The sequence below is a fragment of the Phocoena phocoena genome, chromosome 2 (assembly GCF_963924675.1).
Source record: "Phocoena phocoena chromosome 2, mPhoPho1.1, whole genome shotgun sequence".
NCBI classification, from domain to species: domain Eukaryota; kingdom Metazoa; phylum Chordata; class Mammalia; order Artiodactyla; family Phocoenidae; genus Phocoena; species Phocoena phocoena.
The window spans coordinates 9,771,479-9,843,035 of record NC_089220.1 but is presented as its reverse complement, the minus strand read 5'-3'; the positions used below and the strand labels follow the sequence as shown (position 1 = coordinate 9,843,035).

The 71,557-nt window shown below is 45.4% G+C and overlaps 2 protein-coding genes across 2 annotated transcripts; both read right to left on the bottom strand.

Moving 5' to 3' along the window:
* Positions 1-19,920: 19,920 nt before the first annotated feature.
* SERPINA11 (serpin family A member 11) lies at positions 19,921-31,447 on the bottom strand. Its single transcript, XM_065871972.1, has 5 exons — positions 31,293-31,447; positions 27,057-27,702; positions 25,632-25,905; positions 22,694-22,841; positions 19,921-20,265 (listed from the first exon to the last, which is right to left on the bottom strand). Exons 2-5 carry the CDS (start codon positions 27,697-27,699, stop codon positions 20,062-20,064), a joined length of 1,269 nt encoding a protein of 422 aa, XP_065728044.1. The 5' UTR covers positions 27,700-27,702; positions 31,293-31,447; the 3' UTR covers positions 19,921-20,061.
* A 3,993-nt stretch (positions 31,448-35,440) lies between these two features.
* Positions 35,441-43,260, bottom strand: LOC136118722 (uterine milk protein-like). The gene is made up of 4 exons (XM_065871990.1): positions 42,624-43,260; positions 39,560-39,827; positions 37,694-37,841; positions 35,441-35,647 (listed from the first exon to the last, which is right to left on the bottom strand). The coding sequence occupies exons 1-4, from the start codon at positions 43,258-43,260 to the stop codon at positions 35,441-35,443; spliced, it is 1,260 nt and encodes a 419-aa protein (XP_065728062.1).
* Positions 43,261-71,557: the final 28,297 nt, after the last annotated feature.

Sequence of the window (71,557 nt, the reverse complement as noted above, 5' to 3'; positions counted from 1 at the left end):
CTTAGTTCATTCGGACTGCTATAAATACCATAGACTGGGTGGCTTATAAACAACAGAAATTTATTTCTTATAGTCTGGAGGCTGGAAGTTCAAGATTAGAGCACCGGCATGGTTAGGCTCTGGAGAGAGTCCTCTTACAGATGGCAGACTTCTCATGTCTTCACATGGTAGAAAGAGGGCAAGAGAGCTCTCTGGGTCTCTTTTATAAGGGCACTAATCCCATTCATGAGGGCTCCACCCTCATTACCTGATCATCTCCCTAAAACCCTACCTCCTAAGTATCATTTTGGGGGTTTGGGTTTCAACATATTAATTTTGGGGAGACATATTCAGTCCATGGCAAAACCCTTGGTGCCACAATAAGGCTTTGGTACCCTGCAGGTGAGAGTAATAGGGAGCATAAATATCCTTCATCATCACATTTTTTCTCTCTTTTTCCTACTATGCTCTAAGTTCTATGACAAAAGGGGATTTGTTACATTTACTGAGTACCCATGGGTTTAGAACATTGCCTGGAACATATTAGGCATTTAAAAATTATTTGTTCCTAGTAAATAACATTTGTTGACCAAGTATGTGACACTCTTTTGCTGTCAAACTCACCCATCGAGTTCTTAATTTATTTTCAGTTCTAGAATTTATTTCTCCCAAATCTGCAGTGTCACTTTTCATATTTTCTAATTCCCTGTGAAATTTAAAAGGATTATTTTAATCTTCAGAAACATAGTTAGTTTGTTTTTTGTTTGATAATTCTGGACTTTTTTCTTGCCTGTTACTTATATTTATTTTTGTGTGTGTTGTATTATCTCTTCATATTTCAGCTCAGTTATCTTTGATTCTGTGTGTTACATTGTATTTGAAAATTTATTTGAAGGAATAATCTAGGATAATGGTATCTTCCCCCAGATAGGATTTTTTTGTTTCAACCAGGTGTCCGGGATTTGATCCAGGTGTAATTTCAAGACCTAAGTTGCATTAAGGTGATCCCAGATCATAGGTACTCCCGACTCTTGCTGACGTTGTCAAAAATGCTGCTCAAAAAAAAAAATTGTGCTCAGCCTTTTAGCAGTCTCTTTGAAATCAGAAGCCTCTTCTGGATCAGAAAACATCCACTTGTTAATGGTGGTCCCAGCTTACCTTTCAGGATGGTCATCTTTACCTGGAACTTGGCTCAATAAGCCTCACTATCCTGTTAACTTTTTTGAGGCTTTAAGGGAAATTTTTGGAAAATATTTAATCCAGATATTTTAATTGTCTTTAGTGGGAGGGTAGATTCAAATTACTTCATTATCAGAGAAGGAAGAAGGTTTATTTTGTTTATTTTTTGCTTGTTCATTTGTCTTTAAACAAACTAACACTGGTCGTTCCTGGAACATGGGATTCTAGAGGGGAGTTTTGCTTCTTATGTGGTATACTATTTGTGCATTACTTTTATAATTAAAAAAATATAATTCCAGAAAAGAAAGGGAAAATATATGCAAAGGACTAGCACAATATTGGGCATGTTTTCATCGCTAGAAATGTGATCTTTCCATTTGCTGGCTTCCTCTTCTTGTTCCCCTCCCCCATCACCACCAGGATAACACTCTACTTTTCCTTGTCTTGCTGTCCTGGAGCAGTGACTTCCTCTTCTGTCACAGAGCCCCACTCCTGCTCCCCTGCCTCTGTGCACAGACCCAATCTTCAGGCCTGGCCCAGAGCTCATTCTCAGCAGAGACTGAAGGAATTCATATGCCCCTGAATAGACCGAAAATGTCATGGTGACTTCAAGAGGTGGTGCTCTAAATACCTTACCATGGGAGAGACCCTATAGCTAGCTCTAGGGAGTAAACACTTGGGCAACCTCCTAATCATGGACCTGCCTAAATCTGGAATAAATCACACTGAAGACATACTCATTTACTTGACTCTTTGCCACGCTTTCCTAGAATAGGATTTAGCAAACACCACTCTAGTTTGTAATCTTCCTGCAAAAGTGACAGTGGCAAGACTTGAAGCATCTGATGGCCTTTATTTCTGAAAGATTCATAGGAACAACCACTCAAGCACAAGACCTTTGACTCTCCATGGAAGGAATGTCAGGGATTCTCCTAGTCTGTCAAATCCAACCTGCTTTCAGTGCCCTTGCTAGAATCTGCCTGTCTTCTCCTTGGTGTCTAGTAGTGTCTGAATTTTTCTACTTGGTTTTCCATTCAATTTCAAGTTCTACCCTATTTGATATTTGTTTTCCTATTGAAAATAGCTCAAACCAGGCATGGAAGCCAGAAGCGAAAATGTCACAAATCGCAGATAAGGGAACACAGGTGCTTTTGTGACTTTCTCAGCCAAGGTAGGGCTGTGTTTCTGGTTTACTTCTTTGGAGATGCAGCAACTTCCAGGCAATGTTTCTCACTCAACTGCAGCACAGTTTACTTTTATTTAACTAACACTTATGGGAACTATACTCAGTATTTTAAAAATATTTATTTAAAATAATAAATAAATTTTTTTTAGTCTTAGTTGCAGCACACGGGATCTAGTTCCCTGACCAGGGATCAAACCCCGGCCCCCTGCATTGGGAACGCGGAGTCTTAACCACTGGACCACCAGGGAAGTCTCAATATTTATTTTGTAATAACCTATAAGGGAAAGGAATCTGAAAAAGAACATATATATATAACTGAATCACTTTGCTGTACACCTGAAACTAATACAACATTGTAAATCAACTATACTTCAATTTAAAAAAATCCTAACACTTATATAGCACTTACTATGTGCCAGGCATTTTAACTGCATTATGTCCTCGTTGAGGGAGCAGTGAGTCATAGATGAATTTAAGAGAAAAGTCCAGGGCACAATTGTCTCTGTTTGCTGAAAGTGAGATGGAGCAGATGAAGGAAGCTTTGCACAGTCGAGGTGCTGACTTGGGAATCAAGGTTGTGGAGAGCAGACCACAAGGCGGGAGTCTCTAAGGTGGCTGCAGGACACTGAGCTGGGAACTCTCCCGACTTGCATAGGGGATGCTTGCAAAGCCACATCAGGTTCGCATGTCTGGATTCTGGGTGGGGTCCTAGGAATGGGGAGTCAAGAAAAGCCTCCAGTCCAGCTCAGAGACCCGGTCATGCCATCCAAGGGACCCAGGATCTGGGAAAGAAGAAGGGGCTGGGTGGGAGGTGAAGAGCCTTCAGGAAAATCCAGTTTCAGCCTTAGATCAATAGGACCAAAGCTATTTTGGGGTACAAATACTGGGAACATTATTTTAGAACCTCTTTTCCTTCTTTTTAAATTCTGTAAGTTAAAATAGCATTCCACGACATTGTTTTCTATTTTTATTTTATTTTGTTTTATTTTATTTTATTTTATTGAAGTATAGTTGATTTACAACGTTGTACCAAGAGGACATTGTCTAGGAATAAGACATAATATTCAAATTAAAAAGACATTATTTATATACAGTTTCAAACTTTTTAAAAATTGTAAGTAATAAATTTTATCTGAGAGTTTGAATTCAGTGGGCAACTTTCCTTTTCTCCTGGGTCTGATATGAGGCCAGCCAATTACACTGTGGACATAAGGATGGGGAAATGCCAGGAGGAAAAGCAGCAGCGCCTTGTTATTTATTAGTATCTAGCTTCAAGCAACTAACTGGTAAATCTACCAGCCATTCTCACCAATGTTCCAGAAACAGCTTTGGTCCTGCTGACCTTCCCTGACTGTCCAGCATGCAGGGAGCCTGCTTTCTCTTGCTGCCTGTGAATCTGGGCTCAGGAAAGACAAGGCAGTCGGGTTTCTAGGCCCCGTCAAGTGTTGTCTTAGATTACATTCTAAAGGCAAACAAACACTGCTGGTGGGTTATCAGTAGATGCAGCGACAGCCATCAATCACTGGAAGAGGATATCATTTTGGTTGGTTGGCAGGTTTTTGCTTTAGATTTAGTTTTCTTTTGTTTTAACGATAGGGTCTGTCTACGTGTTTTACTTTGTGAGGGCTGCCATAACAAAATGCCACAGAATAGGTGGCTTAAACAACATAAATTTATTTTTCATAGTTCTAGAAGCTGGAAGTCCAAGATCAAGGTGCTAGCAGGGCTGGTTTCCTCTGAGGCCTGTGTCCTTGGCTTGCAGATAGCTACCTTCTTACTGTGTCCTCACATGGTCTTTCCTCTGCGCATGTGTGCCCCTGGTGTCTCTTTGTGTGTACAAATTTCCTCTTCTTATAAGGATACTATTCATACTGGATTAGGGCTCACTTTAAGGGCCTTATTTTAACTTAATTACCTCTTCAAAGGCCCTATCTCCAAATACAGTCACATTCTGAGGTATTGGGGGTTAGGATTTTAACACATTAATTTGGGGGGACACAATTCAGACCATCACACCATGTTTCTGATTTATTGGAGGACTGTTCTACGATGATGCTTTTTTTATTTCCTTGCACAGTTATCAGTATACTGCCTGCCACCTCCACAGTCACCTTCCAATCCAAGCTCTGTGACAACGGCCTCATGAGCGCGATTCCTGTAGGCGTTTCCCCTTTACAGTGTCAAGCTTTCTCAGTCGGGGGCGCTGGGGAGACACTGCAGGAGGAAGAGGGCTTCTACCCGGCTTCCTCCTCCGGCAGCTGCCCCTGCAGGTCATGGTGTCGGTGGGAGGTCGGTGGGAGGACCACAGTGTGGGTGTGAGACCATCCAGTGATGCTTTGTCCCAGAACACGCCAGGGATGGGCAATCGTTCAGCCACCTTCCAGCCTGAGCCCAGCATGGTGGTTGCCACCAGTTGCTCCACACCAACTCCAGGCCTCCCGTCCACACTGGTGCCCCCACTGCCTCTGCTTGCCTTCCCCTCTGGAGTTTTGTCTCCTGGGGCCCTCCTGATGCTGCGGTCCTCCCGACACGGACACCACGTGACCTCCTGTCTGCACCAGCGCCCGCAATCCCGCTGCATGCCTGCACAGCCAGCCACCGACGGTGGCCTGCCTGCGCCTTGGAAGGGCTGCTTCCTGCTTTCCCAGTGACTGCAGATCAGCTCTGGCCTGGGCAAACCAGTGACCTTCTCTGACACCAGTGGGATGCACAGGCACCTTCTCCCCTTGGGGCGGGGACCCTACCTTTCCAAGTTTGTCCTTTCTTGGGTATTCTCTGTCAGTCCTACAGAATCTTCTAGAGTTCATGTACACCTTATACTTACTCTTTTATAATGGCTTCATAATTCTTTATATTAAATTGTCCTGTTTAAATCACAAGGTGGTTTCCGTCTCCTCACTGGACCCAGATTGACCAGAAATCAACATGTAATTAGCACTTACCGTGGTCCCTGAAGTTTACATATGCTATTTCACTTAATGCACTTAATTACACTCAATTTCACTCAATGTGGTGTAGGGTAGTGGATAAAAGCAGGAACTTGGGTACCAAGTAGGTGTGTATGACAATTCTAGCTCCACCACTTACCATCTCTGTCATGTTTGGGTAGAGGAGGCTGTGATGCACCACCCAGATCTCCCTTCAGGACCCAGGTTCTCATGCATTCAGCTGCCAACAATGTCGGCTGCTAACAGCTCATGGCTCTGTGTTGCCCTGAAATTCATTTTCTACCGAAGGAAGCTACCACGCCCAAAGTGACAACCCCACACCAGTGGCTGGTTGATATGGGGCTACAAACGCCTGGTCTCCCATGCCTTTATTAAGCCCATCTCCATATCAGAGTGTCCTGTGATCTGAGGTTGCTGTTGCAAGCACATCGAACATCTCCCTCTGTCCAAACCTGCTTCCCTTTCTCCTTCATAGGGATGGTTCCTGAGAGCATTCCCCAGTAAAACTCCTGCATGCACATTTCAGAGTCTCAAGAGTGTTTTTCAGGAACCCGAATTGAAACAGTAAGTTATTGGACTCCTCTGAACTTCTGTTCTTTCACTTATAAAAGAGAGATGATAATTGCAAATATGTCAGAAATCCCTGTGGGGATTAAATGAGATAATGCACGCAAATTGTGTAGCAAATCACTTGACACACACTGAGCACTCAAAGGAATTCATTTTTAAGATCATTAATAAAATGAACACATGACTATTCCCATTTCATACATGGGGAAACTGAGGTTGGGAAAGTTTAAGTAACTTTCCAAAGTCACATAGTAAAGAACGGTGACCTAGAGGGGTGGGATAGGGAGGGTGGGAGGGAGGCTCAAGAGGGAGGGGATGTGGGGACATGTGTATGCATATGGCTGATGCGGTTTGTTGTACAGCAGAAACTAACACAGTACTGTGAAGAAAAAAAAAAAGAGTGGAGCTGGGATTTCAGCCTATATATAGTCTTTTTCTGCTATCACTTTATGTTGTCTCTGGTTCTTTGGAGCTGACGTGGAAGTTTTGATAGAAGTTTTGACTAGAATAAAAAGTTTGTGGAGGAAGTTGAGAAGGGCAGGTAGAAGGTTGTCTTGGAGGCTTATGGAACGTGTGTGACCATCAGCTTCAGAGAGGCAGAAAGGGGACCCAGGGAACTGATCTGTGCAAAGCCTTGTATGGGAATTGTATGAAAGAACGATAAAGCACTGGAATTAAATAAAACACCCCAAGCAATTGTTTGGACTGCCATTCATAATGCAGAAAGGGAAAAGTCGAAGCTATGTTCCTCCCAAAAGTTTTAATGGTTTTCAGAGTTATTTTTAACTACTGGTCAAATTCTTAGAACTGGAGGAAAAAGCTATTTGATGTTTTGTTCTTTACACAATTTGAACCATCCACAGGTGGTTTTACTTTTCCTTTTTCCACTCCGGGATAATGGAAATAGCAATTCTCTTTGTAAAGGATTCTCCTGAGAACCTCTGGTTGAGAGTAGAAGAAATATAAAATGAAAAGAAAAGTGAATGAATTCTTGCTGTAGAATTGGGAACCAGCAGGAAACAACAGGCAAAGAGACAACATTTAAAACATCAGTGTGTCAGTTGTCAACATCCACTCCTCTGGGCGTTATTGTCCCCAAGACACTTCCAGTGGGCTGAGATCTCACTATTTGTTTGGGGCAGTGCAAGGCCCAAGAGCGAATCTGTGAAAGCCTCCTGATCTTTCACCTCTGCCTGCTCTGTGCTGGACCCCACAGACCATTTAAAGAAAGCAAACTTCACATAGATGGAGCATGTGGGTGGAAACATCATTAGCTGCCCCAAGACACAGCCTAGAAACAGGAGAGGCTGGACAGTGCAATGGAGTGCAGATGGGCATCCTCCAGCTGGAAGAGAAGGACATTCTCTCAGGCTGAATCAGGGGGACTTAGAGGCTACTAGAGTTTATGTGATGGGTAACAGAAAGGAACTTCTAACCAGGAGCTGTCATGTGCAGCAAGTCACACTTGTCTACAGATGCAGGTGGATCATGGCCTCTACAGGTAAAGAATTGGAAGCTTTGGGCAGGGAGAGTAAAATTCCAGTTTTAGGGGGCTTCCCTGGTGGCGCAGTGGTTGGGAGTCCGCCTGCCGATGCAGGGGACACGGGTTCGTGTCCCGGTCCGGGAAGATCCCACATGCCGCGGAACGGCTGGGCCCGTGAGCCATGGCCGCTGAGCCTGCGCATCCGGAGCCTGTGCTCCGCAACGGGAGAGGCCACAACCATGAGAGGCCCGCGTACCGAAAAAAAAAAAAATCCAGTTTTAGAGAACTTTCCACCCAAGGCCACCTTTGGCTAAGGATAAGTGCTAAACTGTCACCCCATCCTGCTTACAGATCCAAATTTCAAGATTCTCCCTTCCATCTCTGGCCCTGAGTGGAATAAATCATTTTGAGGAAACAGAATATTCATTTTATGCAAATGACCTGTGTTATAGCTCTGGAAAAGCCAAGAGAAAAAAAACTGAAAAGTATTAGACATGATTAACACATTCAAAATATTCATTAAGGTGGTGAGTTAAGACGTGAGTCTGTAGTTTTCATATATATGGTAGAAAAGGCAGCCAGCAAATGGAAGGAAAAATCTTACTCACAAGAGTAACAAGATGTGTAATACACTCGTGAAGGACAGTAACAAGAGATGTGCCAGATCTTTAGGAAAAAAGAAAAAGGAAAACTTGGTAAGGGCCACATACAGATGAGTAAGAGAAGAGATTCATCTTGTTCTTTGATGGAAAGACTACAATTTATAAGATGTAAATTTTCTCTATGTTGATTTTTACATACGGTATAATTCCTATCAACAACCCAGCAGAATTTTTCTTGGACTCTGACAAAAGGATCCTAAAATTCATCTAGAAGACTCATTTTATTTAAAAAACCCTGGAAAAATCTTTAAAAAAATAAGAATAATATGGGGGACTTCTTCCATACAATGATACTACAGTATAAACACATGAAGTACCAGGTACAAGAACACAGACAGTTCACTCTGGCTGAGAGAGAGTCAAGAAACAGATTCATGTGTATAGGAGAATTTGATTTACAAAAGATCACAATTCCAATCAACTCTGGCTACCCAGACACAACTATTTTGGGAAGATAATCTGAAAAAAAAAGCCTTCAATATCCTATAATTTGTATCTCCTTTGAGTGAACAATTTTAATTGCACAGATATATTCAAAGGATATGCATCTTTTTGTTCTTAAAATTAAAAAAAAACTTAAAACCTGTTAGAGAATGTTAAACTAAAAACCTATGTATGGCACACCTAAAAGTGCAATATTATGCAGTCAGTAAAATAATATGTTGTTATGTCCAAATAACATTTTAAAAGCAGTATGTATGGTAGGATCTTGCTTTGGGCTGTGTGTGTATGTCTATTTATTTTAGCAATGTATATATTATAAGAAAAGAATACGGCAAAAGCTAATAGGACTCATTCTGGGTCGTGGGTAACTAATTTTTATTTTTCATACTACTTCTATGGATCTTATGAAGTACACACAGTGATCATGTGTGGCTCGGGGAACTAAACATTAATAATAAAGGAAGCTCGTGCAGGGGAGACTCAAAACCCCTCATTGCTAGAGCAGGTCTGCCTAGTTTGCTGAATCATACAATTAATGACATCACCGTGTGTCCTACTTATCCAGCCATATGATATACATCCTAAGGGGAAGCACTCTCAGGGAGCAGCAGCGTCTTGGCAGACAGTGAAAAATCTGAACCCCCGTTTAATTTCCTATTTGTCTCACCTGAAAACTGAGTTTCAACGTCAAAGCCCCTTTGTTCAGATTGCCTTGTGTAATTCAGCCAAGGCAGACATCGTGGCATCTTCTTGACCTTTCTTTCTGATTGCAGGCAACAGTCATTTGAACAATGCTTCTGTGCTTCTTAAAATCAGAACAAGAAGAATTGCGCTAATACAAAGACCAACTGGACCTGGATTCCAGGAAGAAAACAATAGGTGTTTTTATGCCCACAAACGTCTATGCTCTCCCTTGCCACTAAACACCATGTAGCTGATACATTTCCTTTTGCTTCAAAAGCCAAGAACTTATATCTAAATTCAGTGTACATGTATAGACAATATAAATGATAGACAACTTCTATTTCTGCATTTTTTCATACTTTTAAAATGGCCTTTTTTGCATTTTTAAAAATCTTAAGTTATGATCTTTCATATTATTTAGCTCCATAAATAGCTTGAAATCCTTTTGGAAGAAAGTTAGATTTGGGAGCCCTTCCCAGGGAGGCTGAGAACAGAAACTGACCTTCAGAGATATGTAAAGTGAGCCTGGCTTGTAAGGCGGCACAGTGACGGTTACAGAGCCAGTGCCCCAAGATCGAAACTCAGTTCCACAGCAGTAGTAGGGGGTGTCCTCCTAGCGGCAATGCTGGCAGGTGCAGTGGGGTCTGTCTGACCTTCTCTCACTTGTAAGGCCATAAAAGGGAGCACTCCTAGCCCTGAAAACTCAGGCCTCAGCCTCCAGGAGCGTTGAAGCCAGAGGATGGGGAGGCTGCAGTGGGTGGAGGCATCTGAGCCAAGGATGGTGTCTCTTCCAGCACATGGAGGGCTGCAGGCACTGACAGCGAGGACCAGTGGTAGTGGCTACAGTTGCAGTGGGGATGTTCACTCCATCACTCAGTGACAGGGAGCCCTTTGTGTTATGAAGTTCCTACTGCTCGCTGTTCAACAGGCCAATAAATTGAGCCACTAGTTGTTGAGACAAGGAATAGCAACTTTATTTGGAAAGCCAACAGACTGAGAAGATGGTGGACTCATGTCCCAAAGAACCATCTTACCCAAGTTAGAATTCAGGCTTCTTTTCTACTAAAAAGGGAAGGCGTGTGGCTGGTTGTTGCGACCTTCTTGGTGTATGAATCCTTTGTTCTTGTAGCTGTCCAGTTTGGTCTTGTCACAATGTTCTTATAAGCCTCCAACAAGACAAATATTATTCTCTGTTCTGCAACTTTTTATCTCTATATGAATGGAAAAGGGTTATGCCTTTAAGGATCAGAGCCTTGAGAATGGGGTATCATTGCCTATATTTCAGGCTGTAGGCAACATTCTTTTACAAAGATGCAGAGCCAGCATGACTAAGCACAGGCAACAAGGGTTAGAGCTAAGGAATAGATCCAGTATGGAGTCAAGTTTGTTCTTCTCTGTTACATTTGTTCTTCTCTGTTATATTTGCTCTTATCTGTTACATTCTCTGGCTCCAGGGCTTCCGATCCTTCATCAATGCCCCAGACACTCATGGCCAATCTGCCAATTCATTCAGCCTACTCTGACTCGAGAGCCCCATGTCCCTGTGGTCCAGCCTCTGCCTACCAGGTGCAGAGAGTTATCCAGGGGTGTATGCACAGGTGTCCAAGTGCAGAGGTGAACAGCTGGGAACTTGTTGCTGAAACTTGGCCTCTGTTCACCGGTGCCTAATAGAAACATGGAGACAGAGTTTTGGGTAAAGTAGAAAAGAGTAGCTCTTTTTATTTTGCCAGGCAACGGGGGCCACAGTGGGCTAATGCCCTCAAGACTGTGTCCTGCCCTGGAGGGGGTAGTGAGGAGTCATAGTGTTCATGGAGCAGGGCATGATCAGCTTGTGGTTATCCTTCTGACTGGCTGGTGGTGAGGTAATGGGGAGTCAGTATCATCAACCTTCTGTTTCCAACCAGTCTGGGGTCTATGTTCTTATGGTCAGCAGTTTTCATCTGGTAGGAATGTGTCTCAGGCCTTTATCTCTATCTTTCAGGGAACTGTGAGTTTGGTGATTCTGCTATGTGGCGGACTTATAGTCTAAATTGTTACCAGTTCCCCGGCCCAACAGCTATTCTTCGTTTTTACGTTTTCTCATTTCCCAGTCATTAACTCTTGAGTCAGCCTTTTACTTCAAAAGACAAGGACACAGGGGCTTGTACACGGTTTCTAGTTCTCCTCCCAGGGAAGTCTCACTCTGGTCTTACCTGTCTTTCCATTGGAGGGTTTATCTGTAGCCTGCCTCTCAACCCCCATAATATCTCAAACCAGTGCCTGTCACTTAATGCCCAGCGGTGATAGTTGCTGCTCTTGTTTATTTTTTTTTTCCTTTCCTTTCTTTCCTGTATAAATAGTATAAATGTTGCCTAATAGTCTATGCTGGAAGGGCATCCTGGTCTTAGTTCAAATTTGCCCCTAAAAAACTGGGTGACCTTGGGCAGGACAACAACCTCTTTAGGCCTCAGGAGCTTCCTAAGAAAAGGAAAATAAAAAAGAAAGAGCAATAGATAACATAATGCAGACCACACAGCACTTTTCCTTAAAGTGGGTCACACAGAACACCACATCTGTGGGATGTTAGTAAGTGTTATGAGACAAAAATATTTCTGTGATCAAATGACCTTGCTAAACACTGGATTAAATGAAGCAAGGTGATCTGGCATTGAGACAGAGCCCAAGCAGGAGAGAAGGTGAGAGAGAGAGGTTATTCTGTCTGATGACTCTGCAGTTTCCACTTTTCCGCAAATGCTTATATGGCTTTCAGAGTGTTCTTTGATGGTCTACATCCTTACAATGGATACCCCTCTTCTCATACCAGCCTGAGTAGTTTTCTGCTCCCTAGGCCCAGACGATCACCAACAAATCCCTTCACCAGTGCTGAAAATGAGGAAAACCATTCTCTGGCCCATCTCTCTGCCACTGTGTCTCTCTGTGCATCTGTTCCCTTCACTTCTAAACAACATCCTCTGCTTCTCCATTTCACAAGTGGCCTTTAATGGCTGACCCATGACCTTTCAGCTCTGATGTCACAGTACTTTCACGAATTGCCAGGAAAGGTCTTGATTGGTCCAGTTCATCTTTCTGAGCTCAGCCACAACTCATGGGCAGCCAACCAATGGACGGGTTACCCTTGAATCAAGTCCCATCCCTCGCTCAGCGGGCCCTGTTCAAGGGCCTTCAGGGACGTCAGATTCCTTGAGATGGGGACATGAGCAGGTACCTCAAAACCTGCCACTTCAGTCCTTGGGGAGGGGGTGGGGTGGACCTACAGAACTTGGGCACTCAGGCACCACAACTCATCATATTGTCTTCTTGGTCTGGAATTCCCAAGGTCCATCCCCACACCCATTCTCCCCTTTGTATCAGTTACCTATACTTCATGACAAACCACTCCAGAAGTTGGCTCATAAATCTTTAGGTCAGCTGAGCAGTTCTGGCCTGGCCCAGGCTTGGCTGATCTTGGCTGGGCTTGCTCAGCATCTGTGGTCAGCTGGCAGGTCAGCTGGGCCACTGGTTTAGGTTGGCCTCACTCACGGTTTTGCAAGAGATTGGATGTCAGCCACGGTGATGGAGGATCCTGAGCCATGTGTCTCTTATCCTTCAGCAGGCCAGCCTGGATTTGCTCACATGCAAGGGTCCGGAGCTGGCTCTGCCTCACAGATGTCTCTTCTGAGTTCTCTTTTAATCATATTCACTGCTCTTTCTACCCAGATGCCCAGCCAGCCTGCCCTCCAGCTTAATAGACCTTTCCTTTCTTCTGACCCCGTCACAAATATTGAGCATTTATACCCCTCCCTGGATCGCCAGATTTAGCAAATAAAAATATGACAATATTAATTTGAATATTGTATAAACAACAACAACCTTTTTTTTTTAAAAGTATAAGTATGTCCCAAACATAGCATGGGATATACTTAAACTAAAAGATTACTTGTTGAATTTTTTTTTTTTTTTCGGTACGTGGGCCTCTCACTGCTGTGGCCTCTCCCGTTGCGGAGCACAGGCTCCGGACGTGCAGGCTCAGCAGCCATGGCTCACAGGCCTACCCACTCCGTGGCATGTGGGATCTTCCCGGACCAGGGCACGAAACCCGTGTCCCCTGCATCAGCAGGCAGACTCTCAACCACGATGCCACCAGGGAAGCCCCTACTTGTTGAAATTTAAGTTTAATTAGGTGTTCTTATTTTGTCTGGCAACCCTCCCCTCCCACAAGTCCTCCTTGGCCCAGCCTCAAGGGAGAGGAGAGGGTGCTGGGCTGCTTCTAGGATGCATCAATGATCCTCTATAACCAGCAGGGGGCAGGGCTAGCCTTCGATAATAGGGCAGTGGGTATGGGATCAACATCTTCTCATTCTCTCTCTCCTTGTAAATGGTGGGTGATAAAATGTAGGCTGAGGGTACCCATTATTTGAGAGATCTCAATTACTTTGAGAATCATTTCCCTCTCAAACATGAAGCCGATCAAGGCATCACCATAGATACACAAGATTCGGTATTGCCTCACTAATCTCACTCTATTTGGTGCTGAAGTCCATGGGCTTCTGGGCCCAGGCTATCCTGATATTATTTAAACATTTAGCAACCTGGATGCTTTATAGGTATTTCAAACTGGTGGCCCACAAGCTGAATTCAGGATTTGGATTTGGGCCTATGGGTGCAGACCCAATCTTATGTCCAGCCCTCTCTACATAGGAGAAGGCTCTGCTATGACACTCACTTTCTAACATCTCTGTATAACTACAGTAGCCAGTCCAGGCCAGAGCCCTTCAGGCAGGCTTTCAAGAGGGTCATCCTTTCCTCTAACTTGGGTGGGGAGGGCTTTCTTTCTTGAATGGACCCCTCCCCCATCACACTTGCAGCATGAGGCATTGGGGCAAACATATCCCCTCTCGGTCTGCTCTTTGAGTACATTCTCATCCCACACTCCCTCATCCCACCGTCTACCACAGGCTTTCTATCTTGAACCGTCTTAATGGTAGGATTCCAGGTTTGGGTTTGGGCTTTGGAGGAAACAGTTCTTGTGGGTCTGAGGCAGATGTCACTGGGTCCAGCTCAGCTGACCAGGGTTTTGTGGATGATATTTGTTCAAAGCCATTGCCAACAGTGAAACGAACCTTGGATTTCCATTTGCCTTTTGCGTCTTGTTCAAGCAACACTATCAGGAAACTCTTGGAGAGGTGGGACCGTGAATTGGAGTAGACCATGGGGGTTTCCAGATCCCTGCCCTTTTACAATTTTAATAGCACACTGGTTTCTAACACATTAGTGAACAAAATAAATACAAACCCGCTTCTACAATGTTGAGAGATCCAGAGAAGAGGTAACAAGATTTCTCATTACCAAGGGTCTTCTCACACAGTGGAGTTGTCATTGGATATTGCAGGTGAGTGTGGGGTGGTGTGGTCAAGGTTCCCTAGAGACAAAAGAATCTGAAAAAGAATAGATATATGTATAACTGAATCACTTTGCTGTACACCTGAAACCAACACCATATTGTTAATCAACTATACGCCAATATAAAATAAAAAGTTAAAAAAATTTAAAACCAGTAAAAAAAAAAAGAAAAGAAACAAATGCCTAGATGCAGTTGCATCTGTTACATGTCTTATGTACTGGTTCGCTGATCTGTCTCTTTTGGCATCAGTGCAATTTTGCTTTAATTAATAAAATAAGATCAAGTTAAAAATCGATCGGTCCATCAGTAAATAGTCTGTATATAATCAGCTACTGTGTTTTTGGCAAATACAAGTTTATTACTATTCTTTTCCATAAAGAATTGCATTTTATTCTTGTTTATTATTACACAATGGTCTTTTCTAAAAAGAAAGAAAAAGTTTCCCTATAGAGAACCAATAAGAGAGATTATTTCTATGTATGTATGTATGTATGTATCTATCATTTTGTTTATTGGAATTGGCTCAAGTGACTATGGAGGCTGGCAAGTCCCAGATCTGCAGAGCTGATGTCCTAGCGTGAGGGCCATCAAGCAAGTGAATTCTCCCTTCCTCAGGGGAGGGTCAGGTTTTTGTTCTATTCAGGCCATCAATGAATTGAATGAGGCCCACTCACATTATGGAGGACAATCTGCTTTACTTAGTTTATTGATTTAAATGTTAATCTCACCCCAAAAACACACAAACACTCAGAATAATGTCTGGACACCAAATGTCTGGGCACTCCATGGACCAGCCAAGTTGACACCTCATATGAGGTTATTTCAGTGGGCATGGAATCGTAGCACGGGCTTCTCTTTGTCAGAATACATCTGGCTTCTGATTATGGGAGAGAGTCTAATATCAGACTCATCCTTCCTCAACTATAAATGCTGAATAAAATTAAAAAATAGATGGTTAAAGGTACTAGAGAACAATGGAGAAGGATGAGATAAGGATGGGGAGAAGATTCCAGAGAGAAAGGAATTGTGTTATAGTGAAGCTAACATTTGCTGCTGCCTTTTCCCTCTGGGACTTTGGCTGATTTGCAATCTGGGGCACAGGACACAGTGGCCTAGAGCCTATAATAGTGTCACTAGGCTGGGGAAACCAAAATGGGAGTTCAGCAGCAACAAGAAGTTAGGACTCGAGGGACCAAGTTCCTAGAGAATAGAGAACCACAAGGAAGTGCATCCAGTGTTCTGCATACAATTTCCCTTCAAAGAGTTTTCTGACTCCTGAGTAGTGAATGTATGGGACGAGATGCTGAAGAGTCATGACAAAGTCACCGGCTGAAATAACACAGATTTTAGTAGGCTCCTAGTACTCAGGGAACAAAAATTGGTGCATGAACATGTGAAGGGGCCAGGGCTCTGGAAAACAGCCACACTTTCAGTGGATACCTCCTCACTGCTACATTACGGGGGAGGCCAAATAAACCTGACCCCAAAAGAGACTGAAACCCAGTCTGTACTCTATCTGCCTGAGAGAAGAAAATCAAATCTCCTCTTGAGGAAGGAAATAGCCACAGCTACATAATTTTTGATATACATTGTTCGGCATCTAATAAAAAATGACCAGGCATAACAAATAACAGAAAAAATAACTGAAAATGAAAAGCAGAGAATAAACACTCACGGGTATCTAGATATTGGAGTCATCAAACACAGACTTTAAAGAGAGCAGAAGTGAGAGATGGGCAAGTAGAAAGTATCCAGATTAAGCCCAGAGGAAAAAAAGAATAGAAAATGCAGGAAAGCACATAAGAGACATATGGGACGTGCCTGAAACATCTAATATATGCATGACTGTGGTCCCAGAAAAAGAAAAAAATGGGAAGAGAAGCAATTTTTAAAGAGACAGTTTCTGAGAATTTTTCAAAACAGACATCAAATTGCATTTTCAAGAAGTTATATGAACCCCAAGCCAGATTAATACATGAGAAACTGTACCTAGGGACATCATTTTAAAGCAGTTGAAAGACCAAAAGAAAAGAGAGGAGAGAGAGAATGTAAAGACGCCAGAGGGGGAAAACTTCATTACCTTCAAAGGATTCTAAAAATTATAGATAACTTTTTCAACTAAAAATGTGAAGGTCAAATATAATGGAGTGACATATTTCCAGCACTGAAAGAAAACATCTGCCTACTTAAAGTTCCATACCCAGTAAAATTATCCTTCAAGAATGAAGGCAAAACAAAGGTGTTTTTATCTGAATCCGTCTGGTTCCTTGAACAGGAAAACAGAGGCACTGCAAGTAGTTTTTGTAATAAAGGGTTTTATTATAGGAACTGGGGATCCCATGAGTGTGGGTGGATTGGGGCCGGTATGAAGTTCTGGAAGGCTGCAGCTGGGGGAGCAGAGAAAGTCACCAACTACTTTAACCTGAACTACTGGAGTGGACAGGATGGCAAACAAACATTGAAAGCAAAACAAATGAAAACAAGCTAACAAGGACTTCTGAAAAACAAAGCTGGAGGGCTTGGCTTAATATCAAGACTTACAGAGCTGCGATAATTAAGATGGTGTAGTACTGACGCAAGAAAAGACAAATAGTTCAACAGAAGAGTAAATAGGAGTCTAGAAAACACCCTCTCATACTTGGACAACTTTAAAGCTCTCAGCTCTGTTCCTGGCTGGAATGAAGGGAGAACATTTATGCCCATTTTCGTGGACTCTGTGATACTCATGGAAACTTGAGGTAGGGTGACAGTGGCTTTAATGCTATTTTCCCCACAGGGTCCTGTGTATTCGTGTAGGTTGTACCTGTTCAGGGGCTTAGTTGAACGTTCAAAGCCTATTTACCTGCTTTGACCCAGGGGCAAAATAAGTGTAGCTGGGACTGTATGGCATGGCAGAAATGGTTCAAGACCCACCAAAGAGAATCACAAGATCTTTAAAAATATACATTTTAGGTAGCTGTTGACTTACCTTGAAAATGATCAGGTTCTTCAGGAACTTAGGTTACCAGGGAGGAAGTGTTGGTGGAGGGGATAGATTGGGAGTTTGGGATTGACATGTATACACTGTTATACTTAAAATAGATAACCAACAAGGACCTACTGTATAGCACAGGGAACTCTGCTCAATATTCTTTTTTTTATTTTTATTTTTTTAAAGAGATGAGGTGGATTTCTAACTTTCTTTTTTTTTAGATGTTGGGGATAGGAGTTTATTAATTAATTAATTTATTTTTGCTGTGTTGGGTCTTCGTTTCTGTGCGTAGGGCTTTCTCTAGTTGTGGCAAGCAGGGGCCACTCTTCATCACGGTGCACGGGCCTCTCACTATCGCGGCCTCTCTTGTTGCGGAGCACAGGCTCCGGACGCGCAGGCTCAGTAGTCGTGGCTCACGGGCCCAGTTGCTCTGCGGCATGTGGGATCCTCCCAGACCAGGGCTCAAACCCGTGTCCCCTGCGTTAGCAGGCAGATTCTCAACCACTGCGCCACCAGGGAAGCCCCTCAGTATTCTTTAATAACCAACATGGGAAAAGAATTTGAAAAAGAGTAGATACATGTATATGTATAGCTGAATCACTTTGCTGTACACCTGAAACTAACACTACATTTTTAATCAATTATACTCCAATATAAAATGAAAATTAAAAAAGAAAATGATCGAGTTCTTCTAGATGGTTAAAAGTTCAGTTTGAAGTATAAATACATATGGAATCTCCACTTGGGGAGAAATTTACTCAATTCACAGATGACTGAAAGTGACAGCTTAAGACGGGAAGGAAGAAACAACTCAGTGAATGATCACTAACAATAATGTTTCTAGAGAAAACCTGCAGGCTGTCATCCGCGTGTGCCTCTGCAGTCTCAGCCCTGATCCCTGGGCCAGCGGCTCCCTCTGGGCGCCACAGTGCTGTTACAGTGAATGTCCCTGTCACAGCAAATGTCCCTCCAGATGGAATCTTTCATGCCTGGGCAAAGTCCCTGAAGGCTCTCCATCTACACCTTTGGGTTCTGAGGATGTGCTACCTATATGGTTTCACCGGGAGGGTTCACATCTGGCACCTGGACCAGTGGCCACTTGGGGGATTTGGACATTCCCTAGAGCTGAGCTATGCTCCGTGAGAATAAAGGACAGCCTTGAGGGCTGGGGCAGCCCAAAGAACAGGGTGGAGATGAACAAATGTTCATTGAGCACCTACGGTTTACCAGGCGATTAATGCTTCACATTCGTGACCTCATTTGATTTTCACAATTCTGTAACTTAGGTTTTATGTTTTCCATTCTTCAGAAGAGACTGAGGCACAGCGGGATCAAGCATCACGTCAGGTTGGCTGACCAGTGGGAGGTGGCAAGAATTCACTAGTGTCCGGAAGTCTGCCTCAACGCCGGCATCCAAAGCCTCCAACCCTTTACCTCCAAATCCCTCTCCAGCATGACCTTCCACTGTGACCCTACATGAACTTTCTGTTGCTGCAAAACTGGTTTTCTCTTCTTAGAACATACATTTTTCTTTCTTTCCCCCGGTGGCCTTTGCCCATAGTGTGTCTCTTCCACCCTCTCTGGGACTATCTTACCCTCTTTCCCTTTATTTAAGGCTTCCCTTGTTTTCAAGACCCAACTTGAGTCTTGCCTCCTTTGGGTGGGCGTGGGGGAGTTCTACCACTTGCAATTTTTGGTACAGCTTCTTCCTAGACATGTACCACACACAGCCACCCTCTAGGCCTCGACACTGACTTCATTGTGGGGATGTATTGTCACATGTATGGTACATACATGCAGTTAAGGTGGCACTTCTGAGTTTCCCCACCACTTCCAGATTGATGCCTTTTTACGACTGGAGGGCACACTTGTGGGAGTAGGACTTCTGACCTCTAAACAATGCATCATTGCCTCTGAATATTACCCCAGCATTCATCCCACTGACCAAGATTGTGCCTTAAGCCCACTGTCTCACCAGGCCATGTCAACCCTTCCACTTTCTTTGATCTTGTCCTTGGGCGTTTGACCTCCGTTTCTGGATTGGCCCATTATTGCATTGGCCTATCCTCACATCCCTTCTTTTCATAGAACATGTCTTAGAGCCCCTGCCCCGGCTTCAATCTCCTCTCAAGGTGAACTAACTCCTGACAGCGAGGCAACGACGTTTCAGGACGACCTCACTTTGCTGCATAGCCAAGATCGGCCACTATGAAGTGAGAGACTCGCTTATTCCTCCTGATATCCTTTGTGCCTTTTCCTAGGACCCAAAATACACTCAGGAAGGACCAGCAGTGGCGGCAGAAGTGGTGGACGTCTCTGAGGAGACCATAATCGGAGGCTGTCCTCCAAATTTGATACTAGATTGTAGAGTGAATGACTGACCGCTGCTCTGTGTGCTCACCCCCCCACCCCTTGTAAGCATCGCCCCTCACTGTTCACAAAACCCAGGGCCAACTTTATTAGCATCTTTGCACACTGATTCAATGGTCCTCAGAGCAACCCTGAGATGCAGGCTGGTGCTGGCCTTCCTGTTTTTCAGGGAGGGCACAGGACATCCCCTGGCCTCCTACCACCATCACCCCGCAGCTGGGTTGACGACTTTTCCCAGGAAGAGTAGGCTCTGGGTGGTCACCTCCCAAAACAGCACCAGGAAAGGTCGGTTGAAATGGGCGTGTGGGGCTGACGTTGCATTCAGAGACTGGGGCTGGGAGAGGAGGCCGGAGGCCACACCTGCCTCCGTTCCCCGCTCACTCACGTCCACTGCCGCCTTGTGTGACACCTAGAAGGAGAGAAGAGGGGCAGAGACAGCATCGGGGCAGGGCGTTTCCAGGGGCTGATGCCACCTCACGCGGCACGAGGGAGATGGAGGCGGAGTCAGCCCGTTCAGGTCCCGCCTTCCCAGGCAGCACTCCAACCTTTATTTCATTTCCCGCCTCGTCCCGGTTTCTCTGCCTCCATCATTTCCTGGGGAGTCACCCTGACCGTGCTGTTTGTTCTTTGAAGGGGAGACAGATGGGCCTGAACAGGGCTGAAGGCTACCTGAGCATGCACCAGGCTGCAAAAACCCAACAGCGACTTTTAGGGGCATTTCCCAAGCACCTGGGTGCACGTGGCACAGACCCAAGTGTCATTTTCTGCTACGAGCTGCATTTGCCCTCTCTCAGCCTCAGTTTTCTCATCTTTAAAATAGCTTGCTCATCTAATTGGCTTTATTTATTTATTTTTTATTGGAGTATAGTTGCTTTACAATATTGTGTTAGTTTATACCATACAGCAAAGTGAATCAGCCATACGTATACATAGATCCCAATTAGATTAGGAGCTCCAAAACAGAAAGCACTCACGTATTAGAGATATGATGAAAGGTGCTCCCAGCTTAAAAAAGATTTGCATTTTAGAATGTTGCAATTGATGGATCAAGGTCCTGATTTGATAGGGCAAGTATGATTATAAATTAAAGAATCTTTTTAAAAATGGTTCTGAAGAACCTAGGGGCAGGACAGGAATAAAGATGCAGACGTAGAGAATGGACTTGAGGACACGGGGAGGGGGAAGGGTAAGCTGGGATGAAGTGAGAGAGTGGCATGGACATATATACACTACCAAATGTAAAATAGATAGCTAGTGGGAAGCAGCCGCATAGCACAGGGAGATCAGCTCGGTGCTTTGTGACCACCTAGAGGGGTGGGATAGGGAGGGTGGGAGGGAGGGACATGCAAGAGGGAGGAGATATGGGGCCATGTGTATATGTATAGCTGATTCACTTTGTTACACAGCAGAAACTAACACACCATTGTAAAGCAGTTATACTCCAATAAATATGCTAAAAAATAAAATTAAAAAAAAAGAATTTTTTTTAAAAAAACATGAAAAGAAAAATGGACTGCTCAGCCTGAGTCAGTGGTTTTCAAAATAAGCTCAGTGAAACCAGGTTGTCTCATGTGCCAAGCCCTCCACTGGGCTCCATGAAAAGAATTCTGTTTTTTTAAAACCTCATTTTCACACAACTCCTTAGGAAGGATTCTGAGGCTTTAACTAAAAATGTTGAAAAACATTGGTGTTCACAGTCTCTTTCATTTCCATAAAGGTCTATGAAGAGATAAATCTAACATCTGAGGTCACTGTGGAAGAAATTCTGTAAAAAACGAAGCTATTTCTTTTCCTTTTTGTTTACCTTCTCCACAGAGGGCGCACACACACACACACACACACACACACACACACACAAGACCACATCCCTGTTCCTTGGTTTCACATTCCAAATCTCAGCTGGTCTTTCCCAAATAAAAGAGAGTAAACTTTCCTTATGAAATTTCGAATAAAGACCCAACTGATAATGACTCTATCTTAGGAAGATGATGGAAGAACAGAGAAGCGTCTTTTATTGCCTTCCCTCCTGTGGAAAATAGCATTATTATTCTCAAGTATGAACTCTTCCTTCCTGTAGGATCTCATCAGCCCTCGCCCATGCCTTGTGGCTTACAGTATCTCCTGCAGGAGAACACGAGCCCACCCCATTGACGGTGGTCTTGACTGTGGGACTTGCTTTAGCCAATGACTTGTGAGTGGCCTTGACAGAGACCACACGTAAGGAGAAGTGTTAAGAGATATAGCACATTATCTCTGCTTTTTTCCCACTGCTATAAGAATGGTATGTCCCAAATAGGAGCTTCTCCTTTGACCTACATTCTAGAAGGAAGAGAACACGAGAAGTAGATCTGTAGCCAGATGGTAGTGACACACCTCTGACATGTCATATGGCCAGGTAATAAATCTCTGTGATGATAAGGCACTGAGATTTGGGGATCATTTGTTACTGCAGCAAAACTGATGGATATACTTCCTGTTCATGCCCACTACTCTCTACAGCTATAACAAAGGCAGATAGAGTCTCACTACCTGCCCTCGGAGGAAGTTTAAGGGATAAAAACAAGGCTAGTCCCACACCTGGGGAAACTCTGGCTCTGTGGATGACCCTGAATGTGTGTCTACTCTATTCAAGACTCCATCCCTGCTTTGAAGAATATAAAGGTCTAGAAGAAGGGGGTGGGGATGGAAAGGGGGATGCTTATGAAAAGAAGCCTCAAAGATTGTGACATTAAAAAGCCAGAATAGAAAAAAGGGGGAACTTGACTTTCAAATGCACCTCATGTCAGAGGAGAAGACACCCCACCTCTGCCAACACACGTCCACACTCACCGCCTTACCCTGGAGATAGTTCTGTTGAGTTGCCCAGTGATTCCTGAGAAGTCAGCTTCTAAGTTGAATAAGCTGGTGAGACCAATATGGGGGAGTATCTCTTCCAAGTTATATGTTCCAGAAATGGAAAACCTTGGCAAATGCAAATCCAACAGGCTGGGGAGAGAATCAGACGGAGAAGCACTGCTGTCTCATTATCTGTGCTGCTTTTGACCTGTCTGGGGGCAGCCTGAGCTTTGGGAAGGAGATGTGCTTCTCAGAGTGTGGGAACCAGTCTTCTCATGACACTACCTGCTATGCCAGGACATTCCACAACCCAGAGCTTCCTTCTCTTCAGACCTCACAGAGAGTCTGTGTCTGGGTCTGAGAAGACTCCTGGCATAGCCATAGGTCTTCATCTTTGTCACATTTCTGGAGGGCTTTCTAGGTGCCAGACATTGGATTACAAGGCTTCACTGATCGAAGCCATGTAATAACCATGGAAGTTAAGTACTGTTAACATTATCCCACCTCCATATCTAAGTCATCAGCAAGCTCTGTTGGCTCAGATTCTGAACTATATCCTAAATCCATCTACTGGCAACCCCCTAATAGAAGGTACACCATCTCTCACCTGTCTGAGCTTCACGGCCTGTTGAAGATCTGATGAGAGATCATGCATGTACAGTGTGGGCACAAATCAATGGAATAACTCTCCCTCCTGTTATTGTCATGCCTTTGCCATCAGATTGCCATATTCCTTGTGCTACATTCACAAGTTTCTTGTGACCCATAGAAAAGCTGTCCCTTTCTTCCTGAGATTATTCTTCTCTGGAATTATTGTCTGACAGTTGCCATGACACCCGCAAGCTTGCTTATTTAATAGCCAGCTTGGAAACTTCTGCCTCGAATGAATTCAGATTAGACATGCTAATTCAGGTTAGAGCATCTTTACCGGTTTAACTCCGGGGCCAATATGAGGGTCCTGATGTCTAACTGAAATGGGAGGTAGTTGGAAGTCAGGGGTTGAATGGTGAAAAAAAGGAAACAAATGTGGACAACAGAAAACAGGGCTTACTTGACATAATTTTTTCACAGGTAGAACTTGGAGAGTAGGCCCTACCATGGAGGGGGCTTTGAGTACAGTCTAGCTGAGGGGTGTCTGTTAGAGGGCCCAACGCAGAGTAGGTGTTCAATCAGTGTAAATGAAGAAATGGAGTTACCAGGAAGCATGATTCCTCTGAAAAAACTAACCTTTCTCACAGCTGAATGGAGAGAAACCTGGCAGCCTGAATTTTCCATGTCTGAAAGCCCATTCAAATGTTGCCATGATATTGTAACTCTCGGGCACAAGAAATGGTATCAGGGAGCAGCATCTAAGTTTAGAAAAATAACTTGGATTGGTTTTGATTTTTGAAGGTCTAAGTGGGAGGTCAAAAGAGACCCTTCCTAAGGGAAAACCTACTGGTCTAGAAGATCCTATAGTATTTCCTCCTGTGATGGGGGAAGGGGCAGGTTCACTCCAAGGGCGCTTAGGAATATGGGGCTGGAATCAGAAACTGACCAGAGCTATGTAGATTCACAGACAACAGGAATAATACTTTAAATCCTGGCTTCTGTTCTTGACCTGTATCTCTTTTATTTGGTACTTGAATCTCTACCCCAAAACAAAACACCCTTTCTCTATCTTTGATACCTCAATGTCACTGGGGTGCTGAGAGAAGGCTCCCGTGGACATGCAGGTGACTGATGCCTACCAGTCGGTGATGGTGGATTAAAGATGAACATCAAGATGTTTAGTCTATACGCCCCGCGTCCCTTGAATCTGGTGGGTTCTGTGAATGATCTGACCAATAGAATATGGCAGAAATGACACTGGCAAATTTCCGAGCCCAGGCCTTAAGAGAGTGGGAGCCTTCACTTCCTGCCTTTTAGAACGCTCCTTCTTGGGGCCCTGAGCTGTCATATAACAATATCAACTGTGCTGAGCTGCAGAAGCCCAAGCTAGCCTCATGGACGTGCTGCATGGAGAGAGAGAGAGGTGCCTGCTCGGCCCTTAGCTCAGCCAGCCGGCCAGCCCAGCCTCCAGATATCTGAGTGGAGGAGTCTTCAATATTCCCCCCCTGGCCACCATCTGACTCCATCCTTGAGAGACCCAAGTGAGAACCACCCAGCTGAGCCCCGTCCACCACAGAATTGAGAGAGATACCAGATGGGTTTTTTTTCAAGCCATTCCATCTTGGGGTGGTTTGTTATCCAGCAAGAAGTAATTAGAACTTGAGGCCAGATTTTATCCAAGAGTGCCCCATAAAGGAAGATACACTTCAAGAATGGGTAGCTGGAGTATGAAGTCTAGGGAAACCAGAAAAGGCTAAAACCACTGTGAGAAAAACCACAAACCAAAAAGCAAGTGAGATGGAAAGGGGTAGCTAGAGATTCCCCCAAAGTGGCAATTGGCATTTTGATTTTTACAATGTTTTTCTTGGTATTTAATTTTTTAAAGAAATGTTTTAATTAAAACAGAGGCACTCTTAAGAAATACCCACTGTTCTGTAGGGGTCATAATTATTCTTAATAATTGTCCTTGATCTGATTTGTTGCCTACACTTAACTACCTTCTGGTAGTAAATTATTATTTGGAGAAAAAGAGAAGAGCAAAGGCAGAAAGATGTCTGGGAGGGGATAAGAATGATTAATGCCTGGTGAGCACTTCTCCTGCACCAGGTACCAATTTCATATTCTATACATATTAACTCAATTAATCCTCCAACCAACCAATGTGGTGGTTATCATGGCCCTATTGTACATGTGAGGAAATTCAAGGCCTGAAGAGCAAGAATTGCCCAAGACCACACAGTTGGTTAGCTGGTAGGGCAGTGAGCCAAGCCAGGGCTTAGGGTCTTGCAACTGGAGTTGATCAAGGCCTGCTCGAGCTCTTGAACAAAGTCTTTGCACTCTGGCACTTACCTGGGGAGGAGCAGTTGATCCCATTTCCTCAGGGTCTCTGGCTGCAGGGCAGCCTCTACCTGAGCCATCTTTCCCGGGTCAGGGAGGATCAGCAGGGCCAGGGCGTTTCCACTGTATTCCATCTGGAGGATGGTGCAGGCCACCTCCTGGTCGTAGAGGAACCTGTGCATTTCCTTTTGGTGCATCATGGGGATGCGGAGAGAGGTCCTCTCATCCACAAAGAAGCTCTCTTGCTTTGGGGTCTGGTAGCAATTCAAAGGATGCTTCCACTTGGCTTAGAACACAAAACCATGAGAACACACTCTAAGAGAGCAAGTCTAGGCAGACATGCACTAAGCCACGCTGGTTAGAGATGCAGAATCTGTCACAGTCTTGTCCCCGTGTGTAGTATCTCGTCTCTTTCTACTTATAATCTCCACTGCCAACCACCTCCTGACAGCACCGATCTTGGTGACAGGGAGAGGGGGCTGGCTCATCCTGTCCCTCACGCCCACTTCCAAGTGACCAAATACTGCTGATTCTGCCTCCAAAGCCACACCTTGATTTGAGACCGCCGTCTTACTTTGAACCATCTCACTAAGCTAACTTGTCTCTGTTCTTCCACCCTTATTCTCATTTCCCAAATTGTAGCCAGACTGAACTTTCTACAACAGGTATGTCACTGCACTGCTTTGAACGTTTTGGTGATTTGGGGATCCTAAGATAAAGTCTAGGGTTCTCAACACAGCCCCTGATTACTTTTTTTATTACAACTCTCAGCACTCCCACCTAGGCATTCCACTGTTGTGTTCTATGCTCCAGTCCAACTAAATTTGTTTCTTGAAAGTCAACGGTCGCTCTTTTCCTTGGAACTTTCCTCACCTTTGGAGAATCAAAGATGATTCAGACTCAGACCGTAATGGTTGAACCCATGGATGTGAGGGATACACACCAACCCTAGGATAGCGGTTGCCTCTGGGGAGGGATGGAAGGAGGAAAATGGGACCAAGGGATGATTAAAAAGGACTTGAATTGTATCTGCAATATTACATTTTTTTTAAAAAAATAAAAATCTGAAGTAAATAGTAAAAATGTTAATATTTGCTAATTCTTGGTGGGGGGGAGCGCATGGTGGATTTTATGTCATTTTCTGCATATTTCTGTAGGTTTGAAATAGGCAATAATATAAAAAATAAAATATTTCTCTAAAAAATGAAGTATTAATAGAAAAGTGAGATTGAGTGTCAGTGGTATTAAAAATCAAGATAAAAGTAGAATAGGAAAAACATGGCAAGAGAAATCAAATATTGATAAATTACGAAGTAGCCCTATAAGAACATTATTTAAATATACAGAGGCAACTTTCAGAAGAAACGGCTACAGGCTTCTGGATAGGTGCCTTTTAGGGGCAGGGCTGGGGATGGAGGAGCCGGAGGCAGCCCTCACCTTTGAAGAACATGTAATTCAAGAGAACCATGAGCGTGTCTTGGGTGAGCTCCTCCAGGAAGTCCACAACCTGCCCATACGTTTGCTTCTTCACGAAGTCATTTATCTGCCTCCTAGTTGTATTAGAGTCCGTGAAATTGACAGAAAAAGTGAAAGCCCGGTACAGCTCCCTGATGTTGCCCAAAAAGTGCTGCTGTGGCTTCAGCTGCTTGTCCAGGAACAGGGAGTTGCCTACTTTCAGTTCAAGTTTGGGGCTGGGCAGGTCAAGGGTGTGGATGAGGCTCTGGAAGCCCCGATGGATGTCAGCTTCTGGGGTCTCCGTGAGGTTGAAGCCGAGGCCTTCCAGGATCTGAGCTGGAGTGTCAGCTTGCGCTGCCAGTGAGAGCAGGGCCAGGGTGCTGGAGATGCTCACCGGGGAGAAGAAGATGTTTCCTGAGGTTTCTGCTGCCAGCTGCTTATATAGACGCAAAGCGAAGTTGGTAATGGTGGGTGTGATTTTGCGGTAGGCCGGGAGGGCTTCCGAGAGCTGGCCACGGGGAGCTTCAGGCACCCCCAGGCTCTTATCTCCGCGGGCAGGAAAAGGTTGCCAGTAGACAGAGGCCAGGATCCCCGCTCCCAGCAGCCACTGCCACGCTGGCCCCATCCTCTAAAAACAAGATGGTGAACACATCATTCTCCTTCGTAAGTAGCTTCCCAGTGCTTCACATTTACATTCGTCAGGGAATTTACATTTACATTTACATTCGGCAAACCTCCCATCCAAACTGGATCCCACAGAGGTGTCAGGCGGGGTATTGTAGAGCAGGGGTCCCCAACTCCTGGGCCGCACAGCAAGAGGGGAGCGGCGGACAAGCAAGCAAAGCTTCATCTGCCGCTCCCCATTGCCTGCGTTACCGCCTGGACCATCACTCCGCAGCTCCGTCCATGGAAAAATTGTCTTCCACGTAACAGGTACCTGATGCCAAAAAGTTTGGGGACCGCTGCTACGGAGGGTGAGGCGGCGATGAGCCAGCGGGCTCCAGACGCTTTCCCCCAGGCTAGAGTCAGAGCAGCGGCCTCTTGTCTGCTTTACATATTGATTTGCCTGTAAGATTTTGCTGAGAAAAGGACTCTGAGCTATTAAAAAAAGAACTTCTGTGGTCTTTTCTGCCTGCATTCCTCCCTGCATCTATCTTTCCTCCCTCTCTTCCTTCCTTCCTTCCTTCTTTTTCTTTTATCTTTCTCCTTTCCAGTCATTCTTTCAATCACTCGTTAACTTTCAAAGACTGGGGCAACCCTCAATACTAGGGAACAAATGGTCAGGACACTATGACACAAGTGATGTTGGGCTTCCCCTGCACCTAGGTGTTGCCAGTAACTAGAATCTTGCTGACTGGAGGGGAGAGGATGATGTGTGGAACTCCTGGGCCAGGCTCTCCAAGAAAGAGGAGTGCCCTCTACTTTTCTGGTCTCCATTCGCTGGAGTGTGGATGCAACGATCAGCCCTGGGGACCTTGTGGGTGGGCACAGCTCATGAGGAATGAGGGGTGGCAAAGCCACAGGATGGATGGAGCCTGAGGGTGGGGAAGAGACAAGAAAGATCTACTCTGTCTCCATCAAACCTGTTATTTAGATTACCTCTTGTCATGCGCAAGGGCTGAAACCTGTATCTTAGTTGTGGAGAGTTTAAGGAAAGATATCTGTTAAATTGTACCCCCCGCCCCACAAATTCATATGTTGAAGTCCTAATCCCCAGCATGTCAGAATGTGATCTTGTTTGGAAATAGTGTCATTGAGATGTAACTAGTTAATATGAGGTTAATATGGGCCCTAATCTAATATGACTGGTGTTTTTATAAAAAGGGGAAATTGGACACAGACATACACACAGGGAGAAGGAGATGTAAAGATGAAGGCAGAAATCAATCAGGGTGATGCTCTACAAGCCACGGGACACCAAAGATTGCCAGCAAACCCCCAGCAGCCAAGAGAGAGGCCTGGAACAGACTGTCCCTCAGAGCCTCAGAAGGAACCAGCCCTGCCAACGCCTGGATCTTGGACTTCTAGTCCTCAGAGCTGTGAGAATCCGTTCCTGTTGTTTAAGCTGGGTGGAAGTTTGTTATGGCAGCCCCAGGAAACAAATGCAGTAACTCCTGTGCTTTAAGTGATAAAATGTGCCACAAGAGCCTTCGTGTCACCCGAGGGGTTCAAAGTGCTTCAGGGTTGGTGTCCTCCGTAAGGAGTCTCGTCCCCTCGCTACCTTCAAAACTGACCCTTCTGTTGTCCCACTTTGAACCCCTCGGGTGACACGAAGGCTCTTGTGGCACATTTTATCACTTAAAGCACAGGAGTTACTGCATTTGTTTCCTGGGGCTGCCATAACAAACTTCCACCCAGCTTAAACAACAGGAACGGATTCTCACAGCTCTGAGGACTAGAAGTCCAAGATCCAGGCGTTGGCAGGGCTGGTTCCTTCTGAGGCTCTGAGGGACAGTCTGTTCCAGGCCTCTCTCTTGGCTGCTGGGGGTTTGCTGGCAATCTTTGGTGTCCCGTGGCTTGTAGAGCATCACCCTGATTGATTTCTGACTTCATCTTTGCATCTCCTTCTCCCTGTGTGTATGTCTGTGTCCAATTTCCCCTTTTTATAAAAACACCAGTCATATTAGATTAGGGCCCATATTAACCTCATATTAACTAGTTACATCTCAGCGGCTGCCCACAGCTAATCACCCCATCCTTGTTGCTCATCTGTCCTGATAAATTTTGTGTCTTAATCAGCACCTTTAATACCTTTTGCCCAAACCAATGATCTCTGGGTCGCTTACATATTTTTGTAGATGATTTATAGCGCCTGGTGCTCTAAATACCCAACCAAACCCCCAAGGCCAGTTGTCAGGAGGGACGAATCTAGCCGCGTTATCGATTACGTCGAAACACATTTGCTGGTCAAAGTACTGCAGGTAGTTTCCCAACGCCACGTCCCACCCCCTCCAGCACAGCTTGCTGTAGGCCCGCTTAATTTCTGTTCATATTGGGAAGGAGAACAACTTAAAGATTGGTCTGCTCCTGGGGAAAATTAGAAGTACAGCTGTAATAAAACTATTTCCAGTTTATTCTTTTTACCCCAATGAACTCACCACCATTTCTACTTACCGAACCCCCAGGATACCCAAACTTGCAGAGGATCTATTTCCCAGAGGACTGAATTGTAAGTCAGGGGGTCCGGGTTTGAATCAAGCCTCTGCAGTTAAATCACTGGGTGATACTATGTAAAGGAAGCTCTCTGAACTGCAGTGTGTTATTTGTAAAATGCAAATGACAATGCCTACCTCCTGGGGGTGGGGTTGCTTGTGGATTATAAGACGTAATATCATGTATATAGCACGTGGCACATAGGAAGTATGCAGTGTTAATTTTTCACTCCTTTCTACTGAGGCTGGATATAGTTACACCCAATTTATTCCTTTATTCCTTTTCCAGAAAGATCCCAGAGGAAAATTAAGAACTCCATGAATTAATTATAATATCCCTATTTATTATTTCTTTTATGGTAGGGATATTAGCTATATTGTATCATTGGTTCCCAGACAGATTTGTTCTCAAATGCAGGGGGAGGGATGTATGTGAAGCGGGGATAGTATTTGGATCATCTCAAAGCCTGGAGAAGAAGGTACTATTATTGGAGTTTAATGGGAGACAGAAAACTCTCGAAATGCTAGAATAGTCACAGCCAAAGAAGAAGGGTCCATCCCAAATGCCAGCAGTGCCCCAGTGGAGAAAATCTTGCTTAATTTCTTTAAATTGAATCCTTATGAGAACCTTAAGACCTTGGTAATATTATCCCTGGAGAGAAACACCTATTAAGGAGAGAAACACATAGTAAGTGGCAGGGGCATGATTCAAATTCCAGACCAGGCCCCCGAATCATCACTCTTTCATATAACAGAGTTTCCAGTAAAGTTGCTGCAACAACTTTATCATTTTGTTTTGGGTTGTATTGTTCTGTTTTCTTGTCTAACTTCAAGGAATACTGGGAGTTTCTCAAAAAATTTAAAGGCCAAGTTATCCATAAAATGTTATTTAAAACCTGAAGTTCCTACTTCAAGCCTTAGAAGGAGTACATCATCACGTTTTTCCTTTAGGGGACTCAGTTCTCCCATTTATTCTGCCAAAGTGAGAGAGAGAGAGAGAGAGAGAGAGAGAGAGAGAGAGAGCTGTCACCCCCGCCTTCATTTCAGACACAAGCGTGGTACTCACAGCAAGGTCCCTGGGCTGGGGGCCCTGGGTCTTCAGCGCTGCATCACCTCCTACCCACAGGAAAATAGTGTTTGAAGGTCATGGCAGCCTAGTCAATATTTGTCAGGTCAATTCCTGGAACCGGTATGAAAACAGGAAGTGACCTTTTCTTCAAAGTTTCTGCCCTGCCAGCCTGTCCTACAAAGTGAATTGTGACTCTGGACCCAGCTTGGTTTGAAGATGTTCTCATGTTGGAGATGGCAGCAGGGGGTCGTGATGTGGAAGCTGCCGATCCATTACCTGTGTGTGGTGTATTCCAGGCAGTTTTCTTTAGGAACCACCCTCACAATATTAATGTGAAATGTTAACTATACCTACTGTGATCATTTCACAGTATCTGTAAATCAAACCATTATGCTGTATACCTTTAACTTATACAGTGATGGATGTCAATTATTTCTCAATAAAACTGGGACCATTAAAGAATGCAAGAGGCATGATTCTCTCTACTTTACAAATGGGAAGCTAAGGCCCAGTGAGGTCAGTAACTCGTTCGCTCACTAAGTGGGTGGTGGAGCCATCCTCAGAAGACAGATCTGACCCGCCGGCTGAGGCCTTCACTACAACACTAAACCATTCCAGTATTTTACTGGTGCTTTAAATAAATATGATCCATGTACAGGAAAAAAAAGACTGGAAGGAAATTCAGAGAATAGAGCAAAATTTTCTCTCCCGCCATATCAAAAGCTTTGTAAAGTGGGATCATTGATTTTTTTTTCTTTTTCTTTGCAGTACGTGGGCCTCTCACTGTTGTGGCCTCTCCCGTTGTGGAGCACAGACTCTGGATGCGCAGGCTCAGTGGCCATGGCTCACATGGCTCCCGGACCGGGGCACTGAACCCATGTCCCCTGCATCGGCAGGCGGACTCTCAACCACTGCACCACCAGGGAAGCCCGATCATTGATTTTTGTTTACCTAAGATCTAGAACCAAGCGTGGAACTAAATGAATATTTTTTATGAGTGAGTCTTTTGGTGATGGAATTGGGTAATTTTTATGTTCTTTGTAGATTTTTGTCTTCTCTTAATTTCTCAAAAAGAGCATGTATTTTATTTTTAACAAAAAACAATAAAACATTGTTAAAAAGTAGAATTATTTAATTGTACATGTAAAGCAAAATAAAAGCTCATTCAGGTCGGCACAGTGGTTCCAATCAAAAGGCACTTTAAAACATAAAGGCTCCTAGGATACTGAATCTGATGCTATGATAGGGTGGGGCTGGAGGTACCTCTGGCCTGTCTGGTGTGCTGAAGCCCCAGATGGAGAGCAGAAGGTACTCACAGTAGGACCCAACAGGTGTGTGCTGGAAAGGTGAAAGCCAAGGACACTTTGGCCAGGCACTGATGGAGTCTGGTACACCCACTGATGTTTGAGACGCTACCCCTGGGTCTAGAACAGTGCCAAGAACTTTCTGGGTGCTTTATAAAGACACATTTGCAGTATGAATAAACAAAAAAATTGAAGTACACGGCCAGAGTTCCTTTCTCACCTAAGAGGAATCCAGTTCACTCTTGGCTTGCACATAAATTACTTGGCTCTTTACAATCGTGTGTCACACGCTAGGGAAGAAGAAACAATCCCGGGAGACTAACATTTTGGAGTCTATTACAGACCCTGCCACAGTAGAGACCCTCACAGAGCTGTGGTGGGAATGAAACGTTTGTACATGGGCAACGTTTATGCAGTGCCTGGCCCAGAGCAAGGAGAGAGAGAGAAAGACAGAGAGAGGGATTTTAAGGAATTGGTTCACACATGTGATTATGGAGGATGGCAAGTCCAAAGTCTACAGAGTAGCCTATCAGCCTGGAGACCCAAGAAGAGTGGACATTGCAGGTCAAGTCCGAAGGCTGCCTGCTGGTAGAATTCCTTCTTGTTCAGGGGATGTCAGTCTTTGTTCTATTAAGGCCTTCAACTTATGGAAGGCAGTCTGCTTTACCCAAAGTCCACCAATTTAAATGTTAATCATCCCCCTAAACACCCTCACCAAAACATCCGGAAGAATGTTCAACCACATATGAGGGCACTGTGGCCCAGGCAAGTTGACACATAAAATTGACTATCACACACGTCATGTGTTAGTAGGAAAGAGGATTGAGTAGCACCTCCTTGGGTTGCTTGGTTTCCTTCCTGGAGTGCAAACCTTTGACCTTGGTGCACAGACACCTCACCTGTGTGTCCAATCTCAGAGGCAAAGGGCAGGAAAATGTGCCCTTGCACATATGAAAGCAAACGCCTCTCACCATCAACCTTGGAATCACACCAGCTCACTGCTGCAGTCATAGAAAAAGCCTACCCTGGCCTCTAGTGAAGACACCACATTTGTGGCACCAAAGTTTGTGAGATGGCACAGCTCGCCATGAGCTTGGGCAGATGGGCTTGGTTAAGTCTGCAGAGTTGACCTGGGTGCTGACTGCTTCTCAGTCGTTTCCCGGGCTTTTTCCTATATGTGCCAATAATCTTCTTGTTTCACGTGCCACTGCCTACCTCCCTTTAGCGTGTGGGACACTGGACCCTCAATATCCTCTACTAAATGGGTCCAGGCCCCCAACATCCTCACGAGCACCTTCCCCCTCTGCTTCTGCCGTGGATCTGCTTGGAAATAATACATACACGAGCATGGATCTCTAGCCCTTCCTCCCTCTGGTTATGCTGTTGACTCACTTCCTGCGCATTTTCTAGAACAATCCACTTTACTGTTCCTCTCTCGAGCTAGCCTCCTTATTGAGCTACTTCTCCAAGCTGCTCTTGTGGCCCATCCCCAGGCCTCTCCTTTCTTGGATCTTGGGCTATAAGTGGTGATGCAAGTGACAAGCTCCTTTCTTGGGCATTTGAGCATCCTTGTTAAAGGAGTGAAAGTTTTAGCCCTGAAGTGACTCCTTTGGTAGTGGATGGAGTTCCTTCAGGGTCACATCGTTCCCAGAAGAGAATACTTGGGTTGTGTCCTAAACCCCACCACAGAGGGACTTCTGTGGTTTGGGGTGACCAGCCCTCTCTCATCCAGTCCAAGGCTCCCGGGTCTAATTGTGGGCCCCCAGGTAGCTCTGGCTTGGTCATGTCATCGCATGGCTCTGCAGTCAGTCCCCCCTGCCCCATCTTTGGCCTCCAATCTCATTCCTGGCCTTGTGTTTTCAGCACTGAGCCTGGGCTCTCTACCAGAAGAGTTTTATTTCACCCTCTGTCCTAGTCTGCTGCAGTTGCCGCTCTGAGCTAGCCCACCCAGGCAAGGTCCCGCCTCTTGGGTGTCACTCTTGGGTCAGTCTGTTTGGCCAGTGTCTTTGCCAGCTGTGCCCATGGCCTCTGGATCTGACTTCCCTAGTCAAATGTCTGGTTTCCATCAGACTCCATGATCCCTCCCATATGTCCAAGGCAAGTCATGGCCAGCCAGCTAGTTCCCAAGTCCCAGCCTCTCAAACACACACACACATACACACACACACACACACACACACACACACACACACACACACACACAATCCTGTTTTCCCCTCATCAGTTTTAGTTCGTTTCCAGTAGGGGGCAATAATAACTCCCTCATAGAGGGTTGTTGTAAAGATGAAAAGAGACTAGAGCATGGGGCAGAGAAGATGCTGCCAACATATCTGGGATCCTCTACTTCTCCGGGTATCCCCATTTCCCCCTGGAGCTGGGTGAACACATGGAAGCCCACTGAGGTGTCTGTGGGTACCAACCCTCTTCCCAGCCTCCTCTCTGCGGTGGGACCTGCCTCTGCCCCAAGCTGCCTGGGGGAGTTAGTACAGCTCCTCTTGTACAGATGAGACGACAGGCTCTGATTCCAGCTAGACAGGAAGCAAGGCTAATGAGACAGCCACCGACGGAAACAGCTCCCCCGCACCTGCTCAGCCCCCTCAGAATTGCTTCCCTGCCTATGTCAGCCTTCTTCCGGGACAGAAGGTGCCCCAGCCAGTTGTCTCTGGCAGGCCCTCAAGCTGCTTCTTACTTGCTCTGCTCTTGGCCAGAAGACCAGCAGTGGCCCTCCCCACTCCGTTCCCAGACCACACTTGTGAGTCTCGGCATTTTAATGCACAGGGCGGTGAATTGTATTCATTTTATTCATGACCAGCTAAGTTCCTGCAGTACAGCCTGGCCCCTCTACTCAGTTTTGGGGTTTAAGACTTTGCCCACAAAGAGGTCTCTTTGAGTCATCTGATCCTCCACAAACAGCAAGAAGGGTCTATTGAACTTCACGACCACAGGGACCTCCTTCGTGTCCACGGGGACCTTCCACACGTCCGCGTCCTTGGCTGCATCCGTGAGTAAGCCATGCTCGCTCACCTCTATCTCGGCTTGATGCACGGCCTGGGAGAGACAGTTTCCTTCTCAGCTCTGGGAGTGAACTCACCTGGCTGGCTGGAGAGCAAGCCGGGGCGGTGTGCCCAGCTATCTCCTGTGCTCAAGATCAGGGAGGCAGCTTCCCTCCATGGCCGATGGCAGGTGGAGGAAAGCTGACTTCCATTCCTAGAAAACCACCCTCAGCTCCCAGCAGCTGGGTTCACCATTGAAGGCCAGATGTCCCCGAGTGGGGTTGATACTAGGGTTGGTAATTGTTGAGTTCAGACTTTTTCAGCACAGGGCAGACAGCTCAAGGTGTTAACATGTTCAAAAGGCAGGAAAGGGGAATAAAACACAGAGGAAGGCTGGGTGGTCTGTAGGCTTAGAAAAAAATCCCATAGAACGACTGAGAGATAGTCATTTCCAACACTTTCAAGAAGAATGTGATAAAAACTACTAGGGGGCTAGTTGTTCTTGTCTCCATCCATGCAAGGACAATTTAACCTCCGTGTAAAAGTGTTTGTGCCGGAACATGCATGTTGGCCTCCCTGATCTGCAAGAGGCCCTGCTGGGGAACGTGGCCATGACATTGCTTGCATTACCGGTGATGGATTCAACATCTCTCAAACCCAGCCCAACAACCAGCACTCAGGGCACACCTGCCGGGTGGGTTCTGTTTGAATTGGACACGGTAAGTAGTGCTTACACCCACTGGGCCACGGGAAGCACGGCATCCCCTCGGGGTCCCAACCCTGGGAACTCCATCCAGTGTCTGTGAGTGACAGGTTCATCATCTCCCAACTAAAGAACAGGACCCCTGCCCTGTCCCAACCCCCAAGGTCATTGGGAGACTGGAGCAAGAAAAACCATGAAAAAGTGCTTTGTAATTTGTCAGGTGCTGTATCGCGGGGAGGGATTGTGTTTGCTACTTATGTCCTGGGCAAAGTCCTCAAAGTATCCTTGCCCCTATGGTGCCCACATAGCAGCCAGCCAGTTAGTGACCTTGGTGGAGTCATTGGAGGGCAGCCCCTGTACCCACCAGGATGAGTAAAATTATCTCATAAATAAATGTTCCCCGGCATCTGGATGTCTAACTGGCACCTCAAGTTTAGAAAGCCAGTCTCTGTCTGCTCCCCCAAACCACTCCTGCTCCATCTTTCCTGCCTCAGGCGTTGGCTCCATCGTTTCCCAGGCTCCAGCTTACAAGCCCGACTCTTCCCTCCCTGCTCCCCAGCTCTGTCTTCAAAAGGCACACAGAGCCTTCTCACCACAGCTAACCCTCCCTCGAAGGCCCCATCCATCCTCCATTACCTCTCACCTGGGTTACCCGCCAAACTTCCTAATGGGTCCCCCTCTTCCTCCAGGACCATTGCCTGTTCTCCGCGCGGCAAGAAGTGGTCTTTTGTAAAACATATGTCAGCTCATGTCAGCCTCGGTGGTCTCCCATGTCAGTCAGAATAAACCCCTGTCCTGTCCAGGGCCTGGGACACCTACATGACCTGGTCCTGCCTGACTTCTGCCCTCACCTCCTACCAGGCTCCATCTTACTCAGCACTCTAACTGCCTGGGCCTTCTTGGGGTTCCTCAGAAATTTCAAGTTCACATTCCCTTAGGATACACTTGCTCTCTTTGTCTGGAACACACGTCCCCAGGTACTTGCCCCCTTCTCTCTCCTGCCCTTCATTCAGGCCTTGGCATAAAGGCCAACCCAGGCCTTCTCAAGCCTGCTCACTGCACCCCAGCGTGCCGTTCCCAGTTTCTCTGCTTTCTTTTCTTCACAGGAAGTATCACTGGGGGACGTAATACATATCTGTCTGTTGGCGTGCTCACTGTCTACCCCGCCAATAGAATGGAACGGCTACGAGAGTAAGGTGTTGTCTGGCTGGCTCACGACTTCACCCTCAGTGCCTCCAGTGCTTGATGCAATTACTTTTGAGTGAGTGAATGACGAAAGAACCCCCAAAGCCCAGGGACCCAGTCAGATAAGAGTTATAACTGCTGTATAAAAAAAAAATGTTTCTCAATCAGGACTGTGGTGGATGAAACAGAGACTCTAGAAATTGCCCCACTCACCTCCAAAATAGATAGAGAAGCCTTCTTTGTGATGCTCTGGGTGGTCGCTGTTGTAGTAGGCACATCTTTGACATCAATCTTGGGAAGCAGATGTTTTAAGTTTATCTTGGAGGAGATCTTGAACTTGGGCAAAACTAAGTGCACCAATCTGTTGAGAATGAAATCGACAAGGAAGCTGAACAATGTCCCTCTCCTGGAGTCTAGGGGAAGCACCTGGCTTAGGCTGAAAGACCTCTTCCGAGTGAAAAGGTAACAGAAGTGTTTGTTTTGAAGTGCTGGGTTGGGGAGAGATTAAAGATGCCAGGGTATGAGCTGCAATGCTGAATTTCCAAGCAAACCACTTACTCAAAATATACCTTGCTATTCAAATGATTCCCTTCACAGGCTCTCTATGCAAGAGAAGATGAGGGTCAGACCAAGAGCATCCAGCCCTGAGTCCCTCCAACCCTTCTTCTGGAAGCAGGGGTTTAAATTGGGCAATGACCCTAAATGTGGTGAGGGAGATGGAGGGCATGAGGTCCCTGTGCTGCAGGTAGAGCAGAGGGAGTTTTCACAGGAGAGGAAGCTCCAGCCTGGATGATAAGCTTTCGAACAGAGAGGACTCTTCCCTCTATAGACCAGCCACTCTATGACTAAGGGAGAGTATCAGAACGCGTAGTGCCAGCCCTCCCACCCGACATTTTAGACTATGTCAGTGCGGTGTTGAGCTTCTGATGGGCTAGCAACCCGTTCAGTTGGGTCTCTCTACTGCTGTACCCCCTCTGTCCCAACCAGGAACGTTGTGGTAGGTACAACCATGGCAGAAGATGGCAGACCCCCTCTGCCGTGGCCCTCAACTGTAGGAGTAAACGCTGTTGAGAGATTTCTTCCCAATCTACACATTTACTGCCTGAAGACTGTCTCCCCAACCCTGCCGCTCAGAGCAGTGGGCCATTGAAAATCACGATTTCACTATTTAATTTACCCACATTCGATGGGACCTCGGTGAATATCATACCCAAGCTCGGTTAGTTCAATGCTCCCTTCCAGGAATATGCAGCAGGAACCGAAAGATGTTCAGTTCAGTGTGGGGAGGAGCATTTGATCGAATGAAAGAGAGCCATGCCTGTCTACAGTGGTCTCAGCTTGAAATTTACCTGTTTAGGCTCCTCCCCGACCGTCATAACTAACTAAGAGCCCTAATTAATACTTCACAATTGAATTCTCTGATGTCACCCTACTCATTATCTCCTTAGTTCTGACTACAGTTTGAAATTGTGTATTTGTTAGTTGACTTTCTACCTCTTCCACCAGACCGAAAATTCCACGATAGTAGGGAAGTGTTTGGCTAACCATTATATTCCCAGCACCAAGCAGTTTCTCGCATACAATAGGTGCTCAGAAAATATTTTTTGGGTGAGTGGATCACGGGCTAACATGTGTGTGAAAAGCTGGTTTGCTGAGCTAGAGAGGTTAGAAGCAAGGACTGGTGACACCAAGAGAGATGGGGCTCTGGGTGCTCTTGTAGTCCCTTGTTCCAATCCCTCATGAGATCTGGCTGTGCTTATTCCCTGGGGTTCCGTGAAATTCCTATGTATCTTCCCAATAAACTCCTCTCTTTACCCATCCTGAGCTTGTATGAAGTGGGTTTCTGATGCTGTACATGTGACAAAAAGAACCATAATTAACAGTTTAAGGGGCTTCTGGCTGGTAAGGGGACTCAGGCTGCTATTCTTTCTGTTTGGTTTGTTTCATTTTCTACAAATATGCTAGGAAATAACCAGATGCCCAACTCCCCACCCCCCGCCACAATAAGGCTTTTACATAGAGGAATTGAGGGCTGAGCAAAAATGCAATGCAATAGAATGTTCCTCCAGAACAGGATACCTGAAGTCACTGGCTTTCTGAAGTCTAGCTCGCTTAGCAGTTATCTCTTTTAGAGCAAAGTGGAACTGCCCTACATCTGGGAGCACAAGAATGATGGACACATTTCCTTTGTAAGGCATCTTAACCATCGTAGCAAGCAGCTCCTCGGAGCGGCCGTAAACCATCCGCTCTGTCTTCCTCATCATGTCCACCTGCACTTTGGTGTTTTCATTCACAAAGAAGTCCTCCTTCTGCGTGAGGTTGCTCTGAAAAGCTCTTTCCCAAATGCCTGGGGAAATCAGGAAGGAAAAAGTCAAAGAATGATCTGGCGGAAAATCATCACCACCCCCAGGTTCGGGGACCCCAGAGGTCATCAGCTTGGGAAGGAAGCAGTCTATTGTTGGTGATACCTTGACCATAGTGAACAGAATATTTAAAATTCTAGACTGGTGCAAAGGAAAGAAAAGCTAACACATGATTTTCAAAGATGTTCACCATAGAATTTCTTTAAATCTGTGTTTCTCAAAGGATGTTTACCAAAATACCTGCCTCTGGAAATATAACACCAAGAAAGGATTCTGTCATCAAATAATTTAGGAAACATTGACCACAGCAACCCTTCTTTGAAAACTCCCACTGCATTTGAGTGTATTAAGAGTTCAAAGAAGTCCTATGGTAAAGAAATCTGTTTAAAATTTATGTAACTTATTCCAGGAGGGAAACTTTTCATCAGAAAGACACACACCTGCGCATACATGCACACCCCTGCGTGAACTCCTACTTTAGCTAATGCACTTCCCCAGTGGATTTTAAAAAAGATTCAAGGTACACACCAGTTAAAAAATGCATGTCACCCAGAGTGACGGCCATCTAGTTTGGTCTGGAAAATCTCTGCAAGTGTTAGCCTTGTTTCTGATTCTATAGCCAGGCTTACGGTCCTCTCCGTTCTGTTTTTACGACTTGCCTTCTAAAGTGTGATATAGATAAAGCTTTTAAGAGGGAATCATACCCGATAGTTCTCTGAAGCATACAGAGACATGATCCCTCCAAGATCATTTGTGGAGCACTTTCTATGTCCTAGGCACCTAGTCTGGAACTGTGAGTCCAAATATGAATAATGGTCCCAGTAGCCTGAGCAAACATCCTGTGCTGGGAAGCATTGTTTTATGAGCATTTCCTTCGCTTATCATGTAAAGAACAAACAATCTGCATGTCCTGGTAGGAACCCTGTTTAATCCACAACAGTTTATCCATTAATTGACTCATTCAAATCTGAAATTTCTTGAACTCAAAAAATGTGCCAGGTACCATACTGAGAACTGAGGTTATAGCAGTGAATAAAACAGAGGACCTGTGTCCTCATGGCGTTTACTTTCTAAGGGGGATACAGAGAGAAAAGCAATCCACCACTGTAAATGGTTAAAAGTGTGATGAGCATTAGGAAAGGTGCAAGTAAAGAGCTGAGTGCTAGCATGGAAGCACTTCCTTTGAAAGACCAGGGAAGGCCTTCTTGAGGAGGGAGCATTGAGGCTGAGGCTTAAAAGAAGAGGGTGCTCCATCTGGCAAAGAAGGGGAGGAAGAACATTCCTAGGGAAGGAACATCATGGACTAAGACAGGAAAAAGCAGGATGCATTTAAGGAAGAAGGGAAGGTCTTTGTTGGCAAAGCATAACAATGAGAGGGATAGTGATGGGGAGACACTGGAGGGATCAGCAGGTCTCAAAGCACGCACAGCTGGGTCTGGGTGGGATTGCATTCCAAGTGCATCAGGACACTATGGAAGGGCTTCAGATGGGGGAATGATGTGATTTATGTTTTAAGAAAATTGTTCTGGTCCTTTAATGGAGAAGGGATTGGAGGCAGGCGCGAATGGAAACAGTCATTAGACAGCTGGGGCAAGTCATCTAGGCAAGAGATAGTGGTGGCCTTGGCTACAAATGTGGTAGACCAGATGGTGAGAAGCGAACACACTCCAGATCAGCTCTGCAGGCAGAAGCCATAGGACTTACTGTGTTCTTGAATCTGGAGGCTGGAGGGGAGGTTTTTTCAGGAGAAGGTGGGTGAATGGCATTGTGATTCTCTGAGGCGAGCAGATGCTGGGCATGGTTGGGGGGATTGTGTTCGAGGGTCTGTGAAATGTCCCCAAAGGAATGTCAGTAGGCAGATGAGTATTAGAGTCTGGATCTCAGAAGAGGTGGTCCAGGCTGCATCTAGAGTGTGGGGAATAGTCCGAGTACAGATGATGTTTGAGTTCGTGAGCTCAGGTGAGGCAGGAAACAGTTGTAGAAGTCAGAAGAGGAGAAACCAGCAAAGGAGACAAAAGAGGCATGAGCTATGGGGTAAGAGGAAAGTGGAGGGAGTCCTTGGGCAGGCAGGATGGAAGGGGACCTGCATTGAGGAAGGGGAGGGGACAAACACTCCTTCACTGTGACCAGAGGGGAGAGTGAGAGGAGAGGTGTGTGAGCCTTGGGCAGCACATGGAGGACATCCTGTCAGAACTGCTTTCTTGTCCCCATTCGGGCAGGAGGCAAGGCCATTGGCTGAGAGTCCATGGCGGAAGGAGACTGGTAATGCTAAGTGGAGTAAGAGGGTATAAATAGATTCCAGTGAGCGGTAACTCTGAGCCCACCTGAAGAAACAAGGGCAACGTCAAGATCTGTGACCCGGAATTTAAACTGCTAGTTTAGACACCTGGTGTGTGAGCCTGAATTCAACAATGGACAGAACTTCGAAAAGCATCTCATCTCACGCTGATCTGACCTTACAAAACAAGTGAATTAACCAACGCTCATGCCTCTGCAAAAAGATTTCTTTTTCCCTTTTTTACCAGCAAGAGTCATTGCCTTTTTACTCCAAAATATCTTAAGCACGGCAAACAAGATGACTGAGAAGATTAAGAGGAGAAATACTGAAAAATGTTAGACAACACAATGATATCAAAGTCAATTTAAAAAGTTTTGGATCTACTGGTTTCTGGGAAAATGGGATATACTGACAAATTTTTTTTTTCCTGACTTAAATCTTTTAGGAAACACAAGGGCAAAGTTTACCCCAAATGAGAATTCATGCATTTAATAAACCTCACCTTTGAAGAAAACATAGTTGACAAGACATAGGACAGTCTGAGGGTCCAGGTGGGTGATTAAGTCTTTGATTTTCTTATGTATCTTTTCAGCCACATAGTGATTGATGGCCTTCTTGGTTTTTTCTGTATCTTTAAAGTCAATCGTCTGGATGTCCACTTCATGTACTCTGTCTATCTCCTGCAGAAACATCTGCTTGATCTTCCTGTTGTTATCGATAAAGAGAATGTCCTTGTGCTTCAGTTCCTCTTGCTTCACTAGCTCATTCCACGTCTGGATAAGATGCTTGTCCTTGTCTAACACTTGAATTTTTCTGAGGTCAAGTCCCAGGTCCTCAATGAGGTTGGTGCGCGTTGTGGATTTGATCCCCAGGGAGAGGGTGACCAGGGCGATGGTGATGGCCACAGGGGAGAAGATGATATTCTTTCTGGGATCCTCAATTATCAAAGCCTTGAACAATTCTTGGGCAAGCGCCTTATGGCCAGCTTCCGTCTTCTGGGAGAGAGATGGAATTTTCTTTAATAAGACTAGGTTGATATTCTGTTGGGAGTCTTGTTGCTTTTCACAGAAGATGCTATGAAAAAGGCCACAGAGGATGAGGACCAGAGACAGCACCAGATGTATTTTCCTGTGGGACATTTCTGCAACAATCCAGAGCTGTTATTGGAAGGAAGAGGTATACGGGTGAATCTTCTATGGAACGTGTTCTCAATGCTGAGGGGATTGAAAAAGGCTCGTTCTTACCTGGGTGCAGTTCACCTGGGTGGGGTTGCTATTTGTCCTTAATTGAAGGATCCTAGCTAAGTCTAACAAGGAAAGGCTAATGAGTATTCTGGAACATGACTTCAGACAAAGGTAAGTGACCTGATTAACAGGGAATCAGTTCTGCCCCTAGCCTACTCTGCAAGGGGGTCTTCTCCATCCACACTGGGGTTTCTTCTATCCTTTTTGCTTGCTCTTCTTCTTTCTTTTTTTTTTTAATACAGAGGTCATGACAAAAATCCTGAAAAGTGTGGAAAGGAAAGAAACAAGAGGAGAGAGAGAGCACAGATTGTAGATTCAAACATCTGCAGAGATCTGGCCAGAAATACCCACGTGGAAAGACAGCAAGTGTAATGCAATAAGGTGTGCTGGGGACTGTGGAAAATGGGTCATCGTGGCCAGGCTGAAGAGGCAGGTGTCACTCAGCTCCAGCTGTGATTAGTGGCAGTGCTGGGTCAGTGGTGCCGGAATTTTTTTTGTTTCTGAAGCATCTAGAAATCCATATTTTTACATGAAAATTCAATCTTGCCAAAAGCAACTTGCTAGTAGCAGCTGGCCCAGATGCAACCCAGCCAGATCTGGCTTTAGAGCTGCCAGCGTGATTTCTAAAGTAAAGCCCAGGTGGTGCTCAGGCGACTTGGACATCAGCTGAATCAAGGGCCTGGCAAAGGTCATCTCAGGAAATCCTGGTCACCTCACTTAAGCTCTCCCTGTGTTCACAGCTATGGTCCCTCACCCACTGTCAGGGCAAAAACCCTCTCTGCCCCCGTAAGTGCCCCCCATGATTGACTGAGACCAAAAGTCAGGCCTTGCATCTGAAGGGGGCACCAGTGGTGGATTTCTGGCCCCAGTGATGGGAAAGGAGAAGATGAGAACGAGGACCTGAGCTTGCGTTCAAGTTTCACCTCTTTAGGGCAGGGCCAGGTCCTCCCTTCCTTATTTTCCTACAGTAACCAGCTCAGCTCTGGGTACAGGGTCCACTTCCCTGCATCATCACTGCCACCACTGGTGACCTTTTTCATGGCACTAAGGCAGATGCTACTTGAACCATAGCAAAAGAGCAATAAAATACCTACCCATGTGGACCCTCACTGTCCCCAAGAGGAGAAAGATGACTTACCCTCCAGGAGAGCCTGCTGTTGTCTATTGCTGCTGTTCTCTGCATCCATCAGTGACTTATTTATACTGCCACTGGTGTAATGAAATGGATAAACCTGAATTAATATTAACTTGGCCAAAAGATTGTGTTCAAATATTGTCCAGAACAAACAAGAGATGAATCATTTCAGTTCCCAGTGAGACAATAAACAAATTAATGGATTGTTGTACCGTTTGAGCTACTGTTCATTAAATTACTCCTGTGTTATTTCAACAAACACTTACTTAGCTCCTACTAAGAGCCATGCTCTGGGCTAGGGACTGGGGGAACACAAGGCTTCAGGCCTGACCTCCACCCTTGAGGAGACTTCACCCTTGAATTCAAGGAGATCTTGGTTTTGAGGAAGAAACAAACATGTAAAAGGACTGTGGGCTACATTTTGACTAGTTCATGGAGAGTCCGCATTACCAGTAAGGGGCTGTGCATGGAAAGAGAAGGGCACAGTTAATAATTTAGGACAATTAGGAGAGATTGAGTAACATTTCCTCTAAGTCTTAAAAAAATACACAAGAGTTAATGTATTGTCCAGGAAGCCTGAAGAGGGAATTCTAGATGCTGGGCTGGGGTGAAGTTCCCTGGGGGAGTGGTGGTCAAGGCTGTGTGTGCAGGGTTTCTCCAAGTCTAGGAGAAATTCACTTCTGGCATGGTGGAGTGAGGTGAATGCCAAATGTTCTCTTCAATAGCTACTAAAGAGGTGGACAAAATGGTCAAAAACAACCGCTTCGGTGCTACAGAAAATCCACCAAGGGCCCACAACAAACAGATAAGTGTTCATTCATGAAAAGTACTGAACTCTGTGTAAGAACAGAGTGAGCCTGTGACATGCTTGTCTGGGGCTGCTTCCACCCTAATCCAGCTCTTCTGGTGGGTTGTCTAACCAGAGTGGGGTTGCTGTCGCCAGAGCAGACTCACTTGACTTGGAGCATTGTCAGTTAAAGTGATGACATCGGTGGCAAGCAAAGTGTGTGTGAGTGTGGGTGGGGGCAGTGGTTCTGTTAGCCTGGAGTTGTGTTTGGAGCAATAAAGGGACTAATGGATTAGCAGGGGATTAAACAGGGAGTCCCAAGAGGTGTGACAGCTACTGGGGGCTTGATGAGCTCTCTGCATATCCCAAGTTGAAAGGAGGCTCTGCACATGTGCAAACAGAGACTGGAGCAGACCCAAGATACCCACACCTCCCTGGCCCTTGGGGAAGCAAGAGAGAAAGGGGGAAAGTAAAATATGATGGTACTTGAGGTTTGAACGGGCTCATCAGCTTACACACAGATCCATCAGCAGGAAGTAGAACCTTTATTGGCTTGAGGTGTTTGAAAACAATTTCTGGCCAATATGTGGCTGAACAATAAACGATACAGACACAGGAGTGACCTCTAGGAGGCAGGTTTAAAAATAAAGACAGACTGAGAAGAAACATCATTGGTCATAAATTTCAGGGGAAACACACTTCACAGATTCAGTCCCAGCAAATTACTAAACAAACAAAAACAAAAAATCTCAAGAGGGAAGAGTCAGAATCCAGTTACTGCTATATGTTATCTAAAATGTCCAGCATTCAACCAAAAAAATTGTGAGAAATGAAAAGGAATAAGAAAGTGTGATCCATACTCAGGAAAAAAGAAGTCAATAGAAGTGGTCTCTGAGTGTCCCTAGATGTCGGATTTAGCTACCAAAGACTTCATAGCAGCTGTAATAAACATGTCAAAAGAACTAAAGGAAACCAGTTTAAAGAATGAAAGAAAAATATGAAGACATTGATACAACAGATAGGGAAACTCAGTAAAGAGATAGAAATTATTTTTTTAATGGGAATTCTGGATTTGTAAGTACAATAACTGAAATAAAAATTCACTAAAGGGCTCCACAGTAGATCTGAGATGGTGGAAGAAAGAATCAGTGAACTTGAAGCTAGACCAATAGAGATGCTCCAATATGAGCAGAGAAGGGAAAATTGAAAAATTGAAAAATAAGTGAACAGAGCCTCATTGACCAGTGACACAACATCAAGCATACTAACATAACTGTAATGGGAGTCCCAGAGGAGAGGAGAGATAGAAAAGGGCAGAAAAAATATTTGAAGAAATACTGATGGAAAGCTCCTTAGATTTGGTGGAAAAACATTAATCTACAAATCCAAGAAGCTCGAAGAGATCCACACCTAGGCACCATAATTAAATTATTGAAAGGCAAAGACAAAGGAAAAAGCATGAAAGCAGCAAAAGAAAAAATAACTTATCACATGCAAGGGAATAACAAAACAATTAGTGGCTGACTTCTAGTTAAAAACAATAGAGGGAGGAATGCAGTTGGATGACATAGTTAAAGTGCTGAATGAAAGAAAAACCTGTCAACAAAGAATTCTATCCAGCAAAACTGGATAGAAAAATGAAGGTGAAATAATAACATTTACAGGTAAACAAATACTCAGAGAATAGTTGCTAGAGAACCTCCTTTACAATAAATACTAAAGCAAGTCCTTCAGACTGAAAGGAAATGACACCAGATGGTAACTTGAATCTACAGGAAGAAATAAACAATGATAAAAATGGTAAATATGTAGGTAAATATAGAGACTCTAAGTATGTTTTCTCATTCTTCTCTTCTCTAAAATACATAAGATTGTGTAAAGCAATAAATACAACGTGTTGCTGCATTTATAACATATATACACACAATATATATACAATAATAGTAAAAAGGAGGAGGAGGAAATGAAGCTATATTGGTCTCAAGTTTTTATATTTTACTGAAATTGATACTATTTTGAAGTAGATTGTGATAAGTTAAGGTGTATATTGTAATCCCTAGAGCCAGCAAGAAGAAAAATATTTTCAAAGAGGAATTAAAGTGATACACTAAAATTTTTTATTTAACCCCAAAGAAGGCAATAAAGGAGGAACGGAAAAGCAAAAAAGGCATGAGGCTGGCAAAATGTGAGACATAATTCAAATATATCAATAAATACATTAGATATGAATGCACTAAACATTGCATTTAAGTGAAACAAACTGTCAGGCTGAATAAAAAAGCAAGACCCACCTACATGCTGTCTACAAGAGACACAGCTTAGATTCAAAGACATAAATAGGTTTAAATGATGGGAAATGTCATTCAGGATAGTATATAGTCTGGTCAACAAAACAGGTCTAACAATAAACTGAAAAGACAGAAATTATAAGAAGTATGGTGTCTGACTGTGACACGTTTACAACAGAAAGAAATCTGAAAAAGCCATAAATATTTGGAAAACAAACAAAGCACTTCTATATAACTCATGGTTCAAAGAAAATATCACAGGGGACAGCAAAAATATTTTAAAGTAAATGAAACCAAAAAAAATCAACATTTCAAAATTTATGGGATGCAGCTAAAGCAGCTGTTAGAGGGAAAATTATAGCTTTAAATACATATATCAGAAAAGAAGGTGTCAAGATAATTAAAGGGGGAGAGGGTTAGTCTTTACAACGAATGGTGCTTGGAAAATTGAGAATTCATCTGCAAAAGTAAAACCAAAAAGCTTATAACCTTACCTCTCAACAGATACCAAATTCAACTCAAATGGGACATAGATTAAATTTGTGTTAAAATCATTACATTTCTAGAAGAAAACAGAGGAAATTATCTTTGTGAACTTGGCTTAAGCAAAGTCTTCTTAGACCTGACACCAAAAGCATGAGTCATACAAAAATAAAAAAATTGATGTTAGACTTCATTAAAACTTTGGTGCTTTGGACATAAAGAAAATGGAATATCAAGGCACAGACTGGGAGAAAATTTTTGCAAAACGTATATCTAATTAGGGATTTGTATCCTGAATATGCAAATAACTCTTATAACTTAACAATAAAAAGAAAACCAACCCAATTTAAAAATGGGCTAAAGGGACTTCCCTGGTGGCACAGTGGTTAAGAATCCGCCTGCCAATGCAGAGGACATGGGTTCAAGCCCTGGTCCAGGAAGATTCCACATGCCACGGAGCAACTAAGCCCATGCGCCACAGCTACTGAGCCTGCGCTCTAGAGCCCTCGAGCCACAGCTACTGAAGCCCACGCGCCTAGAGCCCGTGCTCCGCAACAAGAGAAGCCACCGCAGTGAGAGTCCCGTGCACCACAATGAAGAGTAGCCCCCGCTCGCCGCAACTAGAGAAAGCCCGTGTGCATCAATGAAGACCCAATGCAGCCAAAAATAAATAAATTATTTAATTTAAAAAAATGGGCAAAAGACTCTATAGACATTTTACCAAAGAAGACATATGAATAGCTAATAAGCACGTGAAAATGTGCTCAGCATCATTAGTCATTAGGGAAATGCAAATTTCACACATGATGAGATAACATTACACTCCCATCAGAATAGCTATTGTAAAAAAGAAAATATCAATTGTTGATAAGGATGTGGAGAAACTGGAACCCTCATATTAATACATTATTGCAGGTTGGAATGTAAAATACTGATACTTGCTACAACATCAATGAACTCCAAAAGCGTTTTAGTCTAGTGAAAGAGGCCAGACTCAAAAGACTATGTAAGATACAACTTATATAAGAGATCCAGGAAAGGTAGATTTTTAGCAAGAGACAGCAGATTAGTGGTGGCCTGGAGCGGAGAATGAGTACTAGGCTAGGCTGCAAATGGGCTTGAGGACATTTTCTGGTAGTTAAAGTGTTCTAAAACCGGATAGAGGTGATCTGCAGAATGTTATGAATGAATGAGAAATCACTGAATTATACATGAACAATGGGTGAAGTTTTCGGTATGCAAATTATGAACTCAATAAAGCCATTTTAAAAAATAGAAAGATGGGCAGTGGCGGCAGGCTTTGTGGGAAAGATAACGGGCTGGGGTCACATGGACCTGAAAGTGAATACCAGAGCCCTGACTGTCGTGTGCGGGGCCACCTTGAGCAAGTTATTCATCTTTCTGAACCTTAGCTTCCTCCTCCGTAATGGAGGAAATAGTATCTATTCTGTAGCTTGTTCTGAGAGCTTGATGACTTAATGTATGTACACAGTAGGCACCCAATACATGATGCTCTCCTGGCTGACATCGGACATTCTATGGGGTTCTGAGTCCCCTGGGAGCCAGGCACTGTTCCTCCTGCCTTGGAACCCTGTCTCCACTCCTCCCCCTTCTCAGGCTAACTCAGCTCCTACCCACTCTTCAGGATTCAGCTCAGATCTCTCCTTGAGAAAGCCTTTCCTGACAGCTACCCTTCTGTCCTTCCACCTGGGCCGGGTTAGGCTCTGTGAGCTCCCATAATACTCCGTGCTCACCTCTCATCACGCTGGCTCACAAAACACTTGGATTCGTTTCCTCCAGTCTGTGAAATCTTTGTTGGAATAATCTGTATGTAATTCATGATTCTCTCCTTTGTGCTGGCACACAGTAGGTGTACAAACATTGAGTAAACGAACAAATGAGTACATTATATTCCTCTGAGGGACCCTGTCTTCACAGAAAGGCCCCCATTCCCTCCCAAGGGCCATCCCTCTCTGCCCATATGAGGTGGGTCCCTTGGGGCATTTCTGAGCTAGAGGAGGTGGGGCTACCAGCCCTCACTCTGCCTAGACCACTGTGTACGTTGAATAGCAACAGTGGTCACCCCTGTGCCGAACGTCACCGAGTGTCACACCTGATCTGCAGTATCTCATTTAACCCTCACAACAATCGCACCAAGGCAGGTAGTATTATTACTGTTCCTGTTTTAGAGCTGTGGATCCAGGCTCAGAGAGGTTCAGTAACTCACCCACAGTCACACAGCTAGCAGAGGACAAAGCTGGGATTCACACCCACGTCTACCTGACACCACAGCCGTGCTCCTAACCCAGTCATCTCCTGGCCAGTCATCTCCACTTTTGGTAGTAGATCCTGGACTAAAGTGTAGCGACCAAACTTTCAGGGATAAGGGCTTTTAACAATTCTTTAAATGCTTCCTCTCATCTTCAGTAATGACATTATTTATCAAGGAAGGCAACATCAGCCTCCTTTCTTAAGTAAATTTTATGTAAGTTCCTTGGTACAGAGAGATTTTAATTTTTGGCTTCAACTAATAAATATGCCCCATAGGATTTCATTTAAAAGCTGGGCCTCTGAACACATTTTCTGTGGGATCTGCTGAGCTGGGGGGAATGAGGGTAGATTAGTACCAGAGATCAGCCGCACACCGGGGAATGAAAAGGGACCCTTTGGGTTGTAGATGGTCCTGAGGTCTGAGTGGGACAGAGGATGCTGGGCTCACTGTGAGGGATGCTCTGGGACACAACATTCTACACAAATGCTTGCCTTTTCTTCTCAACTCCCAGCTGGGAAAGGAGCAAGAAAGAAACGTCTTTGTTGTTTTAAAATGTTCCTGATATGGAAACAATAAGAACAATGACATTAATGGGTAGGCTTCACTGGACGTGGACAGTTTGCAAGGCATTGTCCTGAGGACTTTCTGTATTGACTCACATGACCACCCAGTGATGCAGGAGCCCTGGGTTTCCGACCGTGACTGGGAGCTGGAACTGAAGGCTTTTGAAATCCTTTTTCCTGAGCTTCGTTGTCCCTTTTGTCCCCGTGCTGTGTAGCTGTCCCGCACAGGGGTGGAGCTGGGGCAGGGGGGCGGTCACGGATGCCACATCCCCAGGCCCAGCTTCTGCCTGCCTCGGCACATGGGCGGCCGCCGTTCCCCAGGGAGCAGTGGTACCACTTGAGGTGACTGTGCTGTACTCGGGGGGCTTTCTTAGTGCTTGTGCCCAAGTGGATGCTTTCGAGTCACATCAGTAGCTCCAGATTCTTGTCCTAAAATTTCGTGAAGGGCCGTATTGAACATCACTTACGGTATCTCCCCCTCCTCCGCTCCGGACTGTAAACCCCACGAGGCAGGATTAGTTCCTTGTTGTAGCCTCAGCCTCAGTGCCGTGTCTGGTCCACAGAATGCCTCACCTCAATGCCTGCATGTGGGTCCACTGGGCAGGTGACTGGGAGGTGGAGAAGAAACACTCACCTAGAGAAGCCAGATGTTCCAATGTCTTGAGTGACCATATTTCTATGATGTCCTTGCACAGACATGAGGGAGGTAGCAACTGTTTTTATTTACATTCTAGGGATAGTTAACAACTGAGGAATCCCATTAGCAATAGACACTGTTGTGGAGTTAGCTTTCAAAAGCGGTGGCTGCCGTGCTCTGGCTAGCTAGCATCAACGCTAGATTGATCTGGAACGTTGCATCAATTAGAACTTAGATCTCAGTTCCCTCACCAGGGCTCAAACCCACGCCCCTGCAGTGGAAGCGTGGAGTCTTAACCACTGGACCGCCAGGTTTCAGTCCCCGTTTCTTTCTGTGTAAAGAACTTGGAAAAGACAGCATGAGGCCCCCTAGCACATCTGAGGTGGTGTGGGACACTGGTGCCCTCGGAATCTGAAAAGGAAGGAGCCAGTACAGCCTGTCTGCAGAGGGTTTGGGGATGGGGGAGGGGGGAGGATGATGGAGTGATCTCTGCCTGACACCTGTGGCCCTTGCACCCTCTGCAACGCTGGTCCTGAGGAATCAGAGTAAGGCAGCCGGGCCATCGTCACTACCAACCAGCAGGGAGGAGGACGAACGCAAGGGCTGTGTGTACGTGTGTGTGACAGCGTCAGAGCCAGGAAGGCAGCAGCCCTGATGATGGAAAACCATTGCACAGACTCAGAGAGGTCTTCACAGCCCATACCTTAACCCTTCATTTTCCGGTTTGAGAAACTCAACTGGTTTAATGCCCTCTCCCCACACACCCAGGCTCCTTTCCTTAGCCGATAACACCCTGCGCGGTCTGACCGCCCCTTACCTCTCTGACCTTGGTTCTGCCATTCCAGCCACAAGGGCGTCCTGCTGTCCCTCCGGACTCAGCCTTTGTGCTCACAGAAATGCCCCTCGCCATCTCGTTTCCTTCAAATCATCCTATTCCATACCTTCACAGCACTGATCGTAACCTGCAACAATCACGTTTATTTATAGGTTTGGTTTTACAGTTGTGGTGGTGGCCATCTGTTGCCCCCATGTAGGCCCAATTGGCCAGGGACTTGCTTGTCTGGTTAACTCCTAGCACATAGTAGGTGCTCAATATGTTTTCGTTGAATGAATGGATGAATACATGCAGCCCCTGAAATGTCACATATTAACAACCCAGCCACTGCCAGTTAGCAAGATAGACCATCTTCAGGTGAAGACCCTGGAGGTGTGTGGGAACACTGTTGCTGGCTGGATTCACACTTGGGGTCTATTGAATTTATTATTGTAATTCTGCAATAAAGGTGACTGACCTATATGTCACCCTTCCCAGGGGCTCCGAGGACTGGAAATACACCAACCCAGAATTGTTCCATGAAGCTAGTCACCTGGGAGAATTTGTGGAAAAGAAACTGGAGGTTAACGGGCTTTGGCTTGTGACTGGGATCTCTGCTGCCTTTGATGACTGAGTTGAATGCAGCTCTGCCAGGGTCAGGTGGAACCTGAGAGCAGAAGGCGGCATGCCTCCACATCAGGGGCGCCAGGCGGCGTGGATGATCATTTTCTGTGCATGGCAGTGTGTCTTCAGATGACAGGGATTTTTCCACCTAGAACTTAGTGGGGTTCCCAAATTTCCCAAGGAAGAGTGTGGTCTGTGTGGCTTTGTTTATAATCAGCAGCATGAAGGACCTATTGAAACAGATGGTGGAGTGAGAAGGGACATGGACTGGACTCTGAGTTTGGTGATGGTGGCTGCTGCAGCCTGGGTCCCCTCCTCTCTGACGTCCAGCACAGCCTCGTGAGCCACCTGCCAAGGGAAAAAGAAACATCAGCAGTTCGCATGCAGACACCTTTATTTACTGAGTTTTGGTGTTTCGCCTAGGAACAGGGACACCCCCTCGAGAGGCTCCAAGGCATTAGGTTTGCTCAACTAACCACAGCTGTTGTGGTCACTGGTCAGCTGGCCCTCAAGCACGGAGTTAAATGAGTCCCAGTTCTGCCACTTACTGTTGCAAAACCTATTTGGGTGCTGTGTGCTTCAGTTTTCATTTCTATTAAACGATGATCGTACCTGCATGCCTCCCACAAGTTTATCCAGTGAGTTAAAGATCTTACAAAGCAGGTGCTCATGAACTGGCTAGCAATTGTAATTGCTACCACGGTTGCACAGGAGACCTAGGTTAGGGTTACTAAATGCTGGATCCCTGCTTGGTCTTCTAGGGAAGAAATTAATGTACTCCCTAACTGCAGGGGGCTGGAGAACTCCCAACAATTACAACCATTGTTTTTCTTTTTCTTTTTTAAAAGTTGAACTTTAATCACTGTTTTTCATATGTGCAGAAAAGCATCTCATGGGAAAGGTTCATTACGGTCATCGTATTCCAGTGAGACCTGTCTGCATTCTTTCCCTGAACACCGGTGACAGAGATCCCCTTCTGTGGCCCAGGACCACTTCTGACCATTATAATCTGTCATAAAAATAAATTTTTAGGTTGGGGATCAGAAACTCATATGTGGACAGAGGCTGGGCAGGTAACCCCCATGAGATGATGAGATGTCTTGTAAGAGCAGGGGGCACATGGGGAACCTGGAGGGCTCCCGTGGGCTGACTGTTTGGGCTCACTGTTGCCATGTGGCAATTGGGCTTGGCACATAGTAAATGCTCAATAAAGAGAATCAGAATCTAAATTTTTAGGTCCAGTATGTTACATTTCAGAAGTCAGCTCCCTTTCCTCCTTTCCTCCCTCTTTCCCTCTTTTTCTTTCCTTCCTTCCTCCCTCCCTCCCTCTTTTTTTTCATTTTCTTCCTCCCTTTCTTCTTCTCCTTCTTCCTTTCTTCTGACTGCAGACCAAACACAACACATCTACAGGGTACTCATGGCCTACGAGCGGCTACATTATGACCTCGGTGTGAGCACCTAGGCTTTAGGGAGGTGAGGTCAAACGCCAGGGGACAGCTACTCGTCTGTAGTGGGTTTGGGGCAGCAGAGCTGCCTGCCGAGTAGAGGTCTGATTCTCAGAGCACTGTAGTTGGACCTTAGGAACATTTATTTGAAGAGGGCTAAAAGACACCTGTGTATCAGTGGTATGACGGCCATAAAGCCACAGACCTGGCAGCCGTGAGATGCAGCCCTCCTGCTACAGAGAAGTCACTTTGCCTCTTGGGGCCTCTGGTTGCTAATCAACCAACTCACTTTGGAAACTTGAAGGAAGTCTTTCTTTGTGATTCCAGAAAAATCAGCATCTTTGTCAAGGGCATCCCAGATGCCCATCTTGGGGAGGATATTTCCAGGTTATAGGAGGAGGAAATGGAAAATTTTGGAATGAACACCTCTAAGCACCTGTGGAAAAGAAGAAAGAACAAGATGTGATCACGAACCCACGGTGACCATTCCAGGTGGCATTTCAGGAGGCTCCGCTCTTCCTCCAGGCACTGGTTGCTGCTAGAGGGACCAGCACATCCCAGACCACCGACCCAGCTTGCTCTGGAAGTAAGCCTCCTGGATGAGCAAGTCCAGCTTTGGAGATATACGAGATGAAGAATGGGCCCCTTAATGAAGTCGGGGGCAGAGCTGAGAAGGGGGACAAGCAAAGGTGACTATAGCAGAGGCCCAGGGGAGGCACTGGGCAGCGATGGAAGTGTGTCTACCATCCCTGGCCCAGAGTGTGCCTCTCACCACCCTTCCTGAGACAAACCCTGCTAATCCCTGAGAGCAGCAAAGTTCAGTAGAACTTTCTGCAAAGTTAGAAATATTCTCTACCTGTGCTGTTCAATATGTAGTCATTAGCCAGCCCCATGTGGCATTAAGCGGCTTAAACGTGGATAGTGCCAAGAAGTAAATTTAAACTCGTACTTCATCTTAAGTAACTTAAATTTAGGTTATAACGTGTGGCTGGTGGCTCCTACATCCAACAGCATAGGCCTAGAGTCTGGTACAGTTTTCTCTCTCTCTGCGACGGTTTTTTCTGAACCAAGAGTGAATAGCTCACGTTTACTGAGCATTTATTATGTGCCAGGCATTGTCCCAGACACATCCATCAACATTACCTCCATGTTAAAGATGGTAAATCTTAGTTTTAGTGCTTTTCCCAAGGCCATGTACTTAGTCACAGAAGTGAAAGTACAAAAGTGTTGGATGAACATTTAAATTCCTCATTGGGGGACTTCTTGGGACATCTAGCACAATGGACAGCTCTCTCGCCCCTGTTACTGTCTCCTGCACTGGCTTGGCCATCTCCATCTTCTCTCTGCTCTGTCCGCTGCTCTTTAGAGAGCCCTCCCCCACCCCAGTCTCCGTGCTGCCTCCTCTTTCTCTATCCATCCCTGGTTGCAGTCTAGGAAAGAAGGAACCTGAAACATCCTACAGTGTCCCTTGATCCCCGCTTTGCCTTTGTCATCAAAATGCCCTTCCCAAGCCCCTATGTCCTTTCCATACCTGTGGCTCAAATGTGCCACCTCACTGAGGCCTTCCCTCAATCCCAGCTTCAGCTGTGATCTCTCTTTGCTCAGAAGTGCCTCAGGACTCTGCCCACCCATTGACCTTTGTCTTTCTCGAATTACAGCTATCCCTAAAACTGTCTTTTCTCTCCTCCTAGACTATGAGCACCTGGGAATGGTGCTAATGATGCCAAGAAAATATTGCTAAGAGACTGCATTAGACTTTGACATGCCTTTTCATCTTACGATTAACATCCTTTTGATACTCTCCATAATAGCCACAGAACTAATAAGAATATTACTACTGAGTAACATTTATCGAACACTTACCATCCCTCAGACATTCCCCTAAGCACTTTAAAAATAGTAACTTATTCTATCCTTTCAACAACCTGTGAGTTTGATAATATTATTATCCTCACTTTACAGGTGAATAGCAAGTTGTGTGTGTGTGTGTTTATGCAATAATTCTACAGAATTCAATATTGAATTGGCTGATAGAGTGAGCTCTGCTAACACAGAATAGCTACCGTGAGGTAATACTTTTGCAGCGATCTATTAGCTACATGACCCGGGGCAATCCACTTCTCCTTTTGGAGCCTCTATTTCCTTATCTGTGAATGGGGGTGGTAACACTTCTCATCTGTCAGGTATTCGTGAAGTTCAAGGGAGAACATGTCTGCGGTCCCAAGCTCCCTGTCCAGCATGTAGTTGGCGCTCAATTTGCAGGAGTGATTATGCAACAGCTGTTATCATGACCTTTTCCTCATCCTTGGGTGTGCACAAACACCTGCCTCAGGCCACAGCAAATTGGCATACATACCCACCTCTTCTGGAGTGAGCGGCTCCACTTCAGTGTCCTGGCTGACAAGGCGTGTTCCAGCTGCCTCATCTTGCCCTCGCCAGGGAGGACAAAGAAGACCACAGTGTCTCTGCTGTAGTCCACCTGCAGCACAGAGGAGTTCAGCTCTGGATCCACTCCAAAACCAACTTGTTCCGCCTGGTGCATCATTGGAACATGTACAGTGGTCCTCTTGCCCACCAGGAATGGGAAGCTTTTACTTGTGTATGCAGGGTTAAAGCGCTTCTCCTACTTGGCTAGCACAAAGAGAGAAGAGACGTCTTTATGTCAAAGTACAACTAGTGAGGTGAAGACAGCGAGAATGGTGAAGTAAGGACCTCTGAAAACTCCTTCCTCCATAAAAACAATGAGGAAACTGCAACAATGGTCAGAATTAACTTTTTTAGAACTCTGGAAATTAACCAAATGCTTTCAGAAAATCAGGGAACAATTTGTTAAAGAAAAACAACAAAATCTTGGTAAGAACAGTGAGCTTTATGGTACTTTAACTTGCCCTAGTTCCATTCTCCACTTCCCAGCTCTTTTGTAGCCTGAAAATATAATGGTCTGAATTTGCAGTGAGATATAGCAGTCTGGCAGTCACTGAAGGGAAAACATAGGGCTGGAACCCTAGAACAAAGTGAGAGGACTGACTAGCCAACTTCAGTACTTACTACAAAGCTACAGTAATCAAGACAGTGTGTTATTGATAAAAGGACAGACAAATGGATCAATAGAACAGAATAGGGAGCCCCCAACTTGACCCACATAAATACAGTCAACTGAACTTTGACAAAGAAGCAAAGGTAATACAATGGAGCAAAAAGTCTTTTCAACAAATGGTGCTGGAAGAACAGACATTGATATGCAAAAAAAAAAAAAAAAAAAAAGAATCTAGACATAGACACAGACCTTATACCCTTCATAAAAATTAACTTGAATCACAGACCCAAATTTAAAATACGAAACTATAAAACACCTAGAAGATAATATAGAAGAAAACCTAGATGATCTCAGGTATGGCAATAACTTTTTAGATACAGCACCAAAAACATTATACATGAAAGAAAGAATTGATGAACTTCATTAAAATTAAAAACTTCTGCTCTGTGAAACACAATGACAAGTGAATGAGAAGACAAGCCAGACTAGGAGAAAATATTTGCAAAAGACACATCTGATAAAGGACTGTTATCCAAAATATACAAAGAACTCCTAAAACTTAACAGCAGGAAAACAAACAACTTGATTAAAAAAAATGGGCCAAAGACCCTGATAGATACTGCAGCAGAGAAGATATACAGATGGCAAATAAACATATGAAAAGATGCTTCACATCATATGTCATCATGGAATTGCAAATTAAAACAACAGTGAGATACCATTACACACCTATTCAAATGGCCAAAATCTGGAACACAGACAACTCCAAATGCTAGCTAGGATGTGGGGCTATGAACTCTAATACATTGCTGGTAGAAATGTAAAATGGTACAGCCACTTGGGGAGACAGTTTGGTGGGTTCTTTCAAAAACAAATATACTCTTGCCATATGATCCCACAACCATGTTCTCTGACATTTATTCAAAGGAATAAAAAATTATGTCCACACAAAAACCTGCACATGTATTTTTATAGCATTTATTCATAACTGCCAAAACTTGGAAACAACAAAGTTGTCCTTTAGTAGATGAATGGATGAAAAAACTATGGTACAAGGAGGCAATGGAATATTATTCAGAGATAAAAATAACTGAGCTATCAAGCCATGAAAAGACAAATAGGAAGCTTAAATGCATATTACTAAGTGAAAGAAGCCAATCGGAAAAGGCTACATACAGTATGATTCCAACAGTACAATATTCTGGAAAAGCCAAAACTTTGGAGACAGTAAAAAGATCAGTGGTGGGAGGCAGAGCACAGAGGTTTTTAGGGCAGTGAAAACACTCTGTATGATACCATGATAATGGATACATATTATTATACATTTGTTCAAAAATATAGAATGTAAAACTCTAAGAGTGAAAATAAAGTACGGACTTTGGGTGATTATGATGTGTAGGTTCATCAAATGTAACAAACATACTTCTCTGGTGGGGGATGTTTGTAGTGGAGGGGGCTCTGCATGTTGGGGGGTAGATGGGAAATCTGCACTTTCCCTCAATGTTTCTGTGAAACTAAAACTGCTCTTAAAAAATAAAGTCAACTTAAAAAGGCAATCAGGGCCTCCCTGGTGGTATAGTGGTTAAGAATCCGCCTTCCAAGGCAGGGGACACGTGTTCCAGCCCTGGTCTGGGAAGATCCCACATGCCGCGGAGCAACTAAGCCCGTGCGCCACAGCTACCGAGCCTGCACTCTGGAGCCCGTGAGCCACAACTACGGAGCCGGTGAGCCACAGCTATGGAGCCTGCATGCTTAGAGCCTGTGCTCCACAATAAGAGAAGCCACTGCAATGAGAAGCCCGCGCACTGCGATGAAGAGTAGCACCTGCTTGCCGCAACTAGAGAAAGCCTGTGCGCGGCAATGAAGAACAAATGCAGCCCCCCGCCACAAAAAAGAAAGAAATCAATAGAAATTTTCCTGAGGAAGTTCAGGCAAAGACTTTAAATCAGCTATTTTAAACATGTTCATACAACTAAAAGAAACCATGTTTAAATAACTAAAGGAAAGTATGAGGATGACGTCTCACCCAATAAAGAGCATGAATGATAAGATAGAAATTATTTTTGAAAAGAAACAAATAGAAATCCTGGAGTTGAAAAGCACAGTAACTGAAATAAAAAATTCTCTAGAGGACTTCCCTGGTGGTCCAGTGGCTAAGACTCCACGCTCCCAATGCAGGGGACCCAGGTTCAATCCCTGGTCAGGCAACTAGGTCCTGCATGCCGCAGCTAAAGGTCCCACGTGCCGCAACTAAGACCCAGTGCAGCCAGATAAATAAATAAATATTAAAAAAAAATTCTCTAGAGAAGCTCAATGGCAGCTTAGACTAGGCAGAAGGGAAAAAAAAAAAAAACCCAAAAACTGGTGCACCAGAAGATACAGAAATTGAGATTATATAGTCAGAGGAACAGAGAGAAAAAAGAATGAAGACAAATGAATAGAGCCTCAGAGACCTGTGACAGTCTGTAACGTATACCAATATAGACATAATGGGATCCCAAAAAGAGACGAGAGAAAGAAGGGAGAAAGATTATGGGAAGGAATAATGTCCAAAAACTTCTGAAATTTGATGAAAAACATTCATGTACAACATTCAAAAATCTCAACAGTATCTGAATAGTATAAACTTAGAGATCCAGAGCCTAGACACATCATAATCAAGCTGTCAAAAGCAAAGGCTAAAGAAAGAATCTTGAAAACAGCAAGAGAAAAGTGATTCATCATGTACAATATATCCTCAGTAAGATTCACAGCTGATTTCTCATCAGAAACCAGGGAGGCTAGAAGGTAGTTGGATTGTACATTCAAAGCACCAAAAGAAAAAAAACCCTGTCAACCAGGGGAATTCTACATTTGGCAAAACTACCCTTCAAAAGTGAAGGAGAGATCAGGACATTTTCCAATAATAAACAAAAACAGAGGTTTTGTCACTAGCACACCTGCCTTATAAGAATACTAAAATTCCTGCTCCCTCCACGGGCCTCATCCAGCAAGACTAGCGCCAGGAGGATTTTAGACTAAGTGACCCGACAGCAGTTGGAAACTCCAGCAGTTTTGGAGTAAGTCAGTGTTGGGCTTGTATCAGCTCTGACGTTCATGATGGGCGAGTATTTTTTTGTTTTTTTTTTTGCGGTACGCGGGCCTCTCACTGTTGTGGCCTCTCCCGCTGCGGAGCACAGGTTCCGGACGCACAGACTCAGCGGCCATGGCTCACGGGCCCAGCCGCTCCGCGGCATGTGGGATCCTCCCGGACCGGGGCACGAACCCGTGTCCCCTGCATCGGCAGGCGGACTCTCAACCACTGTGCCACCAGGGAAGCCCCACGATGGGCAAATTTTTAACCTCTCTGGACTTCAGTTTTCTTTCTCCGCTCTGTGACATAGGGGTAATTACCTGTACCCTGTAGAGTTGTTCAGAGAGGATGGAGAGCAATAGGGCGCTTGCCTATGTCAGGCCAGTCCCAACGTGATAGCCACGTTCCCAACAGCCTCTTTGTTGAAACTAAATTTATGTAAATTGGATAACACTTTATTGTACCAAATATGACTAAAATTAGAGGAAAGTATACGAGGAATCTTTTTGCTGAATGAGTAATTCCTTTAGGAAACTGCAAATTTCTCTCCATTTCCATTTATTTGATTCACCAATTTTTTGTTTTGTAGCTTTGTGTCTGTTTGACTAGAGTTGAGTTTTCTCTCTAAGCGGGGCTCACATAGATCCACCCACCTACTGGACTCTTTATCCACACGTTCCAAGCTGAGCCCCTAAGCCATCCCCACCCTGGGCCCAGGGGGCATAGATCAAAGCCGCTTCTCCTTCATGGCTCTGGAGCTTTTCCATTCTTCACTTGGGAGCGGGGTGGAGAGACGGGCTTGTGGCTGGATATTTGCGACTATGAGGGGGGAGAGGCTGTAGTCCGGGCCCAGAGGGAGGGGAGTTGCTGCCAGGTTCAGGGATGAGGCACCAGGGAGCACGAGGCCATCCTACCAGGGGCCAGAGTCCCATCCTGGAGAGGTCTTGGTGGGGTGGGACACCCGTTAACACCCTGTGCCTCCCCGGGAGCCCACATCCCCATCAGCAGACATGGCTTTGCTGGAGGACTTCGGACTCCATGCCCCCAGTCCTGCTGAGCGGGGATCTGGGCTGAGCAGGGGGCACCCTCTGAACTAGTAGCCTCTCGTGAGTGTTGGCTGGTAGGAGTCCCGGCCCCGTCAATGGCGCTGGCCTCCACGTGACCTTAGGCAAGTTGCTGCTTCTCTCTGAGCCTCAGGGAGGAGGCCTCAAAGGGCTCCTTACTCGACAGCCTGGGCTCCACGTCCACAGGCCTCAAGAGGCAGGTCTTTATGCTCTTGGGGGAAAAGCACCAGGAAAAAATTCTGTCGGCTCTTCAAATCCAACCTCCTGAGACTTCCCTGGCGGTCCAGTGGTTAAGACTTGGCGCTTCCACTGCAGGGGGTGTGGGTTCGATCCCTGGTCGGGGAACTAAGATCCCACATGCCTCACAGTGCAACCAAAAAAAAAAAAAAATCCAACCTCTTTCCCCGCTTGTCCTCTCTCCTCCCAAACTCCTGTCCACCCGAGGCCACTCCTTCTCTCCCCCAGCCCCATGAAGACCCTCACCCCTCTCTCCGTGGTGACGACTGTTGCCTGGAGGTATGTGTACAGCCTGCTGGGGGCTCTGCCTGACGGGGTGACAGGGACACTCTGTCCTCTCTGTGCTCGCCCCGTCTGGGGTCCTCCTTCCCAGACCCCACTGCCTTCATCTCACCCTCCACAGGCTCACACCCCCTCAATCCCTGACAGTCTTCCAGCCCCAGTCACTAACCACACTGCAGACAGCCTGAGCTTCTCCCAGATGCAAATCTCGGGGGTCACCCACCTGCTCAGATCCCTCCATGGCTCCCCACCAACCTGGGGAGGGATGCCCAACTCCTGGCATTCAAGGTCTTTCTCCATTGGGCCCCAACTTACCTGCCCCCCAGCTTTATCCTGGAGCACACAGCTGGTCCTGTTTCCTGGACAGCTGGTCCCATTTCCCTTAGTCCACCCACCCTCTCCTGTCTTCATTCGCCTCCTTATCTAGCTTGGCTATCAAAGAGCTTCATTTCATTCCCAAACCCTATTCTCCCCGGGGCCGCTGTGTCTGTGACACTCACTTTTGGTGAGTCCCCACACCTGGAATGAGCCACCTCTCTGCTCTTTCTCTGCCAGTGCTGCCAGGAAGGAGGCTCAGTAAGGCAGGCTGGTCCACTGTGACTTCCCAACCAGCCACCTCTATTTGCCTGGCAACAGAGCTCTCACCAATGCACTCGCGCACGGACTTTGGGGAATCTCTCAACCTTCTCCTTTTCCTTGAGATGGACTCCTCACCCTGCCACAAATGCATGTACCCACGCATGCGTGCACACACATACACACAGCAGACAACCTTGCCTCCTACCTCACATTAAAGAGAGACCCTCAGAAAAGGAACTGCCTCGCCTCCCCCATCCGACATACCCCTGCTTTCCCCAGCACTCCTCCTCTCCCCCATTACTTCTAAGGTCCACCTCCCTCCCCAAACTCTAGAAACCTTCCTTTATCTCCATCGCAGGACCCTTATATCTCTCTTCTGTGTTTAAACACTACTCAACTGGATCCTTGCCACTGGCTTTTTAAAATAATTAATTAATTATCTTTTATTGAAGTACAGTTAGTTTACAACTAAACTTGAGTTAGTTTCAGGCGTATAGCAAAGTGATTCAGTTATACATACATATATATCTATTCTTTTTCATATTCTTTTCCCTTACAGGTTATTGCAAGATATTGAGTATACTTCCTGTGCTATTCAGTAGGTCCTTGCTGGTTATCTATTTTATGTATGGTAGTGTGTATGTGTTAATCCCAAATTCTTGATCTATCCACCCCCCTTTCCCCTTCGGTACCCATAAGTTTGTTTTTATTTATTTATAAATACGTTCAAGTCTTGTCCATTAAGACAAACCCACCACCACTACCACCAACACATTGCCTTCTAGCTATTGCTCTATCTCCATCCTCTCCATCACGGCTCAAATCTGAAAGAGCTGTGTATTCATGGCCTCACCTTCCACTCACCCCCTGGTCCACTCTAGCCTGGCTTCTGGGTCCACAGAACCAGGACCAGGCCATGAACATATCTAAGTTCTCATCTTACCTGACTTCCCAGGAGCCTCTGACACTGGAGACCACACTCAGCCCCAAGCATTCCCTCCCCTTGGCTCTGGGACACCACGTCCTCCTAGATTTATTGTATCTCTCTGCTCCTCTCCCTTGTCTCCTCTGCTGGTTCCTCTTCTCCCAGTCCTCACGTGTTGGCGAGCCTGCCAGCATCTGTACTTGGCTGTGTTGCCCTCTTCATTTTAATCTCTCTGTTCTCTCCAGCTGACCTCATCATGCCCACGGTTTCATTACTAAGAGACGCAAATCATTCATTACTTTCAAGCTCCAGCCCAGACCTTTCTTCTGAACTTCATGTATTTAACCACCTACTTGATATCTCCTTCTGATGTCACAAATGAACCTTAAGCTCAATGTGACCCAAATGGGACTGAGACTCTTTCCCAAGCCCCATCTCCCAACCAAAGTTACAACCGAAACTTCCTTTCAACATCTCCTTACACGGCACCACCGCTCACCTAGTTATTCAAACTTGCACCTCCTTCTTCCTCACTCCCCTCGTCAACGTATCACTTATGTAGTTTAAATGTTCCAACAGCCTCCTATTTCCCAGAGTGGGCGCTGACATTTAATCCAACCCACAGAGCCTGTGCTCTGCTGGCCTCTCTAACTTCATCACACATCTGAAAGCCAATGCTCAGACTGCTATGTCCAGCCATTCTGCCCATTTTCATGATCCTCACAGGTGATGCTTGTTGGACCCTACTCCTAGAATGTTACCCACACTCCCCTCACTGACCTTCCCCCTAATTAATTCACATTCATTGTTTAGATCTTAGCTAATGCTGCTTCCTCAAGGAAGATCTCTTTGACTACCCAGATAAGAAAAATTCCTCCTATGAAATGTTTCCATAGCACCATTAACCTCTTAGTGAAATACCTACCATTGTCATAATTTTGCTTTTATTTGTGTGGCTGAAAATTTAATGAATCAGGAAGTTGTCTATACTGTTCTCCCTGTACAGCACCGTTTGGTCAATAATAAGTGCTCAATAATTGAAATAAAATTAAATGAGCAATTTATCTCTGAGGGGTGATACTGACTGGAAACGAGCAAAAGAGACTTTTTTAGGGTCTTAATTAGGGGGATCATTCCACAGGTATATACGTATATAAAATGTGAATTGACTTAACACTTCTGGCCAAGATAAGTCTGACATTGGACTTGCAGTTAGAAAACTGGACAAAATATATGAAACAATTGAGACACAAAATATATGAAACAATTCAGACACTGAACAACAGGCAGAGAAGGGAAACAAATGAGGTAAGTCTTATAATTGTTTCAATTTTCTGCCTATTGGCACGTTCTGTACACAGGGAGGGGAGCCCAAGGAGAACACGGTAGATTTGCTTAGAAGATGGGTATCAGAGTTTGGGAAAGCTGAAGAAGCTACAGTTTGTGCAACAAAAATGTACATTAGCTTAAATCCAAAGCTAAGTGCTCAGCTCTGCATGCACAAAGTGAAATTCCACAAGGTTGGTCAAAAACAAAAATAAACAAACAAAAAAACCCTGCTGTTAAGATGTAAGCAGAACAATTCCTAGGATTCACATAGCATGGGGAGGTATTTAGGTTATAACCAGCCAGAGTGAAGAGACCTCATGGAACACCTGGGGCACTCAGTAGAGACCCTGGAAGTTTTGCATCTTGACATTAGGCTAAATTAATTTTGGTTTAAAGCTGTTCTAGGCACCCTAACAAAACCTGAAAATATGCATTGACAGAATAAAGCAGTTTTGTAGGTAATTTAGTTCACTGTCAAAACCAATGTCAACACACCATAGAGGAAGACAACAAAACCCAGATCAAAAAATTGTAATGCCACAATGTCCAGCATCCAATCAAAAATTGTTAAATATTGTAAGAAATGGGAACATGTGATCCATGTCCAGAAGAAAAAAATCAGTCAGTGGAAACAGACACAGACACGACTGAAATTATGGAATTAACAGACAAGGACTTTAAAATAGCTATTTAAATATGCTTAAACAATAAAACATTGATATAATGTGAGAAAAATCAAATGTATAAAAAAGAATCCAATTGACCTTTGGGAGATGAAAAATTCAGTAACCAAAATGAAAAATTCACTGGCTAGGCTCGTAAGAAAATCTAAATTGTAGAAGAGGTCAGTAAGCTTGAAAGTAGAGCAATAGGAGCTCTCCAAACTGAAGAGAGCAAACTGGGGGAAAAAAAATAACTGTGTCCCAGTGACCTGTGGGACAAAATCAAGTGGCCTAACATATGTGTAATTGGAGTCTAGGCAAAAAGTGGGTAGGGGAGGACAGAAGAAGCTTTGAAGAAAAAATGGCCTGAAATATTTGTGTAATTTACACTATATAAACTATATCTAAGTAAAATAGACTAAATAAAATAAACTGAAATGAATTCAGCCCTGCCATTTCTTTCCCTATGCGGTATGATCACACATGATTTTCAGTCTGTCTAGATTGCCCTTGCCACTCTCTCACCTGACAAACTCCTTTCCACCTGCCAGCTCCAGTTCCAAATCACCCACTCACCAAGTATTCCTGGATCCCATATAAAGTCTGTGCCTCCCTTTAGAAACACCTGAAGCAAACCAGAGCAATTTACATTCCCACGAGTCTGTCTTCCTGGTCAGACAGTCTGGACCTTGTGTGGCTTTCTCCGGGACAGGGACTATGATCAGGGAGTGATGGGGAGAAGAATAAAGGGAAATATAATGATGGTGGAGGCAGTGGGAGGAAAGGTGGGAGCCCCGAGGGCCAGGCTTTGCTGATTCACCCACGCCCAGGGACTTTTGTAAAGACCTACAGTTGGCGAAACACAAGTTGGCAACCTGAAGGAGTATGGGGTTTTCCAAGCTTGGCTAATTGTCAGGAGAGCCTGTAGTTTTGTAAAAATTCGGATTCCCAGGCCCAACCTAGAACTGCAGAGTCAGACTTTCCAGGGAAATATGAGAAGGTTTGGGAGTGGAGAAAGCTGGGCGCTCCCTCCCCACACAGCTCGTGCCCTGGCCCCAGAGAGAAGCTCTCCAAGATTACTTTTGGCTCTGAGCTCCTCAGCTGCTGAGGTCTTGGACTTCCTGGAAAGCAAAGGCCTGTTTCTGCCCAGATCATAAGACCAATCTGGCTGGCTCGGCAACAAAGCAGGAGCGGACCCCCATCCACGGTCCCATCAAGATGGAATCTTTCTCCCAAGTCCATCCTCCAACATGGAGCCTCTCCTGCTGTGTCCGGGCCACTCTAGACTCTTCCTTTCTGGGCTATAGGATCTCCTGCCTGCCTCACATATCTTTATGCTTTGGTCCCATTCCTGGTTTATGAAGATCTTCATATCACCTCATATACTTTTCTCTTTATATGTATATATTTAATGTATTTTTGCTATTAACTGTGGAGCAGATTGGGTGCCTCAGGGCTGACCTTGCAATGCCATCTTAACCAGAAGTGACCCTTCAGAGCCTCCCAACAAGGACCCAACATTACCCACTGTGGACCTGTGCACCTGTCTCAAGGGGAAGGGCTACCCAGAGCTCCTGGCAGCCTCTTTTGCTGCAACATTGCTCATTTCTTAGCCTGCCTGGATGGTCACCTGACTTTTAGGCATCTGAGTCAAGCTGAGGGTGGAGATGTGGAAGGGGGATAGATCTAGACAGATGCCCAAGCCCTGAGGAGGTTTTTTTTCCTGACTGTTCATCTGTTTCTGGTTGGTTTTAGAAAGGAGGTCTCTATTTCAACGTTATGAAACACACAGGCTTCCCGCTCCAGAAGGGATCTTTCTCCTGGGGGGCCCCTTTCCTCAGCCTATTCCAGGAATCTGTGAGTCTTTTGTTTACATCATGCCAAGAAAAACAAGAGCCAAAATGTTACCTGTGCTGGAAGGACAAGCGGCTTTCATGGACACGCACACAGTACACTTCCCTCCCCAGCCTGGATGCCTTTAACAGCCATCACAGATACGGATGGATGTTTACCACATGCAACGTAGATTCACACGCATTACATCATGGAAGCTCCCTCAAATACCCTGTGAGACGTCTCTGACGATCCCCACTTCACAGAGAGGAAAAACTAAGGATTGGGCCCAATTAAGTGCCTTGCCTAGTGTCACAAACCAAATGCAAGACAGAGCTGGAATTTGAAGTTCAGCCTATCTGACGCCAGGGCCTCCTGCCAACCTCCAGCGCCTTGAAGCCCCTGCCAAAGTCCTTAAAGTGAAAGGCCATTAAATGCAACACAGTATCTTGGGTTTGAGCCTGGAACAGACAAAAGGATATTAGTGAAAAAAACCTGTTGAAATCCAAATAAAGTGCAGTTGATAGTAATGTACCAACATTAGCTCCTTAATAGTGTCAGATGCCTCATGGTTACGTAAGACGCTAACATTGAGGAAATCGGGGCCAGGGGAAGCAGAAACCCTGCACTATCTTCACAACTTTTCTGTAAATCTAAAGTGATTCAAAAGCTTAAAATTTATTTTAAGAAAGAAGAATGGCCAATCAGGCACATAAGTCATGAACACTTTCCAGCCTTGGCCTTAGACTCCAGGGCAGGGGATGGGGAAGGTGACTTCCATGAAACAACCTCAAGTGCTTTCCGCCTGTGACGTGGACCCATGCAGGAGCAATATCTTTCCTTTACCAGCTCTCCTTCCTGATCTCCTCAAGGAGGAAGTCTCTCCTTGGTGCCAGCATGTCTCTACAGCCATTGGGTGGCTGCTAACTTTCCTTTTTAACAAGGTAGAGCAGGCTTCAGGCTCAGAGGCTGCAGGAGAAAACGGTCTCGGTGGAATATAATCACCACCTTGGTTGTGTTGTATATTTTTACAATTAATTTTTATTTGTGTCAAGTCTTTATTTTTCATTTTCTATATTTGGTTGTGATGTTAATTTTTCTGCTTAAACTTTTTTTTTTAAGACGTGCATTGATTTAAAGATCAATCAAGGTAAATAATGGAATGAAAGAGATGGGGGTTCAGCCACAATTGTAAAAGTGGTTCAGGAGTGGATGAAAGTTGGGAAATTAAGTTGGAAATGGAAAGCACGTTTCACAAAGAAAAAGGGTGCCTTGGCCTTGGACTCTTATTGCCACACCTGATCACTGATGTGGTGACCCAGGAGGGTGGGAAACGCTCTCTTGGCTGGGCCTGAGCCAGAGGAAGCCGGCCACGGGACCCTAAGCTCTCGCCTGGCTTTCCCACACTGGCACCCTGTCTGGCACAGACTCAAATGCTCAAAAAATATTTGTTGACTCAATGAATGTGTGGAAGAATGAACATGCAGATAAAACTCTGGAGTCAGTTCTGTCATTTCCAATATGAGTGTCAAAGTATTGTCTGAGATAGAAGGGCCTTGGGGGACCATCCAGGGCCACCCCATCATGGCACAAATGGGAAATGGAGGCCCGGGAAGAAGAAGGTGTTTGCCCGAGCCACACAGTTTGCAGGAAAAGCAGGGCCAGGAAGGAGGGCTTCCCACCTGTGATTATCCTCTCGCCAGCACACCAGCCTGTCACTTCCGGCGTGTGACCACACGAACGACCTCAGCCCAGGCAGACAGGAAACCAGCCTCCTGGCACCCTGCGTGTGCTTGAGAAGCCGTCTGCTCGGAAGCCACATAAAGACTTTCTGCATTACTGGAAGGTCAAGTTGGATCACATCCCAGGGGCCTTCCTACCCTGGGATTGTGATGCTGGGCACTTCCGTCCTTGGCCGAGGCTAGCCTCTCTCCTCTCATCAAGTACACCCATTCGTGGGCATCTCCTGGGTCAGAAGTCTCCAGACACCGATCATACCTCAGAGACCACGGAAAGCAGCATCTCAGGGTTGCCACCTTCCCAAAGAGGTCGCCCTGACCACCAGCAGTCCCTCCAATCACCCTGACCTGCGCTATGCAACGTTCTTATTTAGTTATCGCTCCTGTTTGTCATCTGTCTCCCAGCCTGGAAGCCCCACGAGGGGAAGGAGTTTGATATGTTTTGTTTACTGATGAGCCTCAGCCCCTGGAACAGTCCCTGGCACAGAGTGGACTCTCGGCAAACATCTGTTGGATGGATGGATGGATGGACAGATGTTCCAGAGTCCTAGCTCTGTGGCTTTCTAGCTGCGGGGATTTGGGCAAATTACATGATCTTCCTGAGCCTCAGTTTTCTCATCCGTAGAATGGAATGGCCACACTAACTTGAAGGGTTGGGGTGTCAGGGGTTTGGGGAAAGGCCCTAGGCAGTGCCGGGCTCCTGAGACACATATAGTCAGTGTTGGTTACATCAAAGTCAAAACACATTCATCCGCTCATGAGGTCTGTCAGTCCCCAAACGTGTGGCCTGGTAAGGTTTCTTCGAAGAAGTAGGAGCCAGCCTTTTCTGGATGGATGAGTGACACGTTGAAAGGAACTGGTGGGAGGGGGAGAGTATGGGGAACAAGGAGAGCATCCGGGCGGGGTGGGAGGGCAGGAGCAGGGCAGGGAGGTGGCGATGCAGAGGGTGTGTTGAAGAAGCAGGCATGGCTGAGCCCCACGGCAGGCCTGCCAGGCAAAGGCACGTGGCCTTCCCTCCTTGAGGAGAGGAGAGCTCTGGATGGGGCTGGCCGTGTCCGGAACATGGGTGATTTCTGGGACAGTCTTTCTTTTCAGCAAACACGTACTGAGCATGTTCTCCATGTGACCTGGCTCTGGGCCCTGGGGACACAGGGACACCCAGTCTGCAGCCATCGGGACACTTAACAACGCACGAGTTTGTCTGGGTCACCCTCCAACTAAATGCCTGCTAAAGCTGTCCACAGTCCTTCATTTAAAGACCAGCATTCTCCCCGTGGCCCGCGAGGTCCCAGCCTACCTCTCCAGCCTCACCGCCCACTTCCTCCTGCCTTATTTTGTTGCTCTGGCATGTTCATCTCATTTCAGTTTTTTGTCCACACCACCATCCCACCTCAGGGCCTTTGCACATACTGTTCCCTCTGCTTGGTACGGTTTCCCTCTGCTCCCCATCCCAGCTGCTTCCACCTCTTTTTTGCCCAGGTAGAATTTATTTCTGTAGTGAAGAATGAAAATATGGCTGTGAAAGTAGGAAATCATATAGAAAAATATTGAAGAGGTGCAACAGTCCTTTTTAGAATAAAGTTAGTTAAAAGAAAGATGAATAAAGCACTAGATATTAAGCTTCATTTCCATTTGAAAGACCAACCAGTGTTTTACATATTATTAACTACATGAGGAAAAATACACCCATAGGCAGTTTTAATTAATAGCTATGGTTCAAAAACAGATATGCTCCCAGCATTCAGAGCTTTTCCCAATTGTCATGTTCCCAGGGCCTGATCCCCCACACTGGGTCAGACCCTCCCATTACAAACTCTCAAAGCACTCCATGGCCACCTTTCATCATGTTCACTAGAGCTCATGATCATACATTTATGTGTTGTTACTCGATTCACGGCTGCTTCTTTCACAGGACATTAACTCCATGAAGGCAGGGGCCAGGTCTGTTTGTATCAGCTTCTAGCCCAGGGATTGCTGCCCCATAAGTCATTGTTTCATGCAGGATTTGATTGTAGCCCACGTGGGGGTGGAGGGAAAATTCAGACCCAGGAGCCATCACAATGCGTGGAGGTGAGTACTTTACTGAAGGGCTTCTTGGTAGAGAAAATTCCATAAAGAGGTCATAAAGGATTGGGCATTGAAGGATGAGTAGGAGCTCATTAGGCAGGAGGTGAGCATGCCCAGTAGAGGGGACAGCACCTTTCAACAAAGGAGGGGGTGCTGAGGCTCAGAGGCTTTAAATGACATGCCCAAGTCACCCAGCTACTAAGTGGCTTACCCTCCTGTCCCATGTCCCCAGTGGCATACGTCATGGACCTGAGACGACTCATGGGGGTTCTGGTGTTCATCTGGTGTCCTCCTACCTCCATCCCCAGGCTGGTGCC

Coding starts and splice junctions, on each gene's coding strand:
- LOC136118722 (XM_065871990.1), bottom strand. CDS start 43,260: ATGTCCCACAGGAAAATACATCTGGTGCTGTCTCTGGTCCTCATCCTC. Junction 37,842..39,559: donor CAGAAAGCCAGTGACTTCAG/GTATCCTGTTCT, acceptor CATTCTCAACAG/ATTGGTGCACTTAGTTTTGC. Junction 35,648..37,693: donor CTTCTCTATCTATTTTGGAG/GTGAGTGGGGCA, acceptor TGTCTCTCCCAG/GCCGTGCATCAAGCCGAGAT.
- SERPINA11 (XM_065871972.1), bottom strand. CDS start 27,699: ATGGGGCCAGCGTGGCAGTGGCTGCTGGGAGCGGGGATCCTGGCCTCT. Junction 25,906..27,056: donor GAATTACATGTTCTTCAAAG/GTGAGGGCTGCC, acceptor TTGTGTTCTAAG/CCAAGTGGAAGCATCCTTTG. Junction 20,266..22,693: donor TCAACAGAACTATCTCCAGG/GTAAGGCGGTGA, acceptor CTCTCCTTCTAG/GTGTCACACAAGGCGGCAGT.